The sequence below is a fragment of the Geospiza fortis genome, unplaced genomic scaffold (assembly GCF_000277835.1).
Source record: "Geospiza fortis unplaced genomic scaffold, GeoFor_1.0 scaffold190, whole genome shotgun sequence".
NCBI classification, from domain to species: Eukaryota; Metazoa; Chordata; class Aves; order Passeriformes; family Thraupidae; genus Geospiza; species Geospiza fortis.
In genome coordinates this window covers 38,683-105,936 of record NW_005054328.1, presented here as the reverse complement: position 1 = coordinate 105,936, position 67,254 = coordinate 38,683, and the positions used below count along the sequence as shown (strand labels likewise).

The 67,254-nt window shown below is 40.1% G+C and overlaps 1 long non-coding RNA gene across 1 annotated transcript; it reads left to right on the top strand.

The window, feature by feature from the left end:
• Positions 1–7,091: 7,091 nt before the first annotated feature.
• LOC115947878 lies at positions 7,092–38,848 on the top strand. The gene is made up of 3 exons (XR_004081736.1): positions 7,092–7,206; positions 36,467–36,652; positions 38,200–38,848. It is a non-coding gene; the product is annotated as an uncharacterized LOC115947878 (long non-coding RNA).
• The last annotated feature ends 28,406 nt before the right edge of the window (positions 38,849–67,254 follow it).

The following is a 67,254-nucleotide window of genomic DNA, read 5'->3' as shown; positions in this document are numbered from 1 at the left end:
CCCCGCCTCTGGAAACTTTTTAGGAACTTGGAGGATTGTCCGCCCTGGTTGTCTCCCTGTCGGGGGAGAGCCGTCGCTGTGCGCTACCCCGCGGCACCTGGCCCAAAACCTGGCGGGACTGTCAGGGCCGGAGCGGGAACCTCCGAAAAAACTCATCCTGAAATTGCGTGGAGTTACAACCCTACCTGGGGAGAGGTGCCGGGACCGCTGCCCTGGTGAAAAGAAAACTCTCCAACCCATTTTCTCTGGCGTCTGCACAGAGTGCGGCTCTCTGCTGGTTTTTCTCCACTCTCAAATTATTCTTTAGCTCTGGTCTTGAATAAATATTGCTCATGTCAGAATGATTATGGTACTGTTGAGAGGCCTTGGTCGGGATTTTAATTCTTTTAGTTTTTACTGAGATGGAGACTTTGTTGTTTTTTCTTTTTTAAAAAAACTTTTAAACTAACTAATGATTTGAGTATCCGGTTTGAGGGGTAACTCAAATGAATCGTACTAAGCGTTCAGCTTTTCGGCGTTTGTTTTAAGATGTCTTGAGCTAGTTAGATGAAGTTTGAATTTTCAGAAATGTTTAGAGATGAGATAAATCACTGGGCTGCCTAAAGTCATGATTAATGCATTCATAATTAATTCAGTTGCGGTCCCGTCCCCCCCATCCTCCCCCAGATTCACATCGAGGCAGCTCAATTGCATATCAAAAGCCTCTTCTCATTTTTCATTTAGTAAGTTATTAGCCTTTCAAACTGTTCTTGCTCCTTCTGACTTTACTCACACCCTGAACAGTTGAAATGAAACTTTGGGGCAAGTGTCTCAGTGTACTTGCTTAGACACAAATAATGAAGACAGCTTAGTGATAGAAATGCCAGGAGCATAAATAGCCATTATTTTCTATCAAAGGTTAATTAGTTATCATCTTTATATCTGCACATGTAAGTATAAGGTGGGTAAAATTTTAAGGTGAAAGTGCACAGAAGCTCTGGAAGGTACTGTTACACATTGCCCCGGCCTAAGAAGAATATCTCTTTAAAATGTGTTGACATTTAATTGACCTTTGAAAGTTCATTCTGTTAATCATACTCAAAGCACTAAAGCTATGGTTGACTGATCTGGTGCTCGTACATTCAGCCGTGCTCAGCATATAAATTTTGCAGCATAATTGCTACTTATTGAGCAAGAGTTTCTTTTCTTCTCTGAAAATGAGAAAGTTTTGCTTTGCCTCCGGCTGGGTGCTACGGGTGAAGTTGTGAATCCAAATGCTTTCCTGCCATCAGTTGTTGTGGCGGGTGTGGCCTCCAGCCAGGCAAGAAATTCCTTTGCTGAAACTGTGGTTTTTTCCTTCCTGAGGCCGCACATAGGGCAAGGTAACCTTGAAGGTTACTTCTGTATCTGCTTTGAGTCAAAACACAATAGGTCACTTTGCTTTTTGTGTTTTAAGCTCTTCTATGTGCCAGCTGTTTGAATGGAGAAGGCTGAGTTTAAAAAGGTTGATTGCAGAAGATAACTCCCCTCTCCCCCTCAAAAACTTGGGTCTTAAAGTCAAACCTAATATACCCATGTTAATATGCATGCTACCCTTTTATGGCTGTTGTCCATAGCTTTGTTGTAACTCAGACTCATACAGATACAGGGAATGGAAGTATTACTTACGAGGTCACTGTCAAAAGATCTGGGTAAATATTAATTTTTACTGGGTTCACTTTCTGGATAGATTTCCCAATGAGGCTAATAGTTTTTGTGTGTTGAGACCTCTTGTGTCATATAATGAATTTGCAAGTCTGTCTGTTGCCTTCTGAGAAATGAGGGAAATACTAAATGTTAAATGCAGTGTCAGTGATTCCTAATACATCATTAGCTCTTTGCTGTTACTATTGAGAACTAATTAATAGCTCTTAGTCATAAATCTACTTACAAAGTTAGAGACCTGGCATTGCTGTTGTAGTTTTCTAAGCTATTTTGTCAATGCTGCTTTTGTACTAGAATCCCCTTCCCTGAACTCTGAACACAGATGTGATGTTCAAGGTGCTTTTGGAGCCACGTAACCACCCACCAACATTGTGTTGGTAGGAGCTGTTAAAACCCACAGAGGGAGAGGTTGTCATCTGAGCAAGTATTTTTGTCAGGGCTGTGTCCACCAGCACACAAGTGCTTTGAATACTAAAAAGTCATCCTGTGGTTGGGTTTTGTTTATTTTAGTAGAATAGATACAAGTACCACACGTGATTCATTTTACTGATTCTTTGGAAAGCTGAGTGAAGATAAATGTGCCAAGGGCATGTCTGTACTTTCTGTACAGTCGACAAAAGGAGGAGGAAAAATATCCAGGGTAGCTTAAGGGCTGAAGTGTGCGGCTGCCTGACCTGCAGCTGCCCTGATGCCCACAGCCCAGAGTTGGCACCCACTTTGTCTGTGGGACTTGCAGGAAAAGGCCATGCAAGGTGTCCTCTGTCACCTCAGAGAACATTGATCAGAGCCTCAGGGACCAGCAGGACATGTAGAGAGAGATCTGCTCTTCAGCTTAGCTTTTATAGAGGCTTAAGTCTTAAGGGTCTAGCTAGGTAAAGGTGTCAATCCATTTGTTATTGGCAGTTGCAAACACTGTCCTGGAATGAGATGTTGAGCAGGGTCCCCTTTTCTAAAGGGGTCATCTTACTGATTTGTAGGAGTGATTTGAATGTGGTGGCTCTCCTGGGTGGCAGAAACTCCTGGACTGAGCTTCTCCTGTTGAGAGCAGTGGTCACAGCATGGATGGCATCACTACATGGGCTCAGGCCTTCAAGTGGGGGAGTGAAAGCCAAGTTTTGAGTTGTGGCTGAGACAGGCCTAGAGGGGGATTTAAACCTGAACTCTCGTCCTGGTGTTTGTATTGTACAGAAAGGTTTCTAGTGCAACTGGTTATTCCCAAACTCCTTATTTTATTGTTGGGATAAAGGACAGATCTGGAAGTTTCACATTCTTGCACTTCAGCAGTTGAGGAGCAGCAGGGTGAGCAGGGGATTTGAGAACCACGTGGTGGTTTGGACGTGCAGTACAGTGTTGTGAAGGCTTCAGTGTTGGTACAAGTACCCACTGGCAGGAAGCTGTGTGCTCAAGGGGTAGTGGCAGCCAAGAACGGATGTTTAAAGTTTTAATAATATCTAAAACTTTATCAGGCACCTAAACCCTTGAGGGTTAAGAGGGAGAGAGTTATGAAGGTGGTGGTTGATGTTCTTTCTATCTGCATTCCTAGATTACTCTGGGGAGGATAATGTGAAGTTGCTCTCTGAAGATTATGGCATTGCGTGAAAGGAATGTAGCACTGGGCCATAAATTAACAGGAACAGGAAAGGCTCATTCTCAACTCCAGTTTATTAACTCAGCCATTTGCATATGTAATCCTTTGCACCAAAAACTTGTACTGTATAAATATACCTTTTACAATAGCAGCCTACCATAGCAAATTCATTTTTGTGCAGGAAAGTTTCCCCTTCTCTTTTATATTGAGGTGTGTAGAAAATAAGTTTTATATTATTACAGACTGCGTCTGTCTATGACACTTCATGTTGAATAAAACATGTGATAATATGTTCTTGATCAGTGTTAGATCCACAGATGCTTTTCCTCTGTAACCATTTGCAATTTTAGAAGCATGTTTTAGAGTGCATACATAGCCAGGTTCAGTTGCATTTTAACATACTCAGTGGTCAAGGTGAGCCCAAGCCATCCTAATGGGACATGCCTGACATAATCCCAAGGGGATTAGTTGTTAAGACATTTGAAAAATAAAGTCAGGTCTTGCTTCAGTGTTTTTCCTTAGTGACACATGTTCTAAATTAAAGCTTTTGCAGCAAGTTGATTATAAACTTTCTCTGAGTCTAAGCAACTGAGAGCTGTTCTTGGAGCTGTCAAGAGATGTACTCATAGCTCTAATTTTTAGCTGACTACTAAATCTATATTTTTCCACCAGGGATTTTCCTCACTATTGACCATCAGAAAAGTGAGGATTTTTTTAATAGAAAAAGGTTTCATATGTGTCCTGTTTCTTTTTCTGTTCCTTTTCTGTAATCTCTGGGCAGTTATTTCTGCTGTCGGGAGTAAAATGCATTTATATGAGCTGTTTGCGTCTGTGGAAAGCTGTGTGGGGGCAGCATTTAGAGTAACTCTTTGTGACTTATACTGTAAACTTTGGGGTGAAGGTGAGGAAGAAGGATAATTCAAAGTTCCCAATGCCTGAAGTTAATCAGTAGGGGTTTCTTCTCACTTTGTGCCCTCCTCCCACCAGTCATTTCTCACATGCAGCTCTATTTCAGCTGTTCCAGAAAGGGTCCCTGTCTTCTCCTCTTGCAGAACTTTGTAGTGTGTGCATTCTTTGGCATGTCAGCATGGATTACTGCGTAGTAGTTTTTTGAGCACTTAGGAGCTTCCCCAGTGTCTTAGCTAGGGCATTTATGCTGGTAAGCCCTCTCTTCTCTTGCTTCACTGGTCAGTCTAATGCTTTCTCCTTGCTTTGTAGGACCGAATTGTGCCTCTCTTTTAAATTGGTGGGCATATTTTTGTCATGTGCTTATTAGTCTGTTGTAACTTCTGCTTCTGAAAAGTTGGGAGGAAAGACCTTTTCACAGTGATGAGGATACAGGATAACATTAACAAGATTCAGGTTCATGGTCCTGTCAGTATGATGTCAGCATTTTATCTGATAGGTCAGAATGTTTAATTTCAAACTGTGGGAACAAGCAAGTGTTTAACTACAGACGTTCAGCCTCATTCTGTCCCCTCGTTTCATAAGCCTGGTCACACCCAAGAAAAGGGGAGGTTGTTGGAAATAAATGAAGAATGGGACTTGAGTAGGTGTATTGCCCCAGTCGGTATGTGTGCAAAGTTTAGTGCATTTGCTGCACATGAACTCTAGTTTTGTTCTTTAAATGTTGCTGTTATGTTTTTCATGGTGTTCTTAATAAAGTTGTTTTCTGCGCACTTTAGTGGATGTTTTGCTTCATGTAGTACCCAGTAGCTCTCTTTCATCTAGAACTAATTTCTGGTAACGTTCAGGTACCTTTGGGACGAGAGTAATCAATGCATTGCACAACCTTGTGGGTAAGAATGTGTAAGCTGAAGCCTTGCAGACTCTTCTGCAACATCTGGGGCTTGTGCAGTTCACTGTGGAGCACATTAAATTGCAATAGTGTTGTGGTCAGAGTCTGTATTTGTTTTGATCTAGGAGATCTAGGGAGATGAAGGACAAACATTATGATTGTGCTAATTATTTTGAGAGTCTTTATGTCCCAGTTTTGTGTTTGAGTTCTAAATGAGGAAAGGAGGGATGAGAAGTAAAAAATGGCCTTCCCTATGTTTGCAGGATGTCTGGGATGGGTGCAGTGTCCTACCTATAGGCAAGCAGAAATGAATCCTGCATTAACAAAATGACCCTGAAATTGGAAATACGAGGGTAAACTTGTGAGATGTGAGTCACTGGGCTGGATTGGAGTTAAAGCCCCTGCTGTACTCTTGAGAAAAGTAGGGGTGTGACTTCAGCACAAATTGCATGTCCCAAATAAAGGAAATAAGAAATGTGAGTTAGGAGACAGTTTGCAAAGTACAGGATGAAAGTGTTCTAGAAGTTCTTGGAGGGTGTTGGGGCAGAATTTTGTGTTTGATCGTAGTTCTTGTCAGGCCAACGTATGTCTGCTCCTGTGTGCAGGGATCTCAGGTATGTGCCATAACTGTAATGTGTCCCCTGGCTTATCACTCCAGCTGTATTTTGCCTTTGAAATGAACAGTGCAGCTGAATGAGTTGTGAATGCTGTAGGTATTTTGTTCACACTGTTAAAGCTAAGTAAATGTTCTTTGCTAAGCTTGGGGTCTGTTACGTTCTGCTCCCTTGGACAATGCTTCTCCCATATAACTATGAGAAGTTACTACCATGGGAGATTGTTTTCTTGTCTAATATATACTCTTTATTCTTTTGCTAACCCAGTACGTGGTAGTGGCTCTGCCCTGGGAGGTGACCCAGCAATGCACAGTTAGGCCGGATGCTGCATGCTCGTGGAACAGCAGCTGGCGCAGCACTTGGCTCTGCCGGCGAGGAGAGAGAAATGCTTTGAACCACCTGGGTGTCGCCCACTTCTGCCAGCTGGTGCCAAAGAACAGTCAATCGCTGCATCTTCCTTTGTGGCCAGCACTTAAAGTTTGCAGGCTTCACAGTGGTTCCCTCATGACACTGAAATGGAGAAGAGTAAACAACACTGTACTGTTCACTGATGCTATAGCAGAGCATAAATAGTGCTCATACTCCTCTTGAACCTTCACTTGTTGCTGCAGCTGGTTGGTGGAGATGTGTTTATCAAAGGCACCTTTGTTTCATGTGGCACATCCAGAATGGATTTGAGTACAGGTGTCAGGAGTGCAAATTGATAAATAATATGTTTTGCATATATACATTTCAGTTAATATGTCCTGCACTTCTTTTGCTTTTGTTGTGTGCTCATAACTTAGATTTCAGAACTGTCATGTGTGTATTCTCCCTCTGCTTTAGGTTGGTATACTTTGGTTCTCCTTATTGTGTTTTTTCTATGCTCTTCTCAGTCTCTGTTTCTTTGGGTTTTGCATAATATTGTGGTTCTGTCTTGTGTATCTGTTTGCTCATCAATCTTCAGGGAGTTCTCTATGTCCTTCCTCTAGAATGATTGCGTGAATATATTCTTCTCCATCTTAAAGGCTCTGGGGATTGTGCTTTTCTGAAATCGTGTTAAATCTGAGATTGAGTATGTGGTTGGTTTTGGTTGTGTAATCTGTACATTTCTTAATATAATAAATGAGAAGTCATTTTGCCCACCTCTGGTGGGAGATTTAAATTCTTCAGTGTTGTTTCTGAATACTTATGCTGCCTTAGCAGTTAACCTTTATCTACATGAATTGAGAGACAGCTGCATTCAGCAGTAATGTGTCACTTTAAACACATTCTAAGTTTTAAATGACAATACCAGAAAAGGACACAGTTGTAATAATGGTTGTTGGAAGCTATTTCTCTTCTTGCAGACAGTGCTAATAATGAGAACTATGCAATCTGAACTGCTGAACTTCTGGAATTACAATAACTTCTGTTCATGTATGTGATACAGATTCCTGGAAATCTGAGGAGCAGACTTTGGCGGACAAAGAATGTAATTCTTCCTGGAGGTGTGGGTATCTCTTATGAAGGGGACTGAAGTAGAATCAGCTGATATCCAAGAAGTAAGTTCTTGGGCTTTTTTGCCAGATATATTGCTAATGAGGTGCACTGTAGTATTCATTCACTTGGGTGGATTAGAAGCTGATTAAAGTCTTTAAAGATTAGACATTGAGGAGAGAATTTTGAGAAGGGTCTTAAGAAAACTAGGCACTACATGTTGTTCATGATTTTACCAAGAGCTTTGACATCTCATTCCCAAATGTTTGGCTGTTTTGTGTCTCATTTGGTGCATAATTTCAACTGCTTGTCTGCAACTACCTTCTTAGTGCAGGGGGAGCCTGCTGCTTCAGGCATTTTAGAGCTCAGATGCATTTGAGAGAATTGGATTCATCTGCAACAGTTGGAGATACTCATGTTGTATCATAACAGCTGTGAACTTGAGTTCATATAAGTAATGTGTGCTTAATCTTCCTATGCTGTCAGTGACAGGAAGAGGAGGAATAATATTTTCCCATATTTAATGATGATCTTAAAGTTTTTGACAAGCAAATTTGAAAATGGAAACTATAAAGCAGCTTAGGAAATAATTGCCACGAGTTAAGCTTTTGCAAATTCTATGTAGCTTTTAATTTGCAGTTTCATCTGTTTATATTCCAGTGTTAATCTGATATGATTAAAAACTAATTTATCTGCCTGAGTTACCCTATCACCTTGTCTATATGGAAGGTAATAGAAAAGGTAGAGGTTCTGGTTTTGAATTCTAGGAGCGCTTGGCAAGTTTAGGTTTAGTTGCTTTGTTTGCTTTTGTAGTTACTTCTTTGTCACCAATAATCCATTCCTCTGACTCAGAAATTTCAGGGGAATGAGGGAAAAGCAGTGGAAAGCTTTTTTTTATTTACAGAACAGGGCTTAGGTGCTACCAGTTTGCCCCTTTCTTCTTGTGGGTCATAAGATATAAATTCATGAAGACATTGAAATGTTCAAGTGTTGTTCCTTTTGTCTTGCCTGTATTTTACCTGTTCAGGTATGTTTCACCTTATCAAGATCAGCATGTATCAAGTCCTGTTGATTGCTATTTGAGTCTTGAGCCCTTTATTACTAAACACCTCTGTAAGAATACTTTACAAATTAAATATGAGAGTGGTAAAGACAACTCATTGCCTTCTCCTGCATAACAGCCCATACTGTGTGTCTCACAGTTTTAGGTTGACCTTCTTTTGACTTTGATCCAGGTGTAATCTGTTTGCGTTTTTAAAATGGAAAGGTAGCCATATATGGAGTGAGATTGCATATGGTTGCTGATATAATTTACTTAATCTAATTAATTCCATTTTATAGCCTTCCTACATTTTTCCCCTTTAAGGTGTGGATATAAGGCCAGTATATTTACAAATGAAATTATAATTTTAGTGTGATGAGTAGGTGTAATTAGGCTGAAATACTTCCATTCTTCAATCAATATTTTGCATTTGAGGGTTTTTTGGTTTGGGTTTTTTCTTTTTTTAATTTTGTTTGATTTGATTTTTGTTACTATCTATGCATATTTTTTTACAAGCTGATTTAATTGTATTTCTTAGCTGGCTTCTGATAAGTAAGATGGGACTGGTTAATAGAGGAACTCTTTTCCTTTCTTTCCAACATATTGTTATAATAAATATATTTTCTTCTGTTCTTCAGTAGATCTCACACAAGAAAGGCCATTACCTCCTCATATTGCCAACTTTGTGTAAGGTTGGGGACCTTACTGAGAATTTCATATCTTGTTATGATTGCTCTCCTAAGGAGAGAGTGAGTGGATCCTGTGGCTCTGATGTGGTATATAGATGCCAAGTGCTAGGAATTCCTGGAATGTAGAGTTGTGCAGCGCTGATAAAGTTTGCTTTGTTTCCTTAGTGACTTGACCCATTGAGAAAATATGATTCCCTAGGAAGCTTTAGTAGCTCAAAGTTTATATTGAATAAAGGGAAAGGCCCTAGCATAATTCTGCTTGTTTTCACCTGCTGCCTGAAAGAGTAATCTTCTTAACCTTAGTATAGAAAATATAACCCTGAGTTTTGAAAGTGATTTATAGAGATCCTTCACACTTATCAGTTGAGTAAATATGCCACAGGCTTCTGCGTTCCAACTACAGTCTTTTCATAACTTACTCAGTTTACAGTGTGGTAATTTCATTTGGGGTAAAAAAGTTTCAATGAAAAACACCTTCTAATTAGACTGATATAATCGCTCTGCTTGCCTGCTGTGGTTTCATATGACTTCAGAAAAATAGTTGAGTGATTAATCTTTAATTTTCCCCATCATTAACTTAATAAGGAAATGGGAGATAGAACAAAAAACAAACAGCAGAACTGTACAACTGAGACACTGTCATGCCAAATCTTTTTGGCTTTTTCATTTGGTGAGAAATGCCATTCTGCCAACTCCCTGTGAAGTGTAGCAGCAACTGGTTAGCTCAGATAATTTGTAGGAATCTTTAACTTTATTGAAGCCTTTGCAGAGCTTGATATACAACATCTTCCTTCTTCCCCACTGTCCCCTGTAGGCTGGGTGGGGTGTTTTTTTCCATGGTTTTATTTGGAAGCAAATATTGTATAAGCTAACTTCTAATATTGTATAATTTCCTTGCACCCACTTTTCTGAGGGGAAGGAAGCCATCCCAGACACTTTAGTGAAATACCCTTAGGAAGGGTTTGGTTCTATTTTTGTGCCAGTTACTATCTTTAGTTGCTGTGCTGATAAGTGAACTTTGTTGTAGAGTAGTGCGGTTTTTATATGAATGTGACAGGATTGGTCAAGTCTCTTGGAGAACAAAAACACAACAGTGGAAGCAAGTTGCTCTTTTTGTACGTCTTTATATAATTCTTACTGGGTATAAAACAGGCAACATAATATTAGAAGTCTAATGCTTGAATAGAAAATATGCCTGGCTGTTTGCAAATGTTCCTCTGGAAGTTATACTTGATTTCATTAGTAAATACTATAAACAGTCCGGTGTACATCTGCGGGCAGCAACACAGCAACAAAAGTTGTAGTAGATCTTAACTAACCTGCTTGGAGGCTTCTGCATGTTAATAATATAAAATAAACAGCCAAGGAATGTGTATTGCTGTTGACAGTGAGCGACTGTAAACATCCTCGACTGGAAGCTGTGAAGCAGCAGATGGGGCTTTCAGTCGGATGTTTGCAGCTGCCAACTGCCACAGACGTCAAGAAATGTTTGACACCTAAAACATAACTGTCTGTTTAAAACTCTAATTTCATCTGTCATAGGCATACGAATTAGACCAACCTTCTCTATATACTGCTTAATCTTTCTTCTGGTGTCTGTGTCCTAATATCTATAAATCATCCAGTCTCTGTTAGGAAGAATCAAAAATGGAACCTGGTTTTATTTTTAACTGCAGACTCAGTTCTTAGTTTTCAGAGTTGCTTGTTTGTATAGATTGCTTGGCTTTGATTTTACACTATGCTAGAAAGTTTTCACAAGATTATTTCACATCTTTATCATCTCTCTGATGGTTCATTTAGAATTTGAAATGCTAAGCCTTGTAGGAAATAATCACTTAAAGGACTTCTGGAAACTAGAAATTCACCAGTAAACAAAAGTGGGGGGGGCAGGGGGGAGGGGAAGTATTAAAAATTTAATTTTCCTGGAAGAGGCCCAACTCTGAAAAATTATAGGGAGGTCAGGGAGATTTCATGTGTCTGGGTTTACTTCTGGTGTATCATAGCATCTCAGCTGTCTGAGGTTCTGTGATCTTGCCCTTCACCCTCCCTTGGAAGAAAAAAAAAAGGAGGAAGTGCTAAAAGTTGATTCATACTTTTCATACTTTTCTAGAAGTCAATTGAGGCAGTTTTAAGATTCCAGTCCTGCCAATTAATTATATGTGTGAGCAAACCCTGTTGCTAAAATAACGACCATAAGAGATAGAGAACAATTTATGTGATTGGTACACTGCTTAAGGGTCATTGCTGTCATACCAGAAAAAGAGCAGTGAGGTTGTAGCACATAACTGATTAAAGCTGACAATAAAAGCACTAGTGAATTCCTTCTTGAGAGAACCTAGAGAAGATATGCATCTGCTTGGTACATGCGTTAAATATCGATGATTTTGGTAAAGCGAGTTGTGTTGTTAATTGGTTTTTTCTTGTTGTCAGTATCCTTTTTTCTCAAATTCGTTTGTGTGCATGTTTGTACAAAAGTATGAGAGGACATAATCTAAACATTACTCTGTCCCTTTACATTTCACATGAGATACAGATACCCTAAGACTTCCTGGACTTTGTGACTTTTTTGTAAAGGAGTTACTGTCCTGGTCAGAGTTCTTACAGAACATTATTGTCATATAGGTAGGTAAAACAGTATCTGCAATGTCAAAACCCCCTTATTTTATATTTGAGAAACTTCACTGATCTGTTTGGCAAATAGCATTCAGTGAAGATTTGTATACTTGTCAGGTTCAAATTATATTGTATTTCAGTAATGCTTGAAGGTCCTCTTAGGATTAGCACTGGGACATCATCTTGCACACTTCTTCTTCATAGTAAGGTATGGGGTCTCCCAAAAAGGATTTACAGTCTGATTCAAGACCAGTGGCGTCAAAGTGGAATTTAGATTATGTGGGCAGAGGTCACATGGGAAGATGGGAGGAGGAGGGCAGAGAGATGGACATTTTTAGTGACTTTGGGCTGCTTGCTGATTATAATGTGGGAAGACAGAAGACGTATCTTCTTAGCTATTTATTTTTTTGGCTGTAAATATCTTGAAAGATGATGGTTTAGTTGGATAGTATATGGATTTGAAATTAGGACGGACACTGATGAAGCTGTGATTTTAGCTTGATGATTTTTTTTTCTCTGCAGATGGAGCAGGCAAAATGGGCAGAGGTTTCCAAAATGGGCAGAGCCTTTTCTTGCAGATCTAAGTGACACTGAAAAGCTTGTAGTGAACTCAGAAAAAGAAAATTCAACAAATACAGCATTTGACTTAAAATAATTGCAAATTTAATTCAGGGCCAAGTTGGTTGCTCAGGGTATGGCTTACATGGGTTGTAGAAGCAGCTGAATTTTTGGAATTTATGGAGGAAGAAAAATGGGAATTACGGGCAGCAGTCAAGTTACATTTGTGAATGATAGAGGTGGGTGTTGCTGCTGACAAAGTAGAACAGTAATGAACAGAGTTGTGGTTTAACAAATAACAAGTGCTTAGAGGAGTCTTTCTGAGCTTAAAACTGGCTTTATTGAAAACCATGAGAACTTTCTAAGTGAGCTTGTAATGAAATTTATGAGACTTGGATGCACTTGAGAAATGCCATCTAGGCAGAGGATTCTTGACATAATCACCTCATCTGGAAAGCTTCACAATAGTTTTGAAGAGGATTGAGCAATAGGAAAAGACTTGCATAGGCAGAGTATTTAATATCAAAAGCATTAAGTACCTCCTGTGAAGATTTACATATTGATAATATTTGTGCTTTGGCAGGAAATTCTTTCAATACCCATTCTATTACTCTTCTTCCTGAATTACGTACCGTCTCAAAGTTCAGCATGTTTCCTATTGGAAAATGTAGTAGTATGTTGGGACTGTTTTCTTCAGCCTCTCTAATCACACTACATGCACATGAGTTTTCTTCATAAAACGCAGCTTCAGACATGTAACCTGCTCTTCTGCCAACTACCTCTTAAAAAATGCTAGGGCTAAACTTCAGAGGAATTTATGGTGGTTTGACCCTGTCTGGATGCCAGGCACCCGTGAAAGCCACTGCATCACTGCCTTCCACCACTGAACAGGGAAAGGAAACAAAACAAAAGGTTAATGAGTCGAAATAAGGATAGAAAGAAATCACTCGCCAAATATTGTCACAGGCAAAACAGAGTTGCCTTGGGGATATTAATTGAATTTATTACCGTTCAAAATTAGAGCAGAATAATGAGAAGTAAAGCAAAGCTTAAAGGCACCTTTTCCCCACTCCTCTGTCTTTCCCAGGGTCTACCTCCTCCTCCACAGTGGCAAAGGGAGATGGAGAATGGTGGCTACGATCAGTTCATCACAGGTTGTTCCTGATGGTGCTCAGGGAGAGTCTTTCCCCTGCTCAAGTATGGGATCCCTCCCATGGGAGACAGTTCTCCAGGAACTTCTCCAGTGTGAATCCTTCCCATGGACTTAAGTTCTGCTCCAGCATATGGGTCACTCTTCCACAGGATGCAGTGCTTCAGGCACAGCCTGATCCAGTGTGGATCCCCCAGAGGGTCACAAGTTCTACCAGGAAACCTGCTTCAGCATGGGCTCCTCTCTCCATGGGTCTGTGGGTCCTTACCAGGAGCCTACTCCAGCACAGACTTCCAGCAGGGTCACACCATCTTTTGGGCTTCCACCTGCTCAGGTGTGAGTCTCCTTCATGGGCTGCAGGTGAATCTCTGCATCCCCACAGAATGCAGGGGAATCTCTGCCCCAGTGCCTAGAGCGCCTCCTCCCTCTCCTCCACTGACCTTGGTGTTTGCACAGTGTTCCTCTCACACATTCTCACTCCTCTCTTCTTTGAGCCAAATTATTTTTTCACAATCATTTCTTTTGCTTCTTAAATATGTTATCGTGGGGCACTACTGCCTTCTCAGACTAGCTTGGTCTTGGCCAGCAGCAGGTCTGGCTGTCATTGGCTTTGCCAGACATGGAAAAAGTGTCTGGCAGCTTCTCACAGAAGCCACTCTTTTAGTCTCCACTGCTACCAAAACCTGGCCATGTAAACCCAATACAGGAGTATTAGAGCAGTGGCCCTTATTTTCTGTCTGAAATAGCAGCTGACTGCTAGCTTTGTTTTACCTTAAATATTGGTGTATGTTGTCTTACCTGGTATTTGTTGAGGTCACTGTCTCCCTGAGGAGGCAGGGTGTTGTTTTCAGACCCTGGCTTTCAGATTTGAATAGGTTAAGTCAGGCCCTCTTCACACATCTACGGAATTAACAAGGTATTCTTCAAAAGGTTCTTCACTCCCCAGCCCTGTTTGAAAGAGAAGAACAGGTCTTGTCTGAGGGGTCTTGGTTTTGACTCTGCAGAAGTTGTGTCTGCCAATCAGGAAGGAGGGAAGTAAAAGAAGAAAGTCAACCAGCGCTATTTACATCTGCATGCTGTTTATGGAAATCTTTAAAATGACAGGGCAGCTGTTGGAAACAGCCCAATCCATCTGCCTACATATGCACTTGTTGTGAAGAAATACAGGTGATGATGTGAATGAGAAGCTTTCAGTACTGAGCTGCTGTTCCTACTCAAGCTGCACTCAAAGCTGTATATTGTTCAGATATGGGCTTTAACTCTTTGCTTGAAAAGTGAGTGTTTAATCAACCTGTTTCTTGAGAAATTCTCTTTGTTAATTATATGTGAAATAGGCATTAAACAATGTGCTTGTGTTGTTTAGAAACAGAATAAAGATTAACTAATCCCATATCACTGAAAAAATCTGATTCAGAAAGGATGATTCTTTTGAGTTGAATTTGGCATATAACTTTTTTCCCTTTAAGCAGTAATTTACAGATCAAGATGCATGAACACAGTTTTTTTTCTATTGTCATATACAGGCTCTTTTGGTTTTTTCCTGAAGCTTCAAGTAGTTATTATGAAACAAATAAATGAACAAAGGATATGGGAAGGAAGCCACGTGCCATGCAGTGACATAGTGTTTTTCCAGATGATAGCTTGAGGCATCTTTTTTAGCTGTGGATGTCAACATAGCTGCTTTTATTTAACAATACATCTCTTAATTTAATATGGATAGCCAGCATTTTCCTCCAATTTGGGCTTCCTGTTATTGGCACTTGGGTTTTTCTTGTGAATAAATTGGAAATGCTTCTGTAATTTTGTCTTGTGTTGCTGAAGTATTTTTTCTTTTCCCCCTTCCTTGTACATCCTTTGATTAAATACATACCTCCTTTCACAGTGCAGAGCGTAGAAATTTAATTCAAGAACTTTTGCCTGTAGCAAGGCAAGACTAGCAGTGGAAGAGAGGGAGATTGCTCAGAGCAGTTTTTTTTGCAATCTCTTTTGGGCATCCAGGTGTATTTCAGTCAGTAGTAGGTCTTTGAGCATCGACCTGGAGGAGCTCTGAGCGTTTCTGTCTTCTTCATTGCACTCTTTTTGTAACTCTTCTTGTGTAACGACAGAGGACTTGCTTTTAGCTCTCCAGGATGCTGTACAGGGATCTCTTGTCTCTTTGCTTTCACCATATCACTCATCTCTTTGCCTTTCCTTGACTGACCTTTATTCATTAGATGCAACTTAAACTGCTAGCTTTTGTCTTCATCACAGCCTATGAAATAACTCCCACATCCAGTTGTTCTGTAATGCTATTATCCTCCATTATGGACCTGAACTTTTTCAATCCTTTTCAGACCTTTTTCCTTGGTCTCAGAAATAAAAGGTTAATCAGTCAACAACCTTTTTAACCACTTTGTTGTAGTAAAAGATTTGGGAAGCGTTTGTGCGCTCTGCTGAAGGCCATAGACTCTTAACAGCTGTTCTTACAGTACTGTTTATAGTACTCTTTTTCCTCTTGCCCTCCTCACTTTTTGTATACTTAGAGAATAGGATTCATATTTTCATATTGCAGTGTTGACTTTGCAGAGTTGATAGCTGCATTTCTGATGTGTGCTTCTATTTCTGGGGAAGCTGCTTTGTTCTGCAGAGCAGTGAAAACATTTTACTTCCTCCAGAAAGATTTTCACCATTCTGCATAATAACTTGTGTATCCTTAATGTTCCTTTATACATATATTTATATATGTATGCTTGAAACTAAGTGTATTAAGAAAATTCACTATACAAGGCTGATATACTCTGCCCTGTATTTTTATTAGTGTCTGTGTGTACATATGTGTATACACACACACTCCTCATGGAAGGAGGAGAAGAAAGAGGCAAAGGAAGCTCTGCAGATGGCCTGGGTTTTTCCTACCCATTGCCTAGATGTGCATGCTGTGCAGAGTAAACCAGCCTTGTGTTCTAGAATTTCTTAATACAATTAGTTGCTAGCATTCTGCCTGTAGTTGATGACATTATTCAATAGAATATGTGCTTATCTGAAGCCCTTGCTCAGAAATTAGGGGCTTAAAAAATAAAGCAGCTGAATATTTACCTGCATTAGGTACAAATGCTGCTGTTCCTTTAGAGCAAGGATCTTATCAGTGTGTCAGCAATTTAATTTATGGAGGCTAGAATGATCTTTGAAGTTCCTCTATTTTGATTGTTAAAAGCTATGTAACCTTAAAGCCTGTCTAGATATCTGATGTGATTCTGAGATTCATACAGTGATTAATTCTCTAACTATAAATGTTCCTCATTGACATCCTGAAAGGTTTTCAAAACATACAGAAGGGTTTTTGACAGCTTAAATAATCAGTGGTGAAATGGCAGAAAGCCTATGTGAGACACATTTACTTGCTATCTCCTTGAAATCATACCTACTATGAGGGGTGTTGGTCTTTTGTTTGAGTAGTGGTGTTCCTTAAGATATTCCAGCCAGTAATTGGAGCTTCTGTGTAATGCAGTGAAAGCAAGGAAACTGGCTTAGATCCTAGATTTACAGGGCAAGGGCAGGACCCAACTAGGAGCAGAGGGAGAAGCATATAAAGGAGCATGGCTCTGCAGAGTTAGCACAATGTCCTATCTGCTAAACCTTCTCCAGCTCTTCTTAGAGAAACTTGAATGTGCAGAAGCATCTTCAGAAATACTTGAAAGACACAGGTCAGACTTACTTGAAATGGCTGTGTATATTCTGCAGAGCTTGTTAGATGAGGCCCAGGGCTATGACCCTGCAGGTGTTCAGTTCTTAGCAAAGGTGGCAGCTGTTGACAGGTTGATTAATACAGGTATCTGTGAATCAGTGAAGTGCCTCAGAAATGCTGATTTTATGAATATATAAGCTTCTTCACAAAGAAAGTAATAGGAATTATTAACATTCTAAAAGTAAGTATGGTTGTGTCTTAAGGGGGAAGTCCACTGGAAATGTAATTTCTCTGTCCCATAGTGGATTAGAGTGGTGGTCATTGCCTTTGAATACTCTGTGGGATTCTAATTGTTAATGAAAATTGATAGCAAATACCTGTGATGATCATTCATATTGTTGAACTTATTACAGCTGTACTGCAGTTAAATATATCTGAGCTGCAATGTTCTAGCCTTACATTAATGAATAAGAAGAGGCCCTTTTACATGGCAATTTTACATGTTTTATTTTAGATACACATTTAGGAATGGGATAACTTGTCCCGAATTGCTCTGCTTGTTCTCTCCCTTAGCTTCAAAGTCAGTCTGGGATAGCGACCTCAGGTGTACCCATCTGTGCTCAGAGAAGTCCGTTTGTAGTCAGATGAATTCAATATTTTTTCCTCAAAGGAAGAAATTCAAAAGGTAGAAAGCTTTTGAACAACATAAGGGGAAAGATGAAATATGAACTGAAAAAATGTGGCACTTTTGAATGGCTTACAAAAATCTTACTAGTTGTGGAAAAATCCATAATCAAGGGAGATAGCAAAGATAAAATGTCTGAGAATAGAGGTGGAAACGGTGCTTTAAAATATTCTTTCCCTTCCTCCTGCCACAAGAAATCCCTAAATAGATGTCTGTCAGCTTTTATTCCATGAATATAAATTAGCAGATAATGAAGCAATGTATAAAATTAGTAAGAAAATGTCATGGATGGAGCAGGACAGCCGGACAGTCAGAAAAAGAAAGAAAGACTTTTATTAGACACAAAAGGATTTTATTGTTGGTGCTCATGATCAGGTAGAAGTCAAAATTGTATAGTAGTGCTTAAAGACAATACTCTATAGACTTGTCAGGCTTGTGATTAAAAAGTTGGGGCATAGTCAGATACAAATGTTGATGGCATTCTTTCAGCTTTAGCAATCCAGGAGATTGTTTAACAACAGCTATTAAAATAGGACATAGCTTAGAAGATGCCAGTAATTTTTATCAAGGAATTGGAGAGCAGTAATATAAAAAAACTCTGTGGATTGGTAATCTAAAATCAGTGTACTCCAGATTACAGATAAACTAAATAAAATTAAAATAAATGTACCAGGGCTTAACTGGGTGAGTAGAGTTTATTACTGCTTATGGACTTGGTTGACATGGTCAACATAGACATATAGACAGCTTGACAAGGTTTTCGACAGAAATACTGAAATAGGACTTGGACCAAAGTAAGTAAGTTGAGTAGATCCTACCAGAAAATGGAACTCACTTGTTACATTGTCAATTTATTTTATTTCATGTTAAATCAGGCAGATTGATAGCCTCATACAAACACTAGCCTTTATGATATATTCCATGATATTGGATTTGGCAGCCCAAGTGTCCTGATAGAAAAAACTGAAATAGTAAAAAGTCTAGATGTGATGTATCTGGTCAACAGATTTAAAACTATTGATGAAGAATAGTCACTGAGTGTTTCCCTGAGGTGGAGAGTGGTAGGCTTTGTGCTTTTTTCTCTCTTGTTGTTTTTTTTTTGTTTGTTTGTTTGTTTGGGGTTTTTGTTTTGTTTTTGTTTTTTTTTCTTTCTTTTCTCACGAGAAATCCTCATATTCCTGTTAGCTTGCAAGTGAATTAAATATTGGAAAGGTACAATGAAAATGGGAGCAGGTCATATGGTAGGTTGCTTGTATCTTAGGAAGCAAGGTGGTACCAGTCACCTTGAATGCCACCAAATACATCCATGTACACGTTTAGAAACCAGAAGTGTAGGGTATGTTTACATATCCTCCAGGCTGAATTATAACAGTGAGGAGTTAGAAAAGTGACACTATGTAAGACTAAGTGGTATTTTGTACGTTTTCAAGGCAGTATGTGCTTAGAGGATAGGTGGACTGTGGCTATAACCTAGTACATAGCTTCTGTTTTGGAAAAGGGAAGGCAAGGTTGCTGTCTGTTGCAATGCAGTGGGCAGTGTCAGGAGATGGGGGAATAGAGGGAGGCATGAAGAATTAATATCTGGCTTAGCAAAGGAAAAAAAAGAGAGAAAAAATAAGCTAGTAAAGCTGAAAATGTGGAATGGACAAGCATGGGAGAAACAGTACCAAAAGCTTGAAAACAAGTGCTGCAGATAACATTTTTCAAATACTTAAATATTTTCAGTCAATTCTCTGTGTTGAGCAGTAGAGCATGACTCTGTCAGGCAAAATATGTCACCAGTGTACCTCTGATGCATCTGATCAAAAGCATTCCTGCATGCCTCACTGAAAGGGTGGAAGCAGAGCACTGACCAGCTCTGTGGGGAGTGAGTGTGTGGACAACAGTGTGAGAGGGATCAGCCTTTAAGTTAGGGTATCCTAAAGAGATGTACCTTTGTGTCTGAGAGAGAGACTGGATGCTTGATGTCTTCTGAAAATCAAGCCTTCAGAGGATTCATCTCCATGCAGTCAGCAAAGAATGCTAATGGGTTGGGGTTTTTTTCCATAAAACATGGTTGTGCTCTTTTGACCCCTAAAGAGAATTGTCAGCATCATCTTACAGCTTGTGTTGGATGGTATTTTTAGAGGGATAGAAGTTGGCTATATAAAACCAGCATGTTAAAAGTGGCATTTTAGAGTTCAGAGACTTGGCTGGTCTCAGACCTGAAGTAGCTGCGCTATGGATTACTTCTAATACTGAGCATGCTCTGTGCTCTATTGCTATGAGCTGAGGTTAACAGATCAAATTCCTAAGTTAGTCAGTCTCTGATTCATCTTTTAAATGTTGTTCCAGGTCTTCAAAGTAAGCCAAATTCTCTCCAGCAACAAATAGTTCCACTTCTCTGAGAATACTGAACAAGTAAATAAGTCCAGCAAAATCTAAATGCTGTTTGGCAAGACAGGATAATGCTAGAAACACTTGCCAAAATTGACTTGGCAAAAGCTCTTCTGTTTTCAGTGGATTTGGAATAGAACCTGACAAGATCTAAGCTCTCTCTCCATGGGAACTATGTGACTCTCCTAAATATTCTTACTATTGGTGGATTGTGTGTAAGGAATATAGCTTTGAAGCACTTGGATGCCTTTCTTGCACAGTGTCCCTTATCTCTAAGATGTGAGAAATGAACTACAGTTACATTAGCAAAACCATTCTGATGCTTGTTAAATAAATGGAAAAATGTGCCTATGAATATGAAGGGGCAATGCTTTCTCCACTGTGTAAAACTAAGTAGTTCTGTCCCAGTCTGGCCTTAGTGAAGGTCTGATTCCTGTCAGCAGAACACAGTCAGGAGGGCTTTTGGGTTGACAGCCAGCAGATTAATATTTCCCATGGAAACAAATCCCAGAAGATGGAAGAACAAAACAAAACAAAACAAAACAAAAAAAAAAAAAAAAAAAAAAAAAAAGGAAGTCTAGGCTGGTACCCTCCACTGTATTATTTTTTTCTTCTTCAAATTTCTAGTGGTGCTTGTGGTAGCACAAATACAGATTAGATGCTACTGTTTCAGTTTAGGCTGTTTGCTAACAGTGGGGAGTAAATGGTTTGGGGCATTAGTTAAATTTTCCAGGCATATGCGACAATATGGAAAATAATATTTTTACCCTTTGTGCAAACAGTAAGCAGATAAAGGAAGATAAATAGATTAAGTCAAACAGAACCACTGGGGGCAGGGGATAAATAAATGGCAGTCTAAAGAGAGCAAGTAAACTGCCATAGAATTTGAAAGTTGTCATGGCCTTGTTTCCTTTTCTATTTATTATTGAGTTTTGAATTCGTGACCTGACTGAGCTGAATATTCAGGCTGTAGCAAGATGCTGGTGGTGTCACTGATGATGCCTAAGATGGATGTTCAAAACAATTTAAATGCAAAAAATTAGACAGGCTCTCCCTCTGGAGGTCTTTAAAGGCATCTCTGTCCATGAAGAGAATTTTGTACTTTTTTAAGAAACACTGCATCATTTATTTCCTAAACCTTGGAATTATTCTGGATCAGGTAGTTGCTTCTACCTCACCCTGGATGTTTAGTGTAAGCACAATATACGACAGAACCAGACTGGTCACTGACTGAATGGGAGAGCTGATGTGTTCTGTATTAGTGGGTTTTTACACCATACTGAAAAAAGTTGGTTAAGGCAGTTCATGCAGACTGGTTAAATAGAAGGTTTTGGCAAAAAGGTTCTGGTCTAATCATCTGGCTAGTGATTAAGGGATCTAGGCAAGTAATTACATTTGGCAGCTTCTTTAAAACATGGGACCCTAAAGAAGTAACTGCAAAGGCTGAATCTCTCGCATAGCCCCCAAACCACGAGCAGCCGGAGTAGTCAACAAGTGATAGCTATATTCTTATCAATTGTCAAAAAAGTAAAGGATGCATTCTGTTCATGATTGATGAAGGACGTTTAAGTTTTCTATTTTTGCCCCAAGTTTCTATGCTGTCTGTGTTTGTAGCTGGTGAAAATGTCCTTGGTAGAGTCATTGGGGCCTGGACAGTAGCCCTCTGGTCACATGCCTGAACTAGGTGCTAGCTAGGATCTCTGAAGCATTGGTGAAAATTGCATAATGCTGATGGATACACGGTTTACAGGAGAGGTAACTGGAACTGCTGGGACATTTAAACTGACAGCCCTTACCTATGTCTAGGTACCTGAATTAGACCCCAAATGTCTACTGTAGAGTAAGCTGAATATCTCTGTAGGCTTTTTGACTGTAGAGGACTGCATGGTTTAGGTGTCTTACTGCAAGTTTAATCCTACCCTAAGTGTCTTTGTCTTACTCATCTTGAATCTGTAAATAGACAGGCATACCTGTTGGGATAAAACCTGTGTAAGAAGTTCTCAGAAGAATCAAGATTTTGCCTGAGAATGTCAAAATGGTGTATTTTTAAATAGATCCATGCAGTGTTACATTGTGGTGAAGTGTTGACAATGTTCAGAGATAATCTGGCATTTCGTTCCTAGAGTAAGTCTCTTTTCCCTCGAATAAGCCTTTTGGGATTTAGTAGATTCTGTTCTCTTTGCAACTATATTGTCCCTCCTGTCTGTTGCCTAATCCACGTGGATGTTTTTCTGTAGCTCTGTGCAGAACATGTGGGGGCTTTGTAAAGTTGCTAACAGTATGTGTGTTCTCTACTGTCTGACAGCCTTAAGACAGGAAGCTAAGGGGTTTCAATTTCCAGATGGATCAAGTGGAGCATATTGGAAACCTGTAAACAAGAAGTCTGATCTCCCCTCTTTTTCCCCTTAAGTCTGCACCATAGCAACTATCTATACAGAAGGATTTCATGTCTTGTATGAGGAAATCTGTAAAGAAACCTTGTTGTTCCTTTGTTCATTGCTATCACAATGATATTTTATACAAATATATCTGGTGCTGTCCTGGAAGGTTGGGTGTATCATTCCTGGGAGGAACTGACTGCAGATAGCAGCTTTGTTAAAAGATCTTTTTTTTTTCTGTTACATTTCCTTCCATGTCAGTGTGCTGAGCTGAAAATCCGATTGTAAAGGAGATGCAAACCCATAATGAAGAAAGCATGCAAGTTTCCTAATCTGAGCATTCTCCTCATGAGGAAGATCTGCAGGTTTTTCACATTAGTAAAATGGAATTAAGGTGGTAGCTTTAGGAAAAGGAGAACGTGAGTGTTTCAGTACAGAGTTTGAAAAATTAAGATTCGGAACTTGACACATTTTTGCCTCAGGCATTTTGCAGTTGCTGCTTATGACAGCAGTATTTTTTTGGAATGTTTCAAATCTTCTTTCAGTCTCACTGATGTCAGACTGGTTCAGGACTTATACTGCCAAGTGGACATACATTGAGGGGAAGAAGGTATAAGTGCTTCTCTTAAGACACAGGCAAGAAGCTGCAAGCATCTAATAAAGGTATGAAAAACATCTTCCTTGCGCTAATGTTGGCTGGACTCAGGTCTAAGCCTGTCTCCCACTTTTCTGTGGCTATATATGTGGAGAAAACTGCCAACTGAGTGTTTGATGTTAGTGAAGGTGGTTGCACAGCAGGCTGAAGCTTAGATATCCTTGCTTGGGTACTCTCCTTGAGATGCACACAGTTTACCTTGTGTTCACAAGTGCTTATTGTCTGCAGCTCCTCTTGACTTTGTAAGTGTACTCATTTACTCATAGCTGAAACAGATTTAAAATATTTCCAGAAAGGGTATTGGTGCTTTAAGTCCTTCAGACTTCTGGCCCTTACTCTGACGCCATGGGACACACATGTGATTGGACCTGGTCATACCGTTGTCAATGCTTCTCTTGCAGAGAAGTTTTCTGAACTGATGGTAGACTGCACTTGCTGGGGTTATTGACTTAAAGGTAGTGTCATGCATTCTCCTCCATGAAAGTTATAGAATAAGAAAATGCTCCTAATTGCATCTGTAGAATATCTGCTGTCTGTTTTGGATTCTGGTGAGGTATCTTTCTTCCTAGAGATTGAGCAGCTCCTAGTAGAACGCATACAGATAAAGCACTTTTGCTTTAGAAGTAGTTTTTAATTTTTCAAAGATGTTTCTGTGGTTGCAGCAGACCTGTTGTGTGAAGTATATGAGTAGAAACAGGATGTGCTAAAATTGCATCATGAGCTAAAATCAGTTGTGACATCCATCATATATTGAGAAATAGTTTGTACTGAATTTCTTGAACTCTTATGGAATATCTTGCAGAATATCAGTTTTCTACTGAAAAGAAAATCTGAAGATATATATCCTCTAGTTTTCATTATAAGCATTAAATCATCACTTTGATTTGATTGCATTTTGGCTTAAGTTGCTAATAGTCTTTAATTTGCTGGAATGGATTTGTGGAACCAGTTTTCTCCACTTAGCAGAGTAATGTCAGATGTTGGGACATAATTTCAAACCTTTCTTTGAGCTGAAATGTAACTAATGTATCTTGAATGCAATTATGCTTTGAGGCTAGTATATATTACAGGTTTTAACTGTGGTTTATATCTGCTGTTATTTTAAGCCTCCAGACACTTTAAACAAGGAGCAAAATATTTGCATTTTAGAAAATGAGGTGTGTGGTTTCAAATCTTCTCACAGAAATGACTGTTACAATAAATTCTAATGCAGAAGATTTGTGTCAACTTTCTACCTTTCCAAAGAATTTGAAGACCTGTGACATAAAATTGAACATCATTTAATCTTCACTTTCACATTTACCACTTCAGAATGAAGGACTTTTTTGCTTAAAAAATTAAAATCTGAACCCAACTTAACTTTCAATTTCCTCTTTGGTTCCCATTTTAGCACGTCTTGGCACCGCTCTTGCGTTGGCGGGAGGTGTCACTTTGCAGAGCTCTAGGGAACAGAGTTTCCTTGCACTGGCATGAGCAGCATCAGGACAGATTTTTTGTTATGAAGAGGGTGTGTATATTACTATGCTTCTAAAATTTGGGCTTTGGCCTCTGCTGAAGTGTCTAATGGTGATGATAGAATCATTTCAGATACCATCCCCTGGTAACCTCAGTGCAGTTTGTGCAGCCCGCTGGGGCTGTGGGCAGGCAAAGGTCAGTTGCTGCAGCCTCAAAGAGAAAGTAGAGTATGTCTAGCTAGAAACATAAGTCAGGGTAGGAGGGAAAGTAGTCATCATGGTTTTTTAATCAACATCACGAGGTGTTCTCACTATTTTACATAGCCTCCTGACAAACAGCCTGTGTGCCACTTGCCATCAGCCCTCTCTGGGTTTGTGTTCAGAACAGAAGATAAAATCAGGATGTTGCTGAACTCTGCCTAACACATCAGTTCCCTCAGTAAGACCCATAGAATTGCAGCGCTGGTAAAAAATATCTCTAGGAAGGAAGTACCCGAGCTGCTTGCATCCCTTTCTTCTCCCTTTAATACTTGGCAGGCTTTCACTTAGCTTGGTCAGGAAGTATTATGGGGTCTGTCTGAAATACTAGCTGCCTGCCCTCATCTTTTGCCAGAAGGGTCACAGGCAGAACTGTATGCAGTTGCTTTATTTATTTAAATTGTATTTTACCTTCCTATTTTCCTATGCAGCAGTTTAGATTTCCTGCTGGTGGTTTAAGACTTGTGAAAGAAGATGAAGCCTCTGTCCACTGTTTGATTTGGTTTGGTCTAGACGAGGTTTCTTGCAAATTAGGTTTTTTAGAAGTAGCCTGCTCATTTTTGTACAGAGAGAAGATGTGGATGTGAGTAGCACCATTCCATATTAGCACGATTCACAGCCCTGAAGAGGGGAACAGGATGAGATTTTGCAGCTTCAATGTGGGAGGCATTGGGCACAGAAACTTTTTAAGCTATTATTTCTGTTGCCAAGCCATTTGCTTAAAAAATTTGTGTGCTGGAGCCTGTCTCTGCCCTTATCTTATGCAGCTGACCCTCAAGTTTCTTGCTTCCTGCTTCTTGGATGGGGCCTGGATTTTCACATTTTCTCTAACTGACACTTCTTTGCCTCTTGCTTCATATCAGCTCTGTCTCTCACAGTCACCAGGCAGGTTGTAGGACTGGAAGTGAGGTAGAAACAAGAAAAAAATGTGGTGCCTTTTTCTCTTGTGCCTGTTTGCCTTGTCTTATACACTGACCATATGATGTGACAAGTTTGATTCGTTGGCAAAATGCATGCTAAGAGCAGCTTTTTGCTCCATTCCTGTGTTAGTAACTGTGAGATTGAAACCACTTCAATTACCAGATGGATTGGGTTTTCCAAAGGTTGTAATTCTCATGAACTCTGTGAAAATGAAAGTTTATATTTATATATCCTACCCTTGGATTATAGTTTTCTGTATTTATTTGTTTAAGTACAGGGTACAGCATGTACTATTTGATGTACTATTTTTGATGATCGCTGTATTGTTCCACTTCCTTAAAATAAATAAAATAAAAATAGACTAATACTTAGCAGCATGCTCAGTGGTGAAAGGTTGATACTAATTAAATAAGATTGTCAAAGTCCACGTAGGAAAAATTACAGATGGTCCAGAACTTTTGTAAATAGTTTAGATACTCTGCCTTTATATTTTCACAAAGTTTGGGAAGTCTTTAAAAAAGTTTTCAGTGCATTTAAAAAATGCAAATCCCACAAGAAAAAAAGTGTTCCTTTATTTTCTACTTGCATGACTTAGGCCCCTCATGTGCACATATAGAAGTTGGGCAGCAAGAGGACAGGTCGGGATGGAAATATAGAACTGCTGCTAAATTGGTACCTCTCAGTTCCTTTGTTCAGCATAAGATTTCCTTTAACCACAGTAAAAAAGATGTGGTTTTTCAGGAAGCCTCCATATGAAATAGCTAAAAAAAATGTATCAGCATTTGTCTAATGCCTAATTTACTACTTTTTCATGGAAAAAAATACTGCTGGATCCGAATCTGTCCTATCGGTGACGTTGCTGTTTCTGTAAACACTGTCTGGGCTGGCTCCAGGACTCTGTTTGTTCAGAGCTGGGAGACTCCCTTCCAGCAGAGGAAATGGGACGATGTGTTAAGCTTTTGCTGGAGATTGTTCACTTCCACAGAAGCTATATCCTCTGCAGGGAAACAGAGCTTGGATCCCTGCCACAGCGTGTCTGTGATGTTAACGAGCAGGAGAAGCTGTGCCTGCTTCAGCAGCAGTCTGCTAATTCAGAGGAGGGGTTAGAGAACAAAGTGGAGTTTGATGAAATTTAAATGCGACACTTAATCCTGTTAGCAGACAGAGGGAAAAGTTTTTTGTTCCATGGAGGGGAAGGAGAGGAGCTATTGAATTTACCTGAAATCTATGCATCAGGAAGAACCATATCAAATGGAATCTGGGCCCATGCCTTGTTTCAAATACATCATCTTTGCCAAACAGAAACCTCAGCTGAGTTTCTGTACAACTGAAGCCCTGCTTGTTTTCAACCTGCAGCAACTGTTGTTTAATACAGATGAGCAACTTAACCTTCTTTGGGTTGTTCACATACCATAGTGATGAGCCTTACTGAAATATTACAAAAGAAGTTAAGTTTACTGCCAATTTAGGAGCAAAGAAAGTATGTTCAGGTGAGGCTTTTTTTACTGTGTTCAGGGTCAAGTTGTGATTTTATTGCTAAAAAAAATTGTTTCGTTTCAGCATAGCTTCTTCAAGTAATGCCTGTTCTTTTCTCTCAAATTTTTCTTTGACGTTGCTAATTAATCAGCCTTAGCCAAAAATGTGTTAAATGACTTCATAAGTTGTCAGTCATATGTTCAGTGTGACTGCAGCATGTGGTGGTGCTGAGCACCGTGATTTCTGTGAGGTCCCTGGCACAGTTCTGGATCAGTGTATACATGAACCTGCCCCTGCATGGGTGGATCGTGGGGCGGGGCAGCACTGGTGGGACTGCTGCACGTAGACAGTGCGAAGGGGCGGACTCTGAGGGAGGCTGTGAGGGTGGAGATTTCATTTCTGGTAAGACACAGTGAAGAAGAAAGCATGAATGAGCTGTCATAGAAGCTGTAATGTGGGGTGCCAAATCTGTCCTTGTGTGATACTGGAGGTAGAGAAGTAGGCTTACTAAGGGCAAGGAAGGTTGCAGATCTTGACAGGCCTAGACCACGACAATAGCTGCTGTTTGATTCAGCTGAGAAGGGACAGGTGGCCCTAAGAGGATATAAGGATTCTTAGAGTCTTCTTTCTGGCAGTAATTTTCTATCTATTCCCGTCACAGTAAGATTTTTGCCTTTACTTCACTGGAGAGTATCATGTTAAAGAGAACGTGGAAGACAAAGAGTTGCCTGGATGGGCTGGAAATGTAAGGGTCAGTTGAAAGGACTTAAATTTAGATTTTATGCATAAATAATTTGCAAGCCTGGGTGTTTGGCTAGGTCTGTGGAGTTGGAAGTATTAATTACTTGTTAGAGTTAGCCGGAATATTTTTCTTGAAGTAGGGAGATGAAGAAAGAATTCATGTGTGCCATTGGACACAGAGTCCAATGCCAGTTTTCTGGACCATGTTCACAAATGAGGATGGGATTTTTTTAAATTGCAAAGTAAACCACCCAGATTGAATGTGCAGAAGAGCTTTTAAGGATCCCCACTCTAAAAACAAATGGAATATCTTCTGATAAGGAAGGAAGAAAGGGGATAGCAGAATAGAAGACCTGATTCTAGACTGTCACAGAAAAGATTGGTAACTCAAAATACACAGGGATGTAATAGTGCAAATATCTTTAGACTTTGGCAAGAGCACTGTTGGTTAAGTTAACCTGAAGAAGATCTGGGATGGAAATAGGAAAGTGAAACTTAAGGCAACTGCTGTGCTTGGAGAAGAAATGGAGATCTGGGTATTTAAAGAAGAACTGAGTAATCTAAGAGAGGCAAAATAACTAAAGGATGAAAATTCCCTAATAAGTCATACTTTGCCTTAAAACTTATTTGTAAGTCATTGAAAAGGGGATGTCTTTAAAAACAAATGAACCAACATTAATATTTTAACATGGTTATAGTAACCATAAGACACTAGCAATAGGAAATGCTTCCTGCATTGCTTAATTCTTGTGAATGTAATAGAACTCTTAAGCTGTCATCGGCAAGAAAAATTAAATGTACAAGTATTTCAAGCGTAGTGCCAAATATTATTCCTACTTGTCCATGTAGAAATGACAGCATTTCAGGATGGTAATTTCCGCTTTTTTAAGAGCATCTTTAGCTAGAACTTTTTTCATTGAGGAAAAAAATGTGTCCATCGTTCTCCATCTGCACGGGCATGCCCATACTGCCCCATAACTATTGAAATGCCAGCCTCTTTCAAAGCCTCACAGCTCGGATGCCGTTTGCCATAGTGCATTCAACAGCAGAGCTAACTGCTTGGTGGGTGTAGAGGAAATGCTAGAAGATAGCCACACATAATTTAGGTAATGTAGAGAAAAATCCAAAACCCCCTTTGAATACTCAAGGGTGCGCTTTGAACGATTTTAGGAAAGTTGTGCTAAATAGTAACTGTCTGTAAGATTATTTCCACTCAAGTTTTGCTGGTAATCTGAACTTTTTAAGTGCATCTTAGCAGTTTTGCTTCTGCAGAATCTGAAATTCTTTGTGTTCTTATAACTTTGATTGTGAAGGAGTTACGTTTCTGGGGTGAAAGGAGCCAGCTATTCTATTATTCTGGCATAGTGTGCAAGCTGGCTGTTGAGTTATGTACTCTCAATGCTGGTAATGTTCTTGAGATTTCCTGAATAGACGGTAACTGGAATAGTGCTTATCATCTGGGCATAGCAAACTCGGTCTGAGCAAGTGGCACGCGTAAAACTGAGACACTTGGGTTGGGTTTTTGCACATTTTGAATGTGCAGAAAGTGGGGGGGAAATGACATGCAGAAGAGCTGTTGTAGAAACAAGTGTTTACGTGTGGGGAATTTGAGGGAGGGAAGTTAACAGAGAGAAATTATGAGCCTCAAGGGTCCTTGTTACAATTAGAGCCAAGACTCAGGAATTAAGAATTCCAATTTAGAGAGTACGCATAAATTACCTCTTGTTTTAACCTGACAAAGACGTGCAGTTGTATGGAACAAAATAGGAATTGTGAAAGGTTTCCTAATAAAACTCAAAAGCAAGGTGAAACATGCTTATAGTTTTTCTATTTAATTAAGCACTGAGTCAAGTCTGCAGCTAACCTTGCCTCTTGAGTCAGGGATTAGGCTCCTCCAGGAGAAACTTCTCAGACTACAAAGCTCACCTGAATTGGAGGGAGGTTCCAAGGCTTAGTTTAGGTATGAAATTAAGAGGTGCTCTACTTTAAGTGTTTTGAGGGTTTCCTGTGAAGAGATTTACTTCACATTCTTTTTTTTGCATTTGCTGCTGCTCAACTTACAGACTTACAGGCAGTTTGTACTCCATCTCCCCTTCAAAATTACGTGGCTTTCAGGATGCTGCCTCTCTGCTTTTTATTTCTATTTTTCATATTAATATCCCAAAAATAAATGCTCAGAAGAAGTCTCTATCTTTGTTTCTGTTGCTCTCTCATTTTATTCAACCTGAGATACGAAATTGTACAAAGGAAATCCAAGAGTGCAGTATGGTTAAAACTGAAGCTCAAACCTCAGAGCTGTGCTGAAATGGCCCTATAAGGCAAGAAAAATATTTCAGTAAGTTCTTTTCCAAACCATTGGCCTAAAAAGTTAATTTTTTTGTTCTTCGGTTTTAACTCAGCAAGTTTCTTTTAATTATATAATTTTTAAAGTTTTTTGCATTGGACTTGGGAAGATACATGCAGAGATTTTGTAAGACTGTGCAATAAGCCAGTATTAAAATTACAAACATTTGTTGTATTACTCTTATGAAAGCAAGTTTTCCTGATGTAAATTTCCACAGGTCAATGTATGTTGCTTTGCTTACCTGAATATTTCTTACAAAACGGAAATCATGTCACTAACATTGAGTAGGTCTATGCCAAGCAAAAATTTTAAGTTAGGTTTCTTAGTCACTTAACAATTCTCTTCTTGATTTCTACAATTTCTAGTGTTCTCTTAATACAGATTTTTGCTTCAAAGTAAGACTTGTTGATTGTGGTAGGACAAGAAGCTCAATCTATAAACTCGCGAAGCTGAAAATTCTTGCTGAGACTAAATAATATAAATTATGTTTGGCGTGGGAGAGTGGTTTCTTTCCTTTTTTGATTGTTTTTTAACATGTGCACTAATGGTCTGAAGTAAGGCCTGCTCTTTAAGTAGCCTGTGAAACCTCTCTAGTTAGTAGCTTTAGTAGCGAAGTTTGTAACTGAATTTGGACATGGAGCAGAAAAAAATGATTATATGCCACATGTCTTGCTGAAACTAATTTCTACCATCAAGAAATCATAGATTTATATATTTATTTGCATGAAGAAGTTAGATAAAGTCTGCTGTTAGAAGTTTCAAAGCAATATCGCCTCACCTGGGGATGCTCTGGAAACTCTTTCCTTTGCAACTCTTTCCTTTGCAGCTCTTGTAAAAGTCAGAGACAGGGAGAATGTGGGGAGAGCTTGTGCTGTAGCACAAGGACAGACATGGTAATGCTTGTTTTGCAGAAAAGCTTTATTTAGCTTAGCAACCTCATTGCTAAATATTCCCTGTCATTTTGCAGCATAATCTAAGGAGACTAAAGCTATTTAGGAACAGAGGGAATGTGAATGTGTGGGGCCAAGACTCGTTGCTAGAGAATCTGATGAGCGTGAGAGAGAATTGAACCTTAATAATAGATTATTTAGTGTCAAGCTGGTTCTTGTTGTCCTGAGGCATAAGAAGTTTAGGCCTACTCTTACACCGTTGTTGGGTTTTTGTTCATGTTGATAATGTGCAAATGAGATCTATTGTGTGTGATTTTTTTCCATTCAGGATTTGCAGAAGGGCTGGATATGTGTACCAGGACAGCTGGGGGGAGTTAAAGAAATATCCTTACCAGCCTGGAGTAGGGGGTTGTACTAGCAGTTGTCTAGGCTGTACTGACATCTGGTGGCAGTTTATATATTTATAAAGGATTTGAAATACTTTTCATTCAAAGGTGGGCCAATTAATTCCCTGTCTAGAATATGCCTGCTTATGTATTTTGGGCTGTTCCACCTTATTTTGTAGCTTGTGTGTGGTGGCTGTTCTTTTCCCACTGTCTTGCTTCTGACTCTCAGAGGCAAAAAGTTTAAAATTGTTGAAACTAATCTTTCTTTCACCTAGTTTAAAAATGTATTGACTTTGTTTTCAGGGTTTTTTTTGTGAGTCTTATAGCAGTTATATGAAAAAGGAAACATTATTATTTTATTTTCTTCTTTTTCCTTCAAATAGTTGCAGGGCTCATGAAGAAAATGAATGGGATAGTTTTCTTTCTTTGAAGCTGAAAGGAGAGCTGAAGGAGAACCCTGAGATCTACCTCCATTTTTAGATCTTCCCCATCAGGCAGAGACTCCAGGGCTCCTGTTTACATACCCATGTATATATAAATACATGTTTCTGAAGTGGAACACAAAATTTTTAAGATGGGAAAAATCAGAATTCACTGTCATGGACTTGAAGTAATCTTAGAAACATGCGAGGGTTTTTTTTGGAGAAAGTTGATAACAAATCATTGTTACCAGGATCAAAAGATATTCACTGGAACTGTGTGGCTTTCCAGAAACAGGCAGGTGAGAAAGAAATCGTGGCAATTTTGAGAGAAATTGTTCTTCATTTAGGAGAACAGCAGTAGTGAGAGGTTTGTAGTTTTCGTGGTTACCACACAGAGATGGAGACTAAGGAAGGGGGTTCCACCAGACTCTGGCTAAGCTCTAAGGATGCCTGACACTGTGACTGCTCCTTCCCAGGTCCAAATCTCAGTTCTTACTTCAAACTGACACAGCTATTATACTACATACTAGCTGCTTCTTGAGGGGGACTGATCAGTGAAGGAGATAAGTTGGGAATATCTCCAAATATAAAGACCACAAAGTCTCCAGGATTCCACCAGGCAAAGAAGAAAGAGTTTTAAATAGCTTGCAGTCTTTCCTGAGCCTAGTCCTTTTTAAGTTGTCTGTATTCAGAAAGGGAATTCAGCACAAGTATTTTGCCCCTCAAGTGGGTCACTGCAGGTGGGTCAGGTAAGCCTTTATGTAGGCAAGTTAGCCTTCCCTGTGTGCATTATGGATTTTGAGGAAGGTTTTGAGACACTTTTGAATTTTTGTGAAAGGCAATGTAAGAGGCCTTCCTATACAAAATAGTGCATCATTAGTTTTGCTAATGGCATAATATTTATAATGTTCAGTGATATTTGCCCCCATTTTCATGGTGTGCTTGATGCAGAGAAGAATGATTAGCTTTTTTAGAGAGCCATGAGTAGAGAAGATAGCATAAAGTCAGCTCATCTTACAAGCCTGTAAGGGAGTTAAACCTTACACTATATATAATTTTTTTCCTGTTTGCAGACAGGGTAATTTTTATTTATTTTATGGTCCTCTGCTGTTGGGTGATATAATTGACTGGTTCTGGCTATAACAAGTATTCTCTAAAGTGAGCAGTGAGTAATTTGTGCATGTTGGCACCCAATTCATTGTCATTACCAGAAATTAAACATTTAACTTGCTACAAAGGAAAAAGAATACGTTTTCTTTTCAATCTTTCCCTTTTGTGCTTAGTTGTAAAATGAAAGCAAATTAATGACTACACTTTCTTTATGGTGTGGCATTTACTGGGTAACTCACAGTCTCTTCTTTCCAGGTGATGGCAGGGCAGTGCTTTACTTTTGGGTTGTTTGTTGTTGCACTGCATTCTTTTAGCAGCTGCTTCTAATGTAACTGTCTGTACTGCATTTTACAGTCATATCCCTCAAGTGTGGGAGAGTGAAGCCAAGGGGGGGAGAGCATGTTTTAGCATCAGGTAAATAACTATGTCACTAACACCTTGCTCTTGGAGATCTGGGGGAGAAAGCTTTTTTTGCAGTGCTTAATCCTTACTTTTGTGATAGCTTTGCTGAGACCATGTCCACTTGTGTGGCTATTGGTGCACGTAGTGCCTTCCCTTCGACCCTTCAGGGGAAGGATTTTAGGCTAGCTTTGTGCAAGGCTTGCTGGCCAATCACCAGCTGTATTTCTTAGACACCTACAGAAGGACATGCTTTGCAATGGAAGCTGGGGCAGGCAGGTTGCTGTATCTGGGTACCTAGACACAAACAAGGAGCTGTGTCTGGCAAGTGGTAGGCATCTCTCTTGGCAAAGGGATATGATCTATGTAACTTCTTATCCTCCTCAAGTACATCACCTTAGATGCATCTTTGACTACATAAATATTAGTAAAAAGGGAGCCACCTGAAACAATGTGGAAGTCAAAGGCAGTCAATGGAGAAGCAGTAGAAATACAGAGGACTTGTGCCTAAAGTCATCATTTAATTGCTGTCATGTTCTTCTGTCATTTGTTCTGACTGTAGGCCCTTTAGAATAGGAATTGCTGTGTTGAGCATAAATGGAGTTCTTGCCAGAAGATTTCCTTAAGTTGTTTGAAGTTACCTGGTGCGCCTTTTCAGAAGCACATCTGAAATATATATGCAAAACTGACTTTTAAAGTCCTAAGTCACTTGTCTCATTCATTTAATGCTAAAGCTGAGGAGTATATAACAAGTCTCAAAAGTGTTCAGGATTCCATGAGACCATAATATGTTACTTAGGTTTTATCCTGATTTTTCTTGTTCCGAAACTCCAGATTCTTTTTGCTTCACATGTTTTGAGTATTTCCTTGTCACTGCATCGTTTGCCTTGACAAGTTTTCTTCTCTGTGTGCTGACAGTATGTCACCTATTACAGTGGTGACTCTCACAATTTTCTTAGATATGAGGCCCACAGCTGCAGTAGTTCACAAGCTTGTTTTGAAAGCAGAATTTTTTCCTGCTATAGACAGTTTGGGTGGTTTTTCTACTTACTTTTTAGCAAGTAAAATATCAGTGCTTTCTGAATTTACATAGTTATGTGGGGTTTGTTGTATTGGGGACATACTAGATTATTAGAAATAGGGTCTTTTTTTGTTCCATGTATTAAACTTGGAAGAACTGTTCTAATGTTAGAGTGTGAAGTACATTAATATTTTCTAAGTCAGCTGTTGGATTTTAAGCCCTGAAATTCGAATTGTACTGGAAAAGTAATTGTAAATAGCAATTCTAACCAATGGTAATAAAAGATGCACATCAAGATGATATCATGATTGATGTTTTAAATATAAAAAATAATCATCGTAGTTCTTACAGGATCAAAATAGGATCTGTTAGCAAAGAAATATCAGACACCTGTCAACTAAAGATTGAGTGTACTGTGGTAAATTCCATCAGAGACTACCACAATACTATTTTTCAACTTTCTCTTGTAAAGAGCTGAAGTGCCTTCTGCAAATCATACTTAATCTGCAAATCTTGAACGAGAAATGTAAGGTCTCTTGCAGCAGTTCATGTGGGATTTCAAAACTGGCTCTGCTTCCAGGAAGACTTGGGATTAGATTACCTACTGAGATGTTTACACCTTGGTTATTCTGAGATGTACCCATTTTCCTTGCTCTGAGAGAGCAGCTCCATGATTTTATTTCTGCACTTTGTGCTTTTGTTTCTCCTGCTGGATTCATTGTTGAGCCAATGCCAGGCTGTTTCTAGTAGGGCTACCTGGCAATCTCATTGGTGTGGCTGCTTGACTGAAGACAGGGATTTTCCTCTTCTACTATATGTCCTAGAGAGAGATCCAACCCCACTGATGTAGATCCCACTGACATGTAAAAGTGGTGAAGTTAGGAAAAATGCATCCTCTTAGTGCAGAACTAGCATAGGTTGTTTAACTGCTGACCAGATGATTTATTGAGGATGGACAGCTCAAGAAAGAAAACTTTTAATTCTTAAAATTTGTGCCACCTTTGCCCTTGCAATCTGTATTCTTTTATAGCAGACTAGAAGGTAAAGACAATCTATGCCTTCAGATCTATTTCAACTTTTGAGCCTCCTGCTCATCTTTAGGCCTCCTCACGAATGGTCAAGCAATGGACAATTGCATAGTCCCCTTCTTTCCCCTCCTGCTGCTGCTGTGTTTCCTCACCAAATCGATTCCCTCAGGCACTGGCTTTGGGATATCTATCCTGATTCTTAGAATCACTGGAATGATATGTAGATAATGGTAGAAGAGAAAACTATATTGTTACTTTGGTCCAAATGAAACTTACTTCATGCCCACAGAGCAGCTGTTTCCTCAGAAAGCTGGCCAATATACTGTGCTGTAAAAGGTGTTCATATGATGATGAGTACTGTACTACTATTGGGGCATCCCTTCTATGGGCTGTGCACTCAGCTAAAGCTCCCCTACCTTTTCAATAGCAGATTAACCTTTTTTGAAGTACGTTGCTGTGCTTCTGTAACACAATTCAGGTCCCTGGTCACTTGAATATGTTTTTTTGCATGTGCATTGTTTTTTAAAGCAGAAACTATTAATAATCTTGCTTTCTGACATTGTACTTAAACCTGGTTAAGTGGAATCTTTTTCTCATGTGAGGATTTCGACTTTTGTTCTACATGACAAAATTTTTTCTTTTTTTCTGATTGGATTCTCTTTTTTTTTTTAATTTTGTTTGGTGCTTTTTTTCCTCTTAAAGATGATGCCTTCAAGGAAACTGAATACTTAAAATGTTTCTGAGTGGAAAGTATAATCTCAAATGTACCTAGACTGCTGTTAACGGCCACATATTGTTATTTAATCAAACTCTTCAATTTACCAGGCTATATCTGTAAAAGTATTCTTTTCCTCACAGTATTCAAAAGTGACATTCCTCTGTTAATTAAAAATAAGCTATATAGTGTAGGCATTCTGTGAGCCAGCACTCTAAATACCAGTTTTAAGTACTGTTAAAAGCTTCCAGTTCTTTGGAAATTACATGACAGCTCTTACTTGTAGAATGAAAAGACCATTTTTCTGCTATGTGCACTCATTAAAATGGTGAATTCTCTATTTTCTGCAGGCACAACTTCAGGACATGCCGGAGTATTTTGGAGTGAACTGGCAGTAAGCCTTGCAGTACCATGGTGGCAATAATACTGGCTGTCTCTGAAGATGCTGAAGCTCAGCCTTGCTTTGAACTTCTTTCTTAGACCCTCCAACTTGTTCACGAAAGACTTAAAACTGATTTGGATTCATATGGTCATGGGTATGGATTTTTCCCTCCCATTTCTTGACATCTGCATGTTTCCAGCAGTCAGTGATGAAGTCAGTGCTAGGTCTGCTGACATTTGGTCTGTTCTGGGGAGCTCTGAGTGACAGGTATTGTAAACATCCTACACTCTCAGCTGTGGAAAATAAGAAAGCTGGGAGAAGGCTGTTTACTCTCCCTGCCTTGGAAATCATCTGGAGGGCAAGGATGGAATATTATGTTGATTGTATTTCTGACAGCCTGTATTTCATACTTTACATTATGGTGTCAGTAAACAAATTATGTCATTACATCACATCAGCAATGTCTTGTGTTCAGACCAAGGTCAGAAGGGCCTTATGATATGCTTCAGCTGTACTACTGGCTTGAGGGAAGCTTAAATAGTGTCAATAATACACTGCAGTACTTCCATCCTTAAGCAGTGATTAAAAAAGACCTGTCACACTTTTTTGGTAGTGATACATAAAAGTTGCAGTGTGGTCATCCTCAAATTGACACATCAGTATTGTATTTAATCAAAATTGCCCTTAAATGGTTGGGACTTGTTTTCTAAGATCTACCTAATTCTTGTTTTTTACCCAAAAGAGCTAGAAACAGAGGTCAGAAGGCAAAAAGATTGTAGGGGAATTAAAATTTCAGTTTCTTTTCAAAGAAAATCAGAGGTGTTAACATCAACTCAAACTCTAAATTAAATTGGGATACAAAGGTCTTATACCTTATGTTTTCCACTTGGTGCTCCCTACCACTTGCTCCCCAGACTGTATTATACTTTGTGCTTTGTCCTGGCAATCTTTCCCTTCTTCCTTTGTGTTTCTTTCATTCTATATGCTGTAAGCCAAGTCTAACTTACCAGTTTAAATGTAGAATAAGCTGAAAAAGTAATTTTCCTTTTAAATCTAATATCCTGCTGGCATGGTCCTAAACTCCTAAACTGAGTTTTGCAGCTTTTCTTAAGCAGGGACTCTGGCAGAAAGAATATTCTTTCCCTCTTTTCTTTTTTCTTGTTTATGGGGAAGGGACACTATTTGTGTGTTCAAAGATCACTGTCTAGTTTCTTTTGCAATAGCATTTTTATGTGTTCAGATCCTGCTTCAGGTTTTTAGGAAAGACATTTAAATATAAAATCTTTGAAATAAGGGCTTTTGGAAGAGTTTAGTTTTCAGGGTTTGGAAATGGATGGGCGTGGGAAGACAACAGGTAAAAGAATGTGTAAGGATTTGAAGTAGTTCTTACACAAAATGGACAAAAAGGAATTCAGACTTTTATGCAGAACTTTAAAAAGTCAGTTATTTCAAGTAATAATTGTTTTCCAGGCTCTGACTTGCTTTCCTATTGGAGGAAGCAGTAAGAGGGAAAGCCAAGGTCAGAGTGCTGTAGTGAAGGACTAAGTTGATGAGTAAAAAGAAGGCTTATGATTAATGTAGTAATTTCCAAGAAAAGCAGAGTTAACCCCTGAAAATGATTGTTTGAAGGAGATGTTAGCTGTTCAGACTAGTCAGACGATAGGGGGTAGCATTTCCTAATACACATGGTTCCCTTGGCAGAGAGAGATTTCTGGGGATGATGGAGCACAGTTACTTCCTCCACTGCATGACAATAGTGATTGTAGATTATGCTGTCCAGGAAAGACAACCTCCTGAAGGAGATAAATTCCTTAATTTCGGAGATGTGGGTTTGTATATTATTTTTATTTAGACGTGTTTTGGGTTTGGAGTCATTATTTTGTGTCAATTGAAAATACTTCTCTATATTTAATATTACTTGCTTGTGCATTGAATAATGAAACTCCATCTTCAGTTTCATCAGTATAAAACTCCAATACTCCCACCTTTGTTGTACATTTTTCCTGGCTTTGTACTGACATGATTTGTTTAAACTGCAAACTAATTCAGTGACTTGACCCCACTGAAAACTAAGTAAGCAACACAGCTTTTATGTGGATCAGCCGCTTACTCCACCACTGTCCTGTGCCTGAAATGCTACTGAAAGTCCTAGTTCCTTCAAATGGCCACTTTCCTGAAGAAAATCACAGCGTTTATTTTGAATAGATTATGTAGTCCTAAAACAATAAAATAGTGAAATTACAGGATTTTGAATCTTTTATTTTATATTACATTATTCTGCTGATGCTGTCTGTACACAATTGCAAGCATGGTGCTAAAATAAATTCAGATTAAATTGTTTTAATTAAAATGTTTCATTTTTTGAACACCATTTTTGCTTCTCCTTAAAAGATGTGTTGGTAAAGTCTAACCTTAATTGTGTTGCTAAAATGGAGCAACTGGTAATTTTGCTATCTCCAGACCTTTAATTGTAAAGGTATGTTCTGTTCTACCTTCACCATATTGAGCACTGTATAAATTGCATCATTTTTAGATCACATAGGTTTTTTCCCTCCAAGGTATTGCTTGCCAAGCCAAAGGCAAACATTATGTCCTTTTCTCTTGTTAATCCCAGACTTCAAAGTGTTGAAGATTCTTCCCAGTCTGTCAATTAAACACAGAGTTTTTCCATTGTGGATGAAAAATGTAACAGGGCTGTTTCAAAAGCCTGTTGCCAGTAATGAGCTTTGGATTGGGTCCATGGAGAGGTAATCTGGATAGCTACCACCAAAGTCATCTCTGGGAAGTTGCTGATTGTAGGCGTGGCCTTTTTTCTTAAAGGGTGGTTCTGCCAAGAGGCAAAAATGACTTGTTCCAAGTGATTCTTGGCACCACATTGGACAATATTATTCCTGCCTGTTATGGTCAACATCCTACATTGATTGTGTTTCCGTAATTTTTTTTGTTATGAGGAAAAGGACAGTTCTTGTTATCATGTTTCTTTATTTCTAAACTTTGTTTGGTTTTGGTTTGTTTGGATTTTTAAGCTACATTTTTGATTATGTAGTGCTTCAAGGTAACTGTCAAACATCCATTACATTTGGTAATACAGGGAGTGACCGTGGGAAGGAACAAAAAAATGTATGGGAGTACTCAGGCCGAGCTGTTGCTTGTACTGAGATTGCAACCTGAACTTGAGATTTACAAGTGAAATATTAGAAAAATATTGTATTAAAAGTTTCAAAGAGCTGCTGGTGAGGGAAATGAGAGGTGAAAGGGGACAAGAGGTAATTGACTTGTCATCCAAAGGGTGAAAAGTAATATAATGTTGATTTTAAGTGTAAACACTTCCTTGATGATGCAGTAAAATAAAACTATAATTTCCTTTAATGCTTATACAGAAGTCAAGTTCTGCTTTATGCAGTAAATCTCACTGTCACTGATTCTAAGTCAGTACAGGAGAATTTAAAAGTCTTTGACAAGCTATTCTACTTTGAAGACCTATACCAAAATTGAAAAAGTGTTTGCTTTGAATGAAGAAGAAGAAGAAAACCACATGATGTGGACTTCAATCATAATTGCCCTGAAATGAGAGATGGAGTTCTAGATCTGAGTTTTCTCTGTGCTGTGATTGAGATAAAAACATGTAAAAGCAACTGTCCTTCTGCAAAATGCAAACAGGTGTGGAACATCTGCAGTACAAATACTCATTCATATGCAAACAAATGTTTTTACAGCTTAAAAATACATTAGCTGAAGATCTGATCAAACACTTTGTTTGATTCAGGTTTTATTCAAAATCAGGTTCAGTTTTTTAAAAAGTCTTTCTATGTAAACTGATTCTCATAATGTTTAATTAAATAGGATGCAAAAGCTGAAGTTTCTATTACTTTTGTGAAGATTTTGGTTTTTGTCAGCTCTGGGTTCCATCCAAGACCTACTTAACTACAGTTCAGCTGTTGTTTCCTTGTTTTTGACCTTTGGTTTTAAGGATGATAGCATGAATTAAATGAAAATACCCTTTTCTAGCAAACACTTTATATAATAAGCAAACTTCAGCTGAGCAGTGCAGGCTATAACTGCAAAACTGAGGTCTTGCTTATTTTAAATAGTGTATTATGATAGCTAAATTATACTTGATGTAACTCTTCAAAAAGGAGAAAAGTGTGAGGCTGCGTTGCATGTCTTATGTTTGCAATGCTGACTACTTTACAAGAGGATCCAGTTTTGTTCCTGCTTAAGTTAGTAGGGGATTTTTGTTTGCTGCCTTGGTGCTGTTATTAAACTGTTAAAATAATCCTGCAGAGAGCTGGGCTTTAATCCTACTTTTGGATAAACTCTCTGCTTTCTCCATGAAGAAGATGACACTTCCTCTGTGCAGGCAGAACCGCACGTTGTTCATCAGTTGCAGTAAAGCATGCTTTCTGAAATGATGCCATCACAAGCTGGTTTGTCTCATTGTGTTCCAGCTTTTCCTGTGATTTAGATTGCATTACCTGCTTGTTTTGCTGGGGAGGCAGGAAGGGTGTTACAGACCTTATGCAGGGTTATTGTAGAGGCTGCTGAGAGCTCCTCCTTGTGCTTTTGTTGTGATGCTGTGTCCTCCTGGGGGTGAGAAGAGGGCATACAGTTGTTTAGAGTGTGTGCTTGTAGGGCAGCCACAGTTTGTACAGGTGTATCTGGCCAGCTGAGGGAGTGAGATCTGCCCAGTTCTGGCACCATGGAAATTTGCTCCAAGCCATCCCCACCCAGCTTTGAGACCCTGGGTATATTTTTAGCTATGACCTTGTTTCATTATTCAGTTTACGAGAAATACATTGGGTCTTGTCACCAACCAAGGACTTCTGGCTTTCTGACATTTGAAGGCTGCATTTCTCCAGTTGTTTCAGTATAGCCTAGAGCATCTGCTGGCTCAGGTGTTCTGAAAAAGTGCTGCTAAAATAACTCAGCTCTGATGGGCAAAGAATAGGTTGATGTTGACAAATGAAATAATTTCAGGATCTATGACATTTTTGTTCTGTAGCTTGGCTGGAAATATATGGCTCTGTTATAGCTGTGAGCTTTGGAAATAGTTGAACTTTGTGCAACTTGCCTGACTTGCGAAGTTGTTGAAGGACATTGGGATGCCACCAGATTTTATGCTTAGTTCACAAAGTACAGATGAAATATGCACAGTGGTAATTTTTTTTCTTGTATGTGACCATACTCGCAGCATAGATATTAATGGAGCTGCTAATTAAGATCTTGCTGCTTGACTGTGCTCAATTTAATGTGAAATATTTAAAAGATGTGTAGATGTGGCACTTGGAGACATGGTTTAGTAGTGGAATTGGCAGTGTTAGTTTTATGGTTGGACTTGATGACATTAAAGGCCTTTCTAACCTAAATAATTCAATGATCCTAGGACTCTAATTGATTAAAAGCTACAATATGCTTTGTGCCTGCATGAAAGAGCAGATCAAATCTAAATTGAAATAGATCATGTTTTACTGCCTTGGGGTAATTGTGTGTAGCCTAAAGCTTTTAAATTAAAAGTGACAAACCTAGTGGTCTCCTTTGCCACTCAGAGCAGGTGTGTGTCACAGTGTGGAGATTTGGAAAAGCAGGAGTGACCAAACTTGTCTGTTCTTCACTGAAGTCCTGACATTCCTGAGAAGTCCCACAGCTACTTGTGCCCATGGCTAGAAGCCTGTCATGTTGATTCCTGGGGACCCTGGCCCTTTGGGTCCCTGGAAGGGGCTCTCCAGAAGGTATCTATTACCTACCTTCTCTGTTGGAAATGAGAACTATCAGCTGCCTTTTGTGATTAGCCTTGCTGAAGTTTGCATGCTCTAGAAAGTCTTAGCAGGTAACCAGAGGGCAGCATGGTGGCTCTGTACCTTGAGAGCCAAGCTCTACTGCTAAGACAGATCTATTTTCTGATACTTCCAGTGGCAAATCTTATTCCAACAGTGCCTTTTCACCTATACTTAAATGTTTTTCATCTCCTGCAGGTGGGGGAGAGTATTAGGCCAAATGCTCTTTAGTGAGACTTTGCTGTCCTGTAGTTTGGGGATTTGGTTACAGCTATATGAACTTGCCATGTCACATGGCTTAGAATAGGCAGGACTAAAACTCAGAAAACAAAAGTAGTTGGATTGAAAATAACTGGTAAGATTTTTCTATGAATTGTTGAGCATTTCCAAGAGGGAGAGAAAAAAAGATCAGAAATTAGGGGTATTAAAGACAAATCAATGTCTGAACTGTCAGTTCAGGAAACTCCAGAGATAAACTGAATGGAAAGTTTTCCCCTAAGGTCCCCATGAAATTTCTAAAGATAAATCTAAATGGAGAACAGCATGGATTTACATCCTTCTCTACAGGAACAGAATAATTATTTGCAGCCAAAAAGGAAACTCCAGGTTCTTGGCAGAAAGAGGTCTGGCATAGAGACTTGAACTGAGTTGATTTAAAGTCTTTCAGGGGCAAGTGTGAGGTTTTTATGCATACATACAATAGAACAAATTTGTGCAAATGCAGAGGTGGGAGATGAAAAATGTTGCTTCATACTTGAAAATCCATGGATTTGGTTTGAGTATTTCTGCATGTTCAAATGTAGTCTGTGCCAAATGCACTGTTTACAGTAAGCAAGGTAATTACCTTTAAAGGAATATAATATATTCCCATTTCCGATTGCAGTATCCAACTTAAAAACAAGACTTATTTTGAGTATTTTAACAAAAATGCCATTTCTATTTTACACTTCGATCTGAGATGACAGGAAAGGTAGATGATGTATCATCAAATCCCAGTTTGAGCAGTCTGAAAAATATGTGTGGATTTTAGGTGCACAAAAGTTCACAATGATTTCTTGATTGCTGTGGGAAGTAGTTCTGAGTTTTGGTTTGTTGGGTGGGTTTTTTATGTTTTGGTGTTGTGTTTGGGTGTTTGGATGTTTTGTTTTATGTTTTTTCCTTTTTTAGTCGATCATACTGTTTTTTGATCTGTTTGATATTGTTGGAATCATTTAAAGCAGCATTAGGCTGGTTTTACTCTCTTCCGCTCTCTCTCTAGTCTGTATTTGTGCCTAGGGAAGCAGGAAGAGGAAGGATTTTGCTTCTGTCCATTTGAGTGAAGATTTCTGTGCTTTGCAGAGATTTTGTAGTGAGGCCTTTGCAGGCTTTTGTGGGTGGGTACTAAACCAGCAATTAGTTCTGCAGTATGTGAGAGTGATTCACAGAGTGTGTGCTCTGAGGCTTGTGCAGAGCAGGACCCAGCCAGGCAGCAGCCTAGACTGGGCTTTGCTTCCTCAAAGCCTTCCCCTCTGATACCCTGCTAAACTTGAAAGAAACTTCACAGGACTGTCCAGATTGATTTCTCTTCAGATTAACCAGAAAGATGAAATGCATATGGCTGTAGGGATAGTTCACATGGCTTAGCAATCTAGGGTTTTTTAGTTGTCTGCTCTTCTAAAGAGGATTTAAACTGAGACCTCAAAAGGTGAGCAGGGGAGAAGGCTTCACTTTTTCAAGCAGGAACACTGGCTTTTTTGTGGCCTGAGGACTGAGGACTTGCCTGTACATGGGCTTATTCTGAACAGCTCTCCAGGATGTCTCTGTGAGTAAAAGAGGGGCTTTGAAATGCAGTTTCATATTTGTATCATCCACTGTATTTGAAATGCACTCTGCTTTGATACTAACAGAATTTAGGCAGAGACGAGTTCTTGACAGTTTGTTGAAAACAAAATCTTGTGGAAATATTTTCTACTTTGAAAGAATTTTTGAGAAATGTGTTTGGATCCAGACTGGTTTGTGTGTGAACAGAGAGGGCAGACCTGCAGCGCAGGCACTGGCACTCAAGTGGGATGTGGGAGACTGAAATTCACATGTCTTACTTGATTCAAAAATGAAAACAAGTCTTGAAATCAAATACAGTTCTTGTACACAATAAAGTCCTTGACATTCAGCCTGCTTCAGAGTATATTTTTCAAATTAAGTAGTCCTAATTTCTCATTTCTTTAGTTATAGAAGGATCCAGTTACATTTGGGATACAATTTTTATGTGGGAAAGGAAGGCTGAGGAAAGAGTCAATCAAGGGCTGGTCATGCACAAAGTAGAGAGGCATTTTTCAGAAGGCCAAAAGTCACAGCTTGATCCTTGCTGATGCTCACAGACCTGTGAAGATCAACATTCAGCAGATGGGGCTAAAGCCTTCTGATATTGTGCCTTTAAACTTCATCCTTCTCCAGAGTAGTATTTTGGAGGTAGCTCTGTAAGGTTCATCCAGTGCTGTGGTATAGGACAGGAGCTGTCCACATCCCTGCTGATGTGAGGGGACCAGAGGCAGGGCTGTGAGAACAGAGCAGAAAATAAATTTAATAACATGGATCTATGTTTGGGGATTTTTTTTGTCACTGGAGGCTGCAGGATTGACAGAGGCAGAGCCTGGCCCTGCTGTCTCTGGAATGTTATAATAATAATAATAATAAACCAGTCTTCAGTGCTGCTACTGGTTTGATAGGATGCAAATTTGCTACTCTCCCTCAGCACTGTTCTCCAGCTGAAAATCATCTTTTTCCTTGGAATTGAAAGAAATGAAATTGTTTCCTCAGTCATCTGTGGGACCTGTTGTCTCAAGGCACAGTCAGGTACAGCCAGCCATTGCCTCCTCTGCCATTGCCCGGCTACCACGCAACCTTCATCTGCCCAGGGACTCACTTTGGCTCAGATACATGAGGTAACTGCCTTACACTGCCTCAAGGAGAAATGGGCAATAATTGGAAGTAATGATCTAGTAATAAAGGTCAAATTTTAATGAGTGGTGACATGGCCTAGCTTAATAACTCCTGTTTTCTGTTTCAGGACAAGAAAAGTTATTTGTTTCAAGGTGAATGCTGTACGCTGCTTTGTCTCCTTGCTCATTTAGGATTTAGGCAATAGATAGTTAAGGCAGTCTGAATTTTTTTTTTTCTCAGCTAGCTAGTCTGTGAATTATAGCAGTTTTGGCCTATTTTTGGAGAGTTTTGAGGCAGAGATGCTTACAACAGCTTGCAGAAAGGACAAGACTTGCTTTTGTAAAATTCTCCTTAATCTGCCAGCATCTGTGTCACTCAGTGTTGCTGTTATTTGGTCCGTAGGTTTCAGGAGCTGCTTTTTTTGCCAGTATTCTCCCCGTTTCTGGAGGTAGGGAGGGGTGAGACCTTCCAGCCTGGTGAAAGCACAAAACTTGATTGTTTTCAGATGAAGCTCCAGCTGCAAGCTGCACAGCCAAGAGAGGCTAGCAATGGTCACACCATAAATCTTGCTAGCTTTTTTCAATTTATTTTTGCCACCCACAAGAAGTACCTTCTCTGTCCCACTACACTCAGGAAGAATTCTTTGAGGAAAGACAGCAAAGGACAAGATGATAGCTTTATACCATCTGAGATGGCTTTCAAAGAATGGTATGAGACTCCAAATAATTCCTTTGGTGCAGGAAAGAGAAATGTTTTACTTGAGGAAAAGTAGAGGGCAACTCTTAAGCCTGGAGCTTTCAGTGACAGTTTCTTTCCTATTTTCACCTTGCTGAAATTCAAGATGTATATAGAAATTTTGATACAAAAATTTAATTGGACAATAAAGACAGAGTACTGGGGGTCTGTGGATGGCTTCACTTTTTATACTTCTTATAAGAAAAGGTCAGGATTGTTATTATATATTAGAAGAAGGCACAATGTGCTGACTTCTCTGTCAGTACTTCATCCATCTGCTTAGGCTTTCTGTCTACAACCAACTGAGTTGAGCAGTGTGGTTGTGTGGATTTCTGCCTGCAGCACAGAGAGTTTCACTGGGCAGAGACTATGCTATTTAAAGTCTGATCATCTTTATTGTTTGAATGGGGGCAGAGGGGGGAATGCAGAAATGCAGCTCTGTGTGTGTGCCTCATGTCTGCTGGCACACAACTTTTGTGGCAGCCCTTGGGAAAGCACATTTGTCTCAGGCTTAGCACCCTGGTCTTAGTGTGTCTTACAACACAAGTACTGATTTTTTTTTTTTAATTGTAACTCATCGTTGTGGTGAGGTTTTTGTCTGTTTAGTTGGGTTTTGGGGGTGAGGGGTGGGTTTTTTGGGTTTTTTAAATTTAATTTCTTTAACAGGAAGCTTCACGCTTTTGCTCAGGATTGAACATTTCTTGTGAGTGCTGCACTTTAGACCTTGACACCTGAGTATGGACATTTCTGGGGGGTGCTGCACTTCAGGCCTTGACACCTGAGTATAGACTTACTGAGAGAGTGATCAGCTCTGCCTCCATTGTGAGCTTCAAACGTAAGTAAGTAAGAGGGTGGTTAGAAATCAGAAGATTGATCTTGTGCTATGTTAAGGCAACTCCAGGACCAATAAAATGAGCATTCACAAGTCAAGAAAATCTGGAATTGCAAAATGCTTGCTTTATCAACCCAGACACAGCTTGGCAGTAATTGCTGTAGGATATCTAAATTAAGCAATGAGGCTTCTGTAGTGGCAACTGCTATGAAAGACTTTGTAATGTACATCAGCTCCTCCAAGACCCAAATGCATTTTACATTCAAGGGGGAGTTGTCAGCACTGAGATCCTCACAAACAATCCACTGAGGCCCTAAATCAGCAAAATACTTTTAAGCCTATCCTTAAGCACTTTGTTGTTGATGAGGGGAGACATAACCTCTTAATTATTTGTGCTGAACCAGGGAGATGGGAGGCTCTCTGAGTATCTTTTAAGACACTTAAACACTAGCTGTGCCCTGAAATGCAGAGCCTGGGATGCTGCTGCCTTACCCTCTCTCAAGCTGCACTTGTCCTCTGTGAATATGCTCACTAACCTTCAAGTAACTTGCCTTGCATCTGATTCTTTGTGGGAATTTTGCCTATCCCAAGTGCTTATCACTTTAGAGGAATAGGCATAATGCTGTATTCAGCTTTAACTGGAGCACTTTTGATAACTGTCCATCTTATTCAAATACTGCTGAGCGTGGGGTTATCAAATAGTCTGAAAGACAAATGGAGGAGGAAGCCAGGAGGAGAACTGACTTTGTCTTTTATGTGTTTGCATCTATATCATAACCAGCTATTGGTAGATCCTCCATCCCTATCAGCACAGCTAGCATTTTGGAGTTCACCGCAGGAGGCAGAAAAAGGGAGAAAAGAACTCCCCATCCCCTCCCCAAAGCAGCAGGCAATCGCAGCTGTTCTCAAGGAGAAGGTTTGTGTCAGCAGATCTTATACAGCTATGCTCAAAAAGTTTGTGTCAGCAACCATAAAAGCTGGCCCATCAGCATTTCTGTTTTATTCCATACACAAAATGCATATTACTGAACAATTATGCCAAAGGCACGGAATATTTCTTGGTAGCACAACTTGGAAGTAGCATCTCCCTGTGGGAGCAGTCATGTCACGTGCCACAGAAGTCTGTGTGGGTTTAGATGTAAATCCTTGTTGTGGGTCCTTGCTGCACAATTGTGTTGAGAGCCAAGTCATTTGGGGTTACATTTTGGCCAAGGCAGTCTTGGCCTGATCCACAGTTCTGGGAAAGTAGCGAATTGCTTGTAGTTCTAAAAAGTGTGTTCAAGTATGCTCCCCAAAAGCATATTCATTGTAAAGGAAGCTTAGTGATGTTTAGATTTTTGGCCTCCAGAGTCTTCAGAGAATACATAAAACACCCAGTGTGTTTGGTGTGCAGTTCAGTCTAGCCAGTGTAGAGTAGAAAGGAGAACTAGGGTCAATTTTGAATAAAAATTTATTTACTGCTTTAATATGTGTATATTGCTCTAGCTCAACCACCATTTAACTGTGTTTTGCTTGTTTCCATTAAGAAAGGTGTTTTAATTCCTATTTTGTCAAAAGCCACAGTTCAGAACATTTAGTTCAGAACTTTGGTGAAGGAACAGAATTGGGTTTTAATTTCACTTTTTATTGAATGAGCCCTGCTTTTCTCTCCTGTGAATAGGCAACAACTTGCTGCACAGTCCTCGTCTCTGCTTATGATAAACGCAAGTCCTAGAAGAAAGAAACCAAGGAAACCTAAGCAAAACATCATGTTTAAAGTAGTTAAGGAAGTAGGAGAAGAGAAGCATAAATATCCACAGACACTCACTGAGGATTTGATATCTGTCCATATACAGGAGCTTGACTAATTAATTGCATGAGTGTCCAAGTCTGATTTCTGATAATACAAACCACTTTGGACATGGGCACTCTGGTGATCCAAATCAGTGTGGAAATGGCTGTGATGCTGAGATCTGCCCTGTGCACTTGTTGGTTGTTACCTCCTGTCTGCTGCTGGAGGCAACTGCTGCCAATCCTTCAGCCAGCACAGCAGATTTTATGAGACACCCATTTCTTTTAAGTATTCTTTGAGAGTATTTGTGATAGATCTGGATATCTGTGCAAGGCAATGAAGGGAATGCAAGGATTAGGTGTGCTCAGAAGTTTGTAACCAGGCCACTGGTCCCAGGTGATAATATCCCGCCAGGAGGGGGTGTGTGTGTGTCACTATAGGAACTTTAAAAATAAGAAACAAAATTACAAACTCCAAAATGAAACGAAACAAAGAAAGCCCACCAAAAAAAAAAACCACCATCAACAGGAACAGCCCAGTCTGTTGCAAAGTCATCTGACTATCGCTGAAGCCAGACTTTAAAGGAGATCCTGTCTATGTGAGACCTAGCATAAATTATAACAATACAATAACAAAGGATGCAAGATAGAAGAAACGTTTTCATGGAGTTGCAGTTTCTTTTCCTTTCTCTCTTCCTTTCTCTCTTCCTTTCTCTCTTCCTTTCTCTCTTCCTTTCTCTCTTCCTTTCTCTTTTCTCCTGAAATCAGAAGACTCTCAGAAAAGAGAGAAAAAATCAAGTCCTTAAGTGTGCAGTAATTTATCTTTTCTCCATGGACCTTCTACTAATATGGTATTCAGTCAAAACAAATAAATGAATATTAATAAATTATTTTACTGTGTTGTGTTTATAAGAGAATGACCCAATTATTAATTTGTAGCCATAATGCAGGCACAATTTCAGAAAATGAAAACAAATGCCCTGAGGACTAACTGTGGGTGTTCCTATAAAAGCTGAAGAATAGTTCCAATATTGTGCCATCCTGTATGTATCTGCCCACCACTTATTGACTGAGTTGATAGTCATGTCCAGTGATGATTTGTTTTCTCAAAACCTCCTCTACAGCAGTACCTTAATGGCTCTGATGTGCAGGATGCCACCTGCCTTCTGGCGTGTAGGTTCAGAGTCGGCACTGGCCAAGAATGTTTGTAGGCACCACACAGCGTTTCCATTACATTCCTCATCTGACTGCACACCTTTCTGCAGGTTTTCTAGGAGCTAGGATGTCCTCTCTCCACTGATTAATGGTGTCCATGAAGTGGGTGAAACTAGAGGAAAAAAACTCTTGAGAATTTTTCATCTTGTAATTGACAATTCAAATAGCTTTGGTGACTCATGACGAGATGAGGGGCACCAACTGTTTCTCTTTGAGAAACCTCTCTAACTGCCTAGGAGAGAGGAAAGGAAGGGGATCAAGCTGAATCACTTGAAAAGCAGTCAGTTTGCTCTCTGTCCAGCCAACCTTATTGTCTTCAAAAATACTTTTTCCTAATACATAACTCACTTTTTTTTTTTGTTTCAGCTTCAGCCCTTGATACTAGTGCAACTAATCCCAGTGAAAATATTTCTCTTCCTTTCAGTTTTTTTTCCCCTGTGAATATTTATATAGTTATTTAGCTCTTTCCTTTAATTATTTTCCCTTTAGGCCTAATAAATTTAGTTCTTATTATCTTAATTTCAAATTGTATTTTTAAATAACAAAGCAGTGTTAAATATAGTTTAAATCAGACAACATACTGCATCTGAGATTTCACAATAATTTCAAAATTAGGCTTTAGAAGACAATAGTGTCCATTTTACTAAGACAAATACAATGTTATTAATTAGTCCCTTGTCAGAAATTTTTGAACACTTGAAATAATAACAACTGTCTTTTAAAAGTAATTTACAGTGCATTACTGGCATATAAAAGCCTATTGTCAGACTTTACATGAATTCTCTATCCTATTTTAATACTAATTACAATGACTGCTTGAGTGTTTCATTTTTAAACACTGAATTAATTTTTCTTTTGCTTGTTAAAACACTGTGAAATAGCTTGGAAATTTTTGTGACATTGACATTGGATTTCATAATGCCTGATGGAAGGTATTGCATGTTTCCTCACATCCTGCTCTGGCAACAATAATGCTATTCATTCTTTAGCAAGAATGGGGCTGGGAAGAACTCCAGGCTTATCCATCTATTCCTGAGGGAACTGAAGGATCCAGGGGATTATGGGATTCAAAGATTCTTAACTTCTAAAGCATTTGTTTGAATTGCTAGTAACTGAAAAGTTTAACATGCTAAATATATTTGCAAAGCTCTTACATACAATTTGTTTACCAAATGGATGCAGGACTTGAAGGAACACTAAGGAACTTTGCTGGCAATACAAACTTGGGAGGAACTGTTGGCTTGGAGGCAGAGAGGCCCTGCAGGGAGACCTTGACAAAATAGAGAAATGGGCAATCAACCACCATGTGAAGTTTCAAGATCTGCTCTTGGGCTGGGGCAGTCCTGGATGTGCCTTTGTGCTCCGGAACAAGCTGCTGGAGACCAGGGAAAGGGACCTGGGAGTCCTGGTCAATGGCGAGTTGAACATGAGCCAGCAATGCCCTGGAGCCAGGAGAGCCAACCCTCTCCTGGGGGCATCAGGCACAGCATCACCAGCTGGGCAAGGGAGGGGATTGTCCTGCTCTGCTCTGCACTGGGGCAGCCTCACCTCGAGTGCTGGGGCAGTTCTGGGCACCACAATGTAAGAAAGACATTAAACTATCAGAGAGTGTCCAAGGAGGGCAACAAAGATGGGGAAGGGCCTTGAGGGGAAGCTGTGTGAGGAGCAGCTGAGGGCACTGGGTCTGTTCAGCCTGGGGGAGACTGAGGGGAGACCTCACTGCAGTCACAGCTTCCTTGAGAGGGGAAGAGGAGGGGCAGGCACTGATCTCTGCTCTGTGGTGACAGTGACAGGACCTGAGGCCTGAAGCTGTTTTAGGGGAGTTATAGGTTGGATATTAGGAAAAGATTCTTCTGCCAGAGGGTGGTTGGGCACTGCAACAGGCTCCACAGGGAAGTGGTCACAGCTCCAAGCCTGACAGGGTTCAAGAAGCATTTAAAGAATGCTCTCTGGCACAGGGTGTGACTCTTGGGGATGGATCTGTGCAGGGTGATCCTTGTGACTTGCTGATCCTTGTGGGGCTCTTCCAACTCAGGATATTCTGTCACTCCACTATATGGTATCCTGCAGTTTTTCAGTGGATATTCTCTCCTGAAAAAGTTATATAGAAATTAACAAAAATGTAACAACTGGAATTTGACAGAAATTATCTCTTAGCTCAATAATACATTGCTGCCTATTTGATTTGTTCACTATAACTTTTACATACAATATTACTAAGTCGTTACCTGGTGGTGTATATAGATCTTTTGTTCAGCTCAGATTTGTCGATATTCTGTTGAAATGAAAAGTGGAAGTGATGAGGATTAAAGGTTTATCAGTGCTTCCTCACTAAGATCTTGAATACCTCAGGTTAAAACTTCTAAGTGTATTTTGAGGCAGAGTTACTGAGATGCCTGCAACATGACTAAAAAATATTCCGAAGATGGATCTTTTGAATGTTCTGACCAATAATTTGAGCTTTGCAGACTCATGCCTTTAGCCCCAAGCACTGGATATTTTAAAGCAGGCTCATAATGAGTGATGGAAGTTTACCTTTTTCAGGTGACAGTTTAAACACATTGCCAATATACCTAGTTTAAATTTACTAAGCAAGTAAGCAATAAAATAAAGTCTACAGAGGTATATAAAACCAGGGTTACTTGGATTTACTGACAATAGATGCATGATGAGTATTATTAAGAGGCAATTTATGCTGACTTTCTAATAACTCTCTGCTAAAATAGGTATTTCAGGCAGTTCTGTCAGCTTTATTATTTTTAATTTTGGTCTAAAGATTTTTATCTGATGCAATTGTTTCCTTTGGGAATTATAAAATGCATAAATTTCTCAGGATGAGAGAGTTTCTGTGATTCATTTTGCTTGGGCTCTCTTGGTTGAGATAAAACTCCTTATCAGTGTCTGTAGTGTTGTTTTTTACTCTGATTTCTTCTCTTAAATCTTCAGTGTGATTTAAAACTACTTATAGCATAGAAAAAGTTTCCTTTCTATATGAGTGCAGGAGGTCTCTGTATTGGTAGGATATAGGAAGCCTTATTCTTTTCATAGGTGGAAAGAAACAGGGTTTGAATTCCCATAATCTTGTTTGTACTACAACTAAGTTCAGCCTGTGATCATGCTGAAAGAAGCTAGAAACTAATTCTTCTGGGAAAACTTCTTGCCCTAAAACTAAATGTATATTGTTTTATCTAAATTTTTAAATGCAAGTGATTTAAGCCTCATTTCGTTAAGTATTAAAACTATGTTCATCCTATCCATGACAAAGATGTGTCTTGCTTGTCCAGCCCAAACAAATACAGCCCCTGGTTGGCTTTCTGATTCTGGTTCAAAAGGGCGCTGGTATCTCATGACTCCTGTATCTCACTGATCAGCCTGTGCAGGTATAACTACACTTAAGACTGCCTCTAATGTCTAGAAAGACCTTATAGAAGAAAAAATAAGAAGACTAAATCTTACTCTTACTTGGAAATGGATGGATGGATGGATGGATGGATGGATGGATGGATGGATGGATGGATGGATGGATGGATGGATGAAAGTTGATATAGATTCTGATTTAATTTCTTCTAAATTACTGTGACTTTCCAGTACTAGCCTATAGAAGCAACAAGAATATCTGGCTGGGTTCAGTTCAGATCCTCACACACAGTTTTTTACTACAAATCTTGCCTGGCCTCCAGCTGCTGCTCCAGAAGATTCTGTTAAAGCCTGTGTCCTGCCTACCAGCCTTGTGTGGGTGTTCTGGTTACAATGGTGTCTGTTGTGGATCAAGCTCCAGGGTCTATTGACTGTGTCTGCCTTGACTTCACAGGTAGCTCAGCTCTCATGTAGACATGATTAGGTGTCCAGTGCTAGCCAAGATTCCCTTGTGCTGTCCTCCTGGTTCCTAGTTACTGTTCCAAAAAGACACTGGTCTCACAGAAGCCTCATCTCATCTAAAAGCCCTGTCTGGACTCCAGAGTGTCTCAGAAGTATTAGACTTGCTCAAGCTGAGATGCTTGAGTGCATCCAGAGGAGGGCAGCTAGGTTGGTGAGGGGCTTGGAACACAAGCCCTGTGAGGAATGACTGAGGGAGCTGGGGGTGTTTACCGTGGAGAAAAGGAGACTCAGAGGTGACCCAATCACTCTCTACAACTCCCTGAAAGGTGGCTGTAGCCAGGTGGGGTTGGTCTCTTTCACCAGGCAGCAGCTGACAGAACCACAGTCAAGCTACGTTAAGGGAAATATAGGTTGGATATTGGGAAGAAGTTTTTTACAGGAAGTTCTGGAATGGTCTGCCCGGGGAGGTGGTGGAGTCACCATCTCTGGATGTGTTTAAGAAAAGACTGGATGTGGCACTTGGTGCCATGATTTAGTTGAGGTGTTAGGGCATGGGTTGGACTCGATGATCTTTAAGGTCTCTTCCAACCTAGTCATTCTGTGATTCTGTGAATTCTGTGGCACTGTTTCATCTAGAAGTTGGTGTCAGAGCAGAGGGTCCTGCTCTATCTGTTACCAAACAACCACAGCTTGTCCTGTTGTCATTTTGAAGAGGATCATAGAGATGAACTAGCAGCAGCCAGTTCCACCTTCAGGAGATTGCATGTAGTAAGGGATGGGATTAGTTTCACCAAACTTTACAGATCAAACATTTAGCTTGTCTACAGAAGGAGTCTGGACAGCTAGCTTGGTAATATAAAAAGGGTTTTGTGATGAGGAGATGCCTTGGCCAAGTGAGATGATGGTGCCTCATGATTATTCCTCATGGCTGAAGAGCAAACCTGGGTGGCTAATTTGCACTGCAGCCACGGAGTGTACACCCACATGGTCTGCTAATGAAACCATGATTAGACTGCAGGTGTGCACTAAGACACAGCCAGACAGAAGACCAGCCCAGGAACTCAAGCGTCCAGGGCTCTTTGTCTGTTGCTGTGTCAGGGACTGTGAATGGGACAGCAGGGGGGAAGGAGGTGATGCAGGCCCTGCTCCTGCCACTTAGGAGGAGACTCCTAGCAGGTACCTAGGTAAGGCTTTAAGTCATTTCCATTGGTGATATGGAGGTAGCTAGCCAGGTCTGAGTCCCTGCCTGGGGAATCCACTGTATGAGTAGGGCTGCAGCCACTCAACTATCCCCACCCTCTCTCAAGCACCCATTTATGAGCTTGATGACTATGTGAAGCCATTTTAAGTGAAATTCAGTGTGGACTAGTTGCTTAAGTATTTACCCAGTTTTTAAGGCAGGCCATGGCATATGCTAAGTTCCACATTGCTGCTTCTACACTGCAGTAGTATTTGTGCACATTACCCTAAAGAAGGAAACTTTCCCAGAATGGTTGCATTAAGGCGACAGTGTAGACATAATTCCTTTCCAGAGAATTTCCTGTAGGTCTTGAACAATCTTCAGACTCATCAGAGGCAAGTGAAGACACTTGAAGGCATTTCTGCCCTGTAGCAGGCAGAAGTTTGCCAGGGAAAGTACTGTGGTGCTGACCCTAGGCTGACTAACCAAGTATGCGAGATTGGGTACGTTTCTAATTTCATAGTTGTATGATGATCTAAAAGCTGACTCCTTTTTTGTTCTCTTTGTCGTCCTGTCATCCTACTATAGATCTATATATATATACCCACACATGCATAGCCATACAGTTATATATGCAAACACACTGTAATGGGGAACGTGGGTGGCTGCTCTCACAGTTCTATTTGGAAAGCTAAAACTAGGCTTTTGATGTTAAAAGTGGTGTACAATGCCCAGAGCAGTGGTTCAGCTTTGCCTTCTGTCCCTGTTTGCTGGGTAACCATAGCTACTGCACTTTCCTTAGCAAGAACAGACTTGTGAGAGATTCCTTCTTGCAGAATTACTGATGTAATTACAAATACCAGCAGAAAGCTTCTGCAGTGGAAGCCCAGTTTCTCCTATAGCTTCAGCCTGCATCCTGGCATACCTGCTCAAGCCATGAGCAAAACCTGCCCCTGGTTTGCTCAATCACATACCTGTCACCCCTTTAACTGGCTTTGGTTAACAGAAGCAACTGACACCACTTGTCCCTGCTCTAAAGAAAATAACCAGTAGTTCTGCTTCTGCTGAGTATGTTGATGTTTAGCCATAAATCCTAATAGACTGATTATCCTGAATTGTTTTCACCAGCTATTGGAGACACAAGTGTTAAAAAAGCACAAGCCCCTTCATAAAAAGCATGCAAGGATTTCAGGTCTCCTGCAGACAAGGCAAGCTGGGGGGAGAATAAATCATCACAGGCACTGTGGTACTGATGATTTGTATTCTTGTAGCACCTATTACTTAGTCCTGAACAGACACCAAATAAAAGGTATTCCCTTGCCCCAAATGATGGATAATCTTGGCACAACAGAAGGAAAATAGCAGATGGGTATAGATGCATCAGGGAATACAGTCAGCCTGGGTCAGGATAATGCCAACCTTAGCTTAGCAACTGTCTAACTTCAGTTGAATTTTTGAGGTTTTCTTACTTTGGAACATTTCAATACAGTGATACTATGTGAACACTGCATTGTGCTGTCATAAAGAAAAAAAAGAAAGGACTGTTTTGTGACATTTATAATATGTAAGGAAGGTTAGATTTCCTTTATTCTTTTAGTGATACCTATTTGCAGTGTGGTTCTTGTGTGAATGTCACCAGACACCTGAGCTCAGGCAACTGAATCACAGCCCTCTTCCCTGCTAACACTGAAGATGTCTGATCAGAGCCTGCAAACATGGTGTACAATCTTCATTTGGTTAACCTCAAGTGCTGGTGTAAGAGTAGCAGCTGAAAAAATGCCTTAGTGTTGGAGGGATGCTCAGCCAAGATACATGCAGAGCTACCATTGCACTAGGGACAAAGAACATGAGAGTGGAAGAAAGCTCATTTTCACTGGCTGGGCTGAGTGGGCAGGGATCCTGCACAGCACATTCTCAGTTAAATTCTTTAGGTTGCCATTTACCTGAACAGCTTGTCAGTGCAGTATGCTTGTTTGGAATGCCTCATCAGGTGTGCCATATCTAACTGAACGCTGTCTTTGCACTTTGTAGCCAGTGACTCAGCTTTGCAGGAAATAGGTACAGCAGGAGCTGCTCCTCAGGGGGCAGTGCTGTGGTCATTCCTGAGGCCTGTGCTGGTGTCAGCCTGGGTGCAAACCTCCTGGCTAGGCAGCAGACAAACCCACCTGCATCTGGAGAAGTAGGGGTCAGCTCTACTGCCTGTGCCCTCAGGGCAGGGCTCTGGTACCGATGTGCATGTGCATGTGCTGCAGGGGAGTAGCCTTGCACAGGAGGGGAGATGGCAATTCACAGACCTCTGCCTGATGGGAGCCCAAGGTGAACCTTGGGGTTGGGAAATCCAAGTGATCCACCCCTGAGCCCTGCACCATCTGCTTGCATCCCACCAAAGTGAAGGCACATGACTTTCTCAGCATTACCCATCTCATCCACCCTCCCATGCTCCTTCTGTTCAATTTTCACATCACTTGGTTGCATTTTGTCTTAGTTCTGAGCAGTTTTGCAGGTGAGCAGTGCTGTTGTACTGCCATATGCTATGTGACTGGCAGCAGCGCCTACATGAGCTGAGATCCCAAGTGTATCACTCAAGGTAAGGGAAGCAGCTTGCCATGGCTTTGTACAGGCACATGGAACAATAAGTCCTTGACTGAAACCTCTGGATGCTAGTTTATTGCAAGCAATGACTGGTTCATTTAGAGGGAGAATGGGAGTGATGCTGCTGTTATGAAAAGTAGACATAAGGAAGGATGTAATTTTTGTTCACAGCTGAACCTGTATGATTTTTCTAAATTGTTGCATCACTTAATTTTTTTATCTGTTTCCACCCTTGGGTAAAATAAATGCTTTCAGTAAAAAAATTCTTGGTTATTTTAATGTACACTGCCTTTTCAAATGAATAGGAAAGGTTAAAGAATGAAGAAGCAGTATTACTTTAGTATGTGTAGCCTTATTATAACACATTACTACAGAGGACTAGAACTGTCTGTATTACCATGCAGAGAAAATAGAAGAGTATTAATGTCTGATTATATTTGAGAAAAGTAGGAATACTTTGGAACAAAAATCACAAAGTTTGATTTTAAATTTTAGGTTTTAAAGAACATCAGTTATTAAGAGATGTATTGGATTGTGTCCCTTTAGTCTTGTACAGAGTATGCAAAAATCAAATTTTTGTGGTTCCCTGTAGAATGCTGCATGTAGCCTTTCTGGTGTTTTTATGCTATGTCACAAAATCAGTGCAACAAAATTTCAATTTTATAAAGTTGGAGTTGTTCCACAATTTTTTCCTTGATACACCTGCTTTACAGAGCAAACCACTAGTGTTTTTCCAATATGCTTCAGAAAGGCTGTGTTGTTCTTTGGAATTTTTTGGTTTGGGGTTGTTGTTGTTGTTGTTTTTTGGATGGGTTTGCCTGTTTTGCTGGGTTTGGGGTTTTTTTAAAGTAAAAGATATTTTGTTCCTTTAGTAGCAGCTTTGCTAGAATTTAACTCAGAGTAGCCTACTCAGGAAAACTCCATTTTAACACATATTTGGATTAAACTGTGAAGGATTGAAAGAGTTTACTTATCTTTAAAAAGAACCCCACACCAATGTAACTATGGAAACACGCCAAATCAATTTTTAAAAATCAGAATCCTTAGAAAGATTTCAGTTGGAAAAGGTCTCTAAAATTATCAAATCCAACCATTAATCCAGCCCTGCCAAGTCCACCACTAAACTGTGTCCCTCAATGCCACAACTGCACCTCCAGGGATGGTGACTCAGCCACTCCCTTGGCCAGCCTGTTTCAGTGCCTAAACAAAGATGCTAAAAGAACTAGGTATGCTAAATATGAATTTTTTCCTCCTGAGAATAAAAGTGTCTATTTGTTAACAGGAAGGATACAGGATTTTGTAACTTCCCCAAATAGATTGCATGAGAAAGACCTTAAAGGTGGTGAAGTAATGAGGGCACTCACAGACGTTACATAAAGCAAGTCTTGTAATGATCACGTGGAGCAGTAGCTGGGATGGAGTTAATTCTGAGCACTTCACCTGGCACCTTGTTTCAGATTTGTGGCTAAGGCTGTGTTGGTGACGCTTCACCGGGCCATTGATTAGCAGTGCTTGCCCAGCCTGAAGGTTTTCTTTTTCTTGTCCGCCAGTGAGGAGGTGGGGGACACAGCCAGGACAGCTGACACAAATTGGCCAAAGGGATGTTCCACACCATATAGCACCTTGCTTAGTAACAAAAAGTGGGTAGAAAAAGAAGAAAGGACAGGGGGTGGCTTCTGAGGTGTCCAGTGTTCAGAGACTGGATGGACATCAGTCTACCTATGGCAGGTTGTGACAGACTAACTTCCTTAGGTTGATGTGAGGTTTTTTCCTTAACCTTTTAAACAATCTGCATCTCAGCCCATGAGTTCTTCCTGTTTTCTCCCTCTGCCCTTCTGCAGTGGTAGAGTGAGCAAGCAGCTATGTGGGCGCTTGGCTGTTGGCCAGGTCAGCCCACCACAGTCTTTTTTGGCACCTGATTTGGAGCTTCAGGAGTCTAAGATGACAGATTTGATCAGAGTGTGCTAGACTGAGCTTACAGCTGTTACAGATACCTAGCTGTTACTTGGCAGGCTAGTACTTGCTCTTCCTAGCTCTGATGATGGCATATTTGCTCCCTTACCGGCTCCATTATTTTCTCCCTTTCTTGCTGTACATTGAATTCCAGGGCAAGTCAATACCTCCTTTCTGCTTTTGCTGCTTTCTGTATTGTTTGTCATTTTGTTTTTCCTTGCCTGGGAAACCTACGATAAAAGCACTGTCCTGAGGCCAAGCTTGGTGTTTGCCCTTGCATCACTGCCTCCCAGTCTCTGGAAAACTCTGCCATGAGCCGGCAGCAGTTCTTGTTCTCCTCAGCTGCTTTTTGGGGACAGTGAAGCACCTTCTGCGTGGTAGATATTTCCAGCTTTATTGCAATGACCACTCAGTTCCTCGAACGTCCCTACTGACCCAGATGTGGGCTGTGAAGCTGATTTTCTTTTCTCAGCAGCCAGATGTTCGGGGATGTGACACAGGTCTGCCCCAAGGCAGCCAATCCCTGGGTGGCCACAGCAGGTACACCTTGAACATCAGTAGCAGTGCAAGAGGTCATGCTGGAACACCTGAAATGTGACCACGGACAAGCCCACAACAGAGCAGCTACTCCCCTGGAGAGACTGCAGCCATGGCTAAGGCTGTGTTGGAGAAGGTTTCTCCTAAAGGACAGTAACCATGGATGAGTCTGTGCCATGGTAGGTATAACCCTGAAGAGGCTGTAGCTTATGGATAAGGCTCCATTTGGAGCAGGTGCAACCTGCAGGCTGTGGATAAGGCAGCTAGGTCAGTAGTGCTGGGAATGGTCTTGGTGCTTTGTTTTTGCAGTTTGCCCTGTTCTTTGGCAGCCATTAAAAGTTAACTGGTAGGTAATAAAATTGTGGTTAGTTTAGTACAGTTTATGCTTGGATGAAGCCATGAAGCTACTGCTGTAAACAAAAACCCAATTTGTGTTTTGAATTTACTCATCATATCTGATAGAGATAATCAAGAGGTATTTTACATCTTCAGTTAATTCGCTACCTTATTCCTCGTGCCAGACTTGTTTCTGCCTTTGTTTAATGGATTTTTCCTTTGTTAAAATACTGAATTTTGGAAGACTAGCCACTGTCCATGTCCATTTGGTGGTTATTTGTTTCATTCACTTTTGAGTACAGTAAATCAGCTATCTCATATTTCTAAATTCTTCCAGTGGTTAATGGAGCAATGGACTCTTCCAGGATCCTTTTCACTTTGGGATACATTTGCAAGTAGTGCAAGCCAGTGGCAGACCTAAAGAGCAAAACAGTCCGTGCTGAGAATCTGACACCCACACTACTAAACTTAGTGATTTTTTTTTTCTTCAGAATAGTCCTAATCTGGTCCCATGGGCAGAATGCCCATTGCACTGATTTCCATCTTCCAGTTTATTTGATCTAAACCAAATAAAGTTTATGTTCTGTGAGACTGTATGAATGAGTAGTATGAACCAAAGCCCAGAACGGGGGAAGAATTGGGAACTTATCTTTAAAAGCTCTGCTCTCTTCTGATCCAGGCTAAAACACTAATATAGATGCAGCCTCAAAGCACTGATGTCAGGTTACAGTTCTGAATTTCTTGCTGTGGCCTTTCTTCATTCCCCATAGACCAAATCTGTGGAGACTCGGCAGCTACTTCACTGCAGAAAAATTGGGTGCTGAGAGTTATTCTGTGATTTCCATGCGACACCACTGCAGTGTGGACCTTCCCTCCTGGCAGGACTGAGCTTTTCAAGAGTCTTTTAAAGCAGCCAGTTTGTCAGTCATCATCAGATGGCCAAGCTGAATAAGCTCATGTAAATTAAAATGTTTCTAGGTGTGCTGAAGATTAGTCACTTTTTGGGTGACTTTAGATATCTTCAGTGCTTGTGTCTTATGCAGGTAAGTCAGTTGTGCTCTCTTTATAAAGTAGACAAAGAAAGAGACCTAGTTTAAATGGCCACTTAAGGATTAAATGCTTTGGTACCTAAAAGTTTCACTTTTTTGCCCCTGACTGTAAGGGTACTCTGAGCAACCACTTAGACACACCCAAAGCTGCATGAGAAACCCACTTCTCCTTTCTATATTTGAGTCAGATTTCAAAGATATACTTGAGGGTTGGTTTGTGTTTGGTTCTTTTTGTTGTTGTTTTTGGTGGGTTTTGTTGTGTTGTTTTGGGTTTTTTTTGTCAGCTTGAATCAATTTTCTCATTTTCTGTGATTTTCAGACCCCCTGAGCTAATGATGACTACTTTCACATGTTTTATTCAGTTCCTGGTGGTTTTTACCTCACCCAAAATTGTCTCACAAGCATATCAAATGTCACTAGTTCTCACCCCATGGTCAGATCTCCAATCTCATTTAATCTCAGGGCTGCATACAGAAATACTGATCCTGGAACAAAGTTTAATTTATCTCTTGGTGAATGGTTGACAGCATTGACAGCCTGCAGCGTATTACCATACTGAATTATCAAGCCCCTTAAAGGAATAATGAATGCTGCTTACACTGACTTTCTGCCAAAAACATCCCTTTGTAATGTAAATGAAAGAACACAGCAAAACAGTTAGATACACATCCCACTGCTGTGTCTGCTCAAACACATGGTGCTGGAAAGGGCTGTTCCTATTCTATCTTTTTAGGCCTAACATGATGTTTACATTAGTTTAGGTGCTTTATTTTTTTTCACTGTGGCACACACTCAGACCTGTCAAGTATTTCCCTGCTTAAGGATAGCTATGAGTAGTGTTAAAGGGTGACAAATTTCATAGAAATGTAATACAGAAATGAATCATTGTTTTCATCTGAAGCAGAACCAGGAGATGATCACTGCATTTTAGAAACAGCAAGCATCTGCAGGAGAGTGAATTGCTTATGTCAGAGTTTGAACCAAAAAACCCATCCACAGGACTCAATATTGTTACTCATACAAGGCTGGCAATCTTTATTTTTTATCCTGTTTCCTTTGAAGAATTCATTTAATGAACACGAACATGCATCATATATTTCTCTCTCCTGTGTTCCATACAATGTTAACAGTATCTCCTGTTCTTGACTTGTAGCTTCCTGCCACAAGGAAATACCACCACAAACATCACAAGCCAGCAAATGCCATTGCTTTAATGGTGTTAAGAAATAACAATGGGGCTTTGCCCTTTTTGATGTCGACACCAAGAAGAAGAATTGCCCCTTTTCTTGTTAGCCATACATTTGTTGTAGTGTGGGGATTTTTTGTTGCTGTTGTTGTTAGGACAATAGTGACACAAATATATATTGTTTAGTCATTCTTAGCCTCTTGGTAAGGATCCTCCTTTCCCCTGACCAAGCTGCATTTACCCTGCAAGGAAACTGTTCCTTCCTCCAGTCTCTAGCCTGGATCAGTCCTTTTCTTTTTTTTGCCTGTCCTCAGCTCTGCCTGCTGAGTCTGAATTTGGCTGTGCTCTTTTGCCCATGTCCTGGTTTGTGTTTTGCTTTGTAATGACCTCTAATGTAACAAATGTAATATTTGATAAAGTATCTTAACAGTTTTATCCACTGTTCAGATTTCATCTGTAATTATGGTGAGAATATTGGGGTTTTTAGTTTTGCTTTTAGTATTTTTTAACAATGCTATTGATCAACATGTAATTTATGCTCCTTTTTTCCTCCCCAAATTGCCAGCTCACCTAGGTGGGTTTTTTCTTTTAAAAAATTGACTCATCCCAAACACAGCTGGAAGCAACCCCCTAATTATGATATAAGGAAGCATACAGAGTTCACACAGAGCAGTAAATCAAGAAGTACAAAACATTCACTGTATTTTAGCACATTACCAGCAATATTTTGCTGACCCACTTTACCACATGCAAAAGGAAGTTGTGCTTATTTACTCATGTCTTCATTCAGGCCAGAAGTGAGCCTGTTTGGATGGTTCATTCAGCCTGGTCAAACAGCAGTGTGAAAGCCTGGCAATGGCTTTCCTGAGCCTGTCAAAGGCTGCTTGTATTCCAGCTGCCAGGTGGCTTCCCGCTGTAACAGCACATGTTACAGAATGAAACGGGCTAATTCTGCAAGAGTGCACGTGCTCACTGCACTGATAATTTTCTTCACTGCATCAGATTCCTAAAGTGGACATTTGTTATGTTATTTGTTGACACAGAACTCAGATTTGTCATATCAGGAAAAGATCATTCCTATCCATTCTTAGTTCTCCTGTGTCACTAGAAGCAGAATTTAATCTCTTTAAACTTACTACCTTGCATGCTTTGTTGGTATGGCAAGTACCCTTAATGTACTGATGGCACCACAGAGATAAACAGGGAAAGGCTTTTACAGGCTCTACTAACATGTTTTCTTCAGAATAGAGGAACACATTAGCATTATGATGCTACTGTGGTGATTTAAGGAAATCTGACATAGGGAATATTAAAGAGGCAACAAGATAGGTAGGGGGAAAAAAATCACTCCTTTCATTCCAGAATATGTGTGCATATTCCGTGCACATTCATATAAACTGCTGACAGGGTTTCCTATGAGGATCACATTGTGTAAAGTATAACATGCTTCAGTCCCATGTCAAATCACAGACTGTGGACAATGTCTTGCTCCTCATCACTCCAAAGCAGTTGAATTCCTCAACTCTGCCGTCATCTCACTCCAGCCTGGCCACCCTGAAGTCACACAAAGATTGGCAGGCATAGGAAAGGCTTGCTTTAAGGTACCATCAAAGACTAACAGGCAGGACTGACATGGACCTGTGCTTTAAAGTTGTGCAGAACAGTTTAACTAAGTGAACTAACCCCAATGGTTATAAAAATCACATGAAAGCCAGTGTTGTTAGTGGTTTCAGTTTCTGGTTGTGTCTGTTTTCTTGCTTTTGTGTCTCAGTCTATGCCTCTTTGCCTTAATCACAAGCTGAAAACATAGCATCAGTGGAGCATCAGTGACCTAATAAAAAATGGCCTCCCTGATGAATTTCTTCCCTAGTTTATAGATTTATATAGATTTTCTACAGATCATGTAAAAAGCCTGATATGAAAAAGGATGAAAAACAGGTGGTGGCAGAGTCAGGGCCTGCAGTTGTCCCACTTGTGTAATTTGGTCTTGTGCCAGCCTCTGGCTGGAACTAACTGCTGAGGAGTTTGTTGAAGATCAATGACTTTGGGCACTTTCAAATTATCCTTGATGAAGTGTATGAAATCCACAATCATCTGCTGAGAAGTAAACTATAGAACTGCACAAATGCATATCATTTAATCTGGACATTTTTTCAGTGGCAGGGATCCTATGACTCCCATGAATCACATCAATCTTGACGTCAGTTAGATCTTTGAGATAGCTACGCTGCACCATCACAACTACATAAATTCACACAGTCATATAAAAACTCAGCTAAGAAAGAACAAGCAGAGTCTGTGGTCTTGAAATAGGGGTTTATTGGCAGTATTTCTACCAGGGACAGCATGAGCTCCTAGTCCAGTCCAACTGAAGTGTTACTGCTCGTGCATGCTCCACTTTCAGCTGACAGAGGTAGGTCAAACTTGTGATGGTCTGTGTTGGTACTGCTTGGCTGCACTCCCAGGGGATGCTCTGACTTCATGTCACCTTAAAGTGAGGCCCTTTAACCCAAGCAGAGCAGAATGGGATTCGTTATTTACTATTCATTATGGATGGAGAAGGGGCTCTGCACAACTTCTGCTGTGTTTAGGTGAGGAAATAAAGCACAGCAGATGACTTACCAGGATAGTGTGATGCTCTGATCTCCTTAGAGCCTTTCATACTTGTCTGTTCATCAGAGAGCCAAAGGCTGGCTGTTCATTCAGAAACCAAGGAGGAGGCAGTTTTCTTGTTCATCTCTTTATCGTTTTGATCTCTTACACATAAGAAATTCAATAGGATGTGACAGGAAGGTTAAAGCTCTGTCTCTTTCTAAAGAGATTTGTACTCTTGAGTTCTGCATACCTAGCAACAGACACTCTGAAACAAGAGTCCTCTCAGTCTCTCACTGGAAGTGTATTACATGATATGACCTGATTACAGATACTCTTCATGCCAGGGAAAGGGATGCTCACCACCAGCTCAGTTGGATGCTCTCTCTTTTCCTATGGGAGCTGTGTACTCAAAATTCAGTATTTTCAGAAAACCTCAAGTGTGTGGGACTGGATCATGTAATGCAATATTTACAGCTTGAAAGTCTGATGTCTAAACCTGAGTTTGGCTAGATCTTGGCTTCCTTTATAATCAGTAGAAACAAACAATATTGTGATTTAGCCTATATATTTAAAATGCCTGTTTTAGGATGACAGGGATTATCCTCTGGAGGTTCCTATTTTTCCCTATTGGAGTACACAAGGAGCATTCTGTGATTAGCTCAGACTCAGCATCTACAGGTTAGACACCTCAGGACATAAGATTCCCAAATGAGAAGCCTTCTCAGGCTTCAGAAGAATGTCAGTCTCTGTCTCTGTTTAATGACCCAGAGGAGAAAACCACACAGCTCTGGGGGCGTTGTGCCTACTCTGAGTACACTATGTCCTCCCTCCATCTGGCACAGGTGCCTCATGTAGCAATTCTGGAAGTTCAAGACGGGAGATACTGTATGCTGTCAGGTCAGAAATATCCACTTACACGTCAGAGGGAGTGCTGCAGCACACCTTCCCAACAGACATATGGATGCTCAGGGACATTAGGGGCAGGATCAAGTTTGTAAAGAAACACCTAAATTTATGTGTTTACACAGAGATGTATGCCAAAAGATAACAAGGGTTGTTATAGTCCAACAGATAAATGCACCTCTGGTCAATCCAGACCAGCAGCTTTCAAAGGGATCCAGCCAACCAACCAGTCACATACAGACATAGCTGGCCTATGCCTATATATGATAAGCATGCACATAGCAGGTGCATCTTTTCCTTGGAGACGACCTAGAGTAGCCAAAATGTCTTCATGGGGCTGGCAGCTACACTCTGGGACCTCCTGAGCCTATGGAGCACTAGTGCCCTACTGCAGCAGAAGATGGATACACCAAGGGATTTCCAAAGGCACTTGGATGCCTGCATGTGGGCCTCTGCATCACACTCTCAGTTTGTCTTTCAGGGAGAAGAATTTCTCACTGGGTTCCACTGCCAAAATTACTAGCTTGCATGGTGCAGTCCAGGAGCCCTTCAGCAAAAGTTAGTGGCATCACCTAATCCTGTGTGAACTTCTGGCAAGTGAATGTCCTTTCTTATCAGTGATGTCAGGCAGCTGACCTGCTGATGCACTGTAGACAAGCTCACTACAGAAGAGCTGGTAGTTCCAGCCTGGGTACCTGGTTCCAGTCCGTCACAAGGGTGATGTAGGATTCCAGCTATAAATCCAGGGTTTCTGCACAGCAATTCATTTAGACCATGCTGCATCCTAGGACTGGATCAGCTTCCTCTCAAGAAACTGGCTGCTCAAACTCTATCTGAAAGACAACAAGCAGAATCTTAGAAGCTTAAGGACTACACTGAGACTGCCTCTCTGACACCTAGACAGATCATCTTAAAGTAAAACACTCTTCTATTAATTTGTTCTGAAATGACCTTTTACAGACTTGTAGTGCAAGACACTCCAGTAAACAGGGCTTCAGTTAAGGTCTTCAATTTCGTAGTCATAACCAGCAAAAATGAGAGAACTTCCTCTGGCTTTACTGAGCTTAATACACTGATCTGTCACGTCTGGCATGATTTATGTGAAGTCTTTTCTTCACTGTAAATTAATTTCAGATTTCAATAGAAACAAATTTATGGAAATATGCAACCTGACTTCTGAGTTTACAGTTAGTTAATCATTTCCAATGACACTCACTAGAGGGAAATTGTGGAGAACTTTATAAATTAGATTCACCTTCTATAGCTACTACATCAAGCTTGGCATTTAGCAGTGTGGGGCATTACTGGACTAAAGAAGAGAATTAACATTCACCATAGTCAAAAAATAAGCAAATGAGGTA